Source organism: Panicum virgatum, chromosome 9K, assembly GCF_016808335.1.
Source record: "Panicum virgatum strain AP13 chromosome 9K, P.virgatum_v5, whole genome shotgun sequence".
In the NCBI taxonomy this organism is placed as follows: domain Eukaryota; kingdom Viridiplantae; phylum Streptophyta; class Magnoliopsida; order Poales; family Poaceae; genus Panicum; species Panicum virgatum.
Genome location: NC_053144.1, coordinates 31614065 through 31686153, shown reverse-complemented (window position 1 = coordinate 31686153; position 72089 = coordinate 31614065). Strand labels below are relative to the sequence as shown.

General features: G+C 46.2%; 2 protein-coding genes across 4 annotated transcripts; one reads left to right on the top strand and one right to left on the bottom strand.

Annotated features, from left to right (window-relative positions):
• Nucleotides 1-6853: 6853 nt before the first annotated feature.
• Nucleotides 6854-9799, bottom strand: LOC120651256. Of its 3 annotated transcripts, XR_005666007.1 has the most exons (4): nt 9380-9799; nt 9173-9297; nt 8022-8971; nt 7053-7187 (listed from the first exon to the last, which is right to left on the bottom strand). XR_005666007.1 is itself a non-coding variant. In XM_039928695.1 (3 exons), exons 1-3 carry the CDS (start codon nt 9642-9644, stop codon nt 6996-6998), a joined length of 582 nt encoding a protein of 193 aa, XP_039784629.1. In that variant the 5' UTR covers nt 9645-9789; the 3' UTR covers nt 6854-6995. The 3 variants fall into 3 exon arrangements, 2 of the variants coding, with proteins under 2 accessions (XP_039784629.1, XP_039784630.1); XM_039928695.1 differs by lacking the exon at nt 8022-8971 and having other exon boundaries at nt 6854-7187; nt 9380-9789; XM_039928696.1 differs by lacking the exon at nt 7053-7187 and having other exon boundaries at nt 7733-8971.
• A 7012-nt stretch (nt 9800-16811) lies between these two features.
• On the top strand, nt 16812-71817 carry LOC120647950 (pentatricopeptide repeat-containing protein At2g01390-like). Its single transcript, XM_039924746.1, has 3 exons — nt 16812-16989; nt 44363-44815; nt 70787-71817. Exons 1-3 carry the CDS (start codon nt 16812-16814, stop codon nt 71767-71769), a joined length of 1614 nt encoding a protein of 537 aa, XP_039780680.1. The 3' UTR covers nt 71770-71817.
• Nucleotides 71818-72089: the final 272 nt, after the last annotated feature.

The following is a 72089-nucleotide window of genomic DNA, read 5'->3' as shown; positions in this document are numbered from 1 at the left end:
TTTTACAATTAAACACCCACCTCTAGTCACATTTTTGCAAAATCCCTCCTCCCGCTCCCCTTGTGCACCTCCATGGATGTTGATCTGGTGATCCAGATTAAAGTTTGCACGGTTTGCACAAAGGGTAAGGGGGACGTGGGTTCCCAATCTTCCGTCAGGTTCTAGATAACTCTCGTTGTAGGCGGAGTGAGACACACCGATCCGGCTTCAGATCCTAAGACCCAAATCTAGCAATCTTAGCACCACAACTCATCTGGTTATCAACCGTATCACAACCCAGTTGACCTCGCCAAGAAGGCTAATCCCTACAAGCGCAACGAAGAACACAAGCAAGAACTCGAAAGAACGCAGCTCAATTGAAGTGACTCTACAGATGAATGATTACTCTCAAAGTTGGGGTCTCACAAACCGACACGGCGGCGAAACTATTCTCGACAGAATAATCTAAGCAAAACCCAAACCCTAACGATATGGTGGAGGCTATTAAAGAAGACCCTAGGGTCGTGGAGGGACCCCTGGATGCGCCCCTATTGGGCTCCAACACGATACATGGACCATCGGCCCAAAAGCAGTGACGCAGCACCGGGACAGATTCTGGATGTCAAATTCCTCGGACGATTCCTATCGACTCCGAACGAATTTGGGCCTGAGACTGGTACCATTGGAAGTGTCTTGGAATTATCTTTCCAACCATATAAAGTGCGACCAAATCCGAGCCCGTATGCGACCGTGGCGTCCGTTTTAGTCCGGCTTGTTCCTGGAGTCCGAAACAGACTCGAGCTCAAATTCGATTGGGCCTCCAACTTGGGTTGGACGCCCTTGCTGGCCTCCTAAGGAGGTGGCCAAGGTGGAGGACATCCAAAAACTTTCTTGATGTGTTCTCCATCTTGATGGGGTGTGCTCCAACTTGGGCCAGGGTCCCAATTATGAATAACAAGTCCGTGACAATGAGATAGCAACTTTGATGGACTTGCACTTTGAGAAATATTTGCACCTACAAGCAAATAATGACATGTACATGTGAAACCAAGTAAATTATGATAAATCACTATAGAAAAGTAGGAGCAAGCTCACCTTGTGTTTAACTATCATGGTCGTATTCATAGGTTTCATGTCCTCATCATCCTCCCCTTCTTGACAACAAACCGTCCTCGGTTTGAGCTTAGTTGGCGGACAGGTTGTTGGTAGTAGCCAACATTGCTGATCTTCTTCAAATAACATGTTTCTTTATAATAAAATCAGGAGAACTTGACGTGACAAGATTATAGCTATTGCAGCCCTTTAGTTGATCATATTTATGCGCAATAAAAGGAGATTTCAGATTTGAACACATATACACACAATGCACCATGTACTCTCCTTTACAATTATAATTGCCAATAATGTGATATGTACATCGAGATAACCATGGCAATCCAACACATTTAAATTTCTCCTCCAAACTACTAAGAGCACACAAAGTATCAAACTCTATATAACCCAAAGTATTTAAAGAAGACAACAATTTCCGTTAATCCATTTCAGTAGCAATTGGAATCAAATGTTTATTTTTAGCATAGGTCTTTGGTTCCAAAACAAAAGGATCAGTTTTCTTCACAAGTTGTGGTACAGGGATAAACATAGAACTATCACACAACTCTTCTTTATCACAAAAAATAGTAGAATATTCATCATGTGATAAAGCTAATTCAGATTTGGTATCCACTAAATGTTGCTCTATTGTAGTATGAGTGGAGGACAATTTCAGCACATCAAGAGAGCTCTTACCTGAGACAATTACCTATTCATTATCTATCACCTTGTTTTCTTTTTTAGATACATGCTGCAAAATATTAGTTCCAACAGAAGACAAAGCGATATCTCCATTTTGTACAAAATCAGATTTAGAGGAAGGCATTGTATCATCTGAAATAATCCATTCTTTTCTAAAAGGCTCGTTCTTTCTTCTCTCTGCTCTTCCAAGATCAGCATCTAAAATTTCAGCAGCGGTCATAGATTTAAGTGTAATTTTTCTACCATTGTAGTTGAAAGAATATCTATTTGCAACCTTTTTATGTACCACATTTTTTATATTAATCCATGGCGTTCCTAGCAACAAATGACATGCTTGCATGGGTACTATATCAAAATCAGCACTACTCTTGTAAAAATCAATGCTAAATTCAATATGTGCAAATTCAGTTACCTTAATCTTATCGTAAGAATTTACCCATTGCATGTAGTATGGATGTGGATGTGGCTTTGTGGTCAGACCAAGCTTCTCAACCAGCTCTAAACTTGCAAGGTTGTTGCAAGTCTCACCATCAATGATGACTCGGCATCGTCGCTCCATCACGGCAAAAAAAAGTCTGGAACAAATTGTTGAATTGATTCTGCTCCACTTTCTCCATTTGAGAACTTAGCACTCGTCGAGCAATCTCAGTGTTTCCTGACATTGTTAGTAAGTAGACAAGAGAAAACACAAAAGGTTATCCTTATCAACTACTATATGTGGATATGGATGGTGGAAACACAATCTCGCACATCTTACCAAGCTCTTACAAGGTTCTTACCAGCGCTAGCAGTGGATGGTACAACCGGTGGCTGGTTCGTGATACCTGTGAGGAAGTGGTACCAAGATTGCAAGATCCTCTGGGTGTACTGATCTGAAGTAATATGTGGATCTTGGGAGGCACACAAATAAATAAATATATGTATGTGGCACACAAGTCAGTAACAGATAGCAATATTGAATAAATGTCCAAAGCACTTGACCTAGTTGCTGGCATATACGTGTTCCTAGCACAAATTTGTGACAAAAAGAGAGGGAAACAAGTATGATACGTAGCAACGAACAAGGACAAGGCAAAAGACACCACAAACAAATAGAGCTATTGGATGTTGCTTATGTGCTCCTCTTATCCTGTCTTTTCATTCACTATTTTTCTCTTTTTTCTCAACCTTTTTTTTGTTCTTATACTTTTGATATATATTTTTTTCAGCAAGGAGCACACAAGAACAAACCACAAAAAATGTGAGCCCAATTGGATAAAAGATGTGGTCTATGCAAAATCATGATTGTGCTCTCAAATGCATACCAAACTTGTCGGCCCCGAAACTCAGTTTTCCTAATCGAATTTCGCAATTCTAATTTTTTCGAACATACCAAAGCTAGGATGGAACAGATCTAAAATTTTTTGTAGTTCTCCGTAGATATAAAGTTTGCACTTTTTCGAGACCGGACACAAAAGTTATGATTGTTTTATGGAAGATAGTCGAATCAGGATCTTATATAGACGAAAGATGTGGATCTTGTGGATGGTGATGGCAAGGGTTGATGGAAAACAAAGGGAGAACACACAAATTAGATTGAAACACGATCTAAACCAGCAACAAGACCTTGACCTAGGACAAAAACTCAACACTACAAACTCTGAAACTGAATTATGCAAAGGATATGGCGCGGATGGTTTCAGGTTGGAAACAAATATGGTGGTGGACTATGGGACGAAAGCGAAAACAAACTAAAGGATAGATGTAAACCTGATGATATACCTAAAGCTCTAATACCAAATGATGAGTCCGGCCCAGGTGGGATTGGATGAAAAGCCCGACACACCGATCCGGATTCCCCGAATCCCGCAATCTTAGCACCGGCAGCCGAAAATACGTCGCACCGATCCGGCCTACAACGCCACTAGGGCCTCTTGTTGTGCCTCGGCAATTTTAGCATCACACTCCGGCGCACCCACTCAGGAAAAGGCCTAATCACCCCAAAAGACTAGTCCGATAGGGGAAGGGTGGCTCTCCCTGTTAAGGTGGCTTCCTCCTCCCAAGCTAAGCAAGGTGGGATTATTTAGAGGCTCACACGGTCGCCGCGCGACTACAACTGGGCCATTTTGGCTCATTTTTGTTGCATCTTTGCTAGCGGGTAATAGTGGAAGATGTCCTCATCATTCCCACCCCCTTAACAAGGGCCCAACTCTAATACCAAATAATGGGGACGTGGGTTCCCGATCTTCCGTCAGGTTCTGGATAACTCTCGTTGTAGGTGGAGCGAGACACACCGATCCGGCTTCAGATCCTAAGACCCAAATCCAGCAATCTTAGCACCACAACTCCTCTGGTTATCAACCGTGTCATAACCCGGTTGACCTCGCCAAGAAGGCTAATCCCTGCAAGCGCAACGAAGAACACAAGTAAGAACTCGAAAGAACGCAGCTCAATTGAAATGACTCTGCAGATGAATGATTAATCTCAAAGTTGGGGTCTCACAAACCGACATGGCGGCGAAACTGTTCTCGACAGAATAATCTAAGCAAAACCCAAACCCTATGTAGCAAAAATGGCCTCTCATGCCATATTTCAATATAATGTTTTGGTGATTGATATAAACAACACAACACTTGGACTAATATGATTTTTAAGATGACCATTCTTAGGCTTTTAGGTTCAAGTGATGACAAAGAGAAAATTGGCGTAGCTAGGCCCGAAGGGCTGCCCATACGGTGGTTCCGCTAACCGGTTAAACCGATGATAGGAAAATTGTACTCACCGGTGCAATGGGCTCAGTGGAGACCAAGTCAGCAGAGTGCACCGGTTGAACCGACGACGGGAAAAATGAAGGCGTCGGTGTAATGGACCCAGAGGCTGAGGCTAGGGTTTAGCACCGGTTAAACCGACGATGCTCAAAATTGAGCGTCGGTGCAGTTGTCCAGAGACTCCATTTTTCGGGGGTTTCTGAGCTTGCACTCACCGGTTAAACCGACGGTGATTTCAAGAGCGTCGGTTGATTGATCAAGTAGCCGTTGGAAGACAGTAACGGCTAGAAGAATGGAAAGTACACTCACCGGTTGATCCGGTGTTGACAAAACTGGAGCGTCGGTTTAACCGACGATAAGAATTTTTGTCAGCCTTTCCCAACGGCTCTTTTGGGGTGTGTGGGCTATATATACCCCCAAGGCCGGGTCATTTGAGGCTGCTGGAGAGTGCTGGAGTTGCTAAAGCATACTACACTTGAAGAACACCTCCAACCACCATAGAGCTTCATTGTACATCATATAGGCTTAAGCACACTTGTGAGAGTGCTTAGTGCTTGTTTAGGCTTAGTTCTTGAGAGAACTAGCTTGAGTGAAAGTCTTGCTGCGGCAAGCATCTTGTGTACTAGTCGTGTGACCCTCCGACTTGGTGTGGAGAGGCAACGACACTTCGTGCGGGGAAGGAGACCCCTCTTGGTGAGAAGCTCCGATAGTGAAGACGGTTCCGTAGGTGACGCTTCGAGGGAGAGATGGTGACTTGGTGGCCTTTGCTTGCCGGGAGTCTTGGTGGCGAACGCAAGACGGTGATCAAGCGGAGAGACTCGGCATCACACTTGTTCGCGTTGGACAAGTGGCCGTGGACGTAGGGAGGGACTTGGTGTCCTAACCGAACCACGTTAAATCGTGTGTCTTGTTGTCTTCACGGGAGTTTGCATATTCTCTCTCTTATCTTTTTACTTACCGTATTACGTTTCCGCATTTACTCTATCTTGCGTGCCTTTACTTTCCTAGTTAGTTTGATTAGGATTGGCTATAGGTTGCAAGTCTTTTAGGGGTAAGTAGAGAGTAGCATAGATAAACCTTAGTCATAACTAGCATGTGTAGGACGTGTTAGGTTTATCTTATGCAAATAGATTGAGCCCTAGGATAGAAAGCGATTAGCGACCATATTCACCCCCTCCCCCTCTAGGGTCGGACACTCCGGTGATCCTTACAACCTAACGATGTGGCGGCGGCTATTAAAGAAGACCCTAGGGTCGTGGAGGGACCCCTGGATGCGCCCCTATTGGGCTCCAACACGATACACGGACCATCGGCCCAAAAGCAGTGACGCAGCACCGGGACAGATTCTGGACGTCAACTTCTTTGGACGATTCCCGTCGACTCCGAACAAATTTGGGACTGATACTGGTACCATTGGAAGCGTCTTGGAATTATCTTTCCAACCATATAAAGTGCGCTCAAATCCGAGTCTGTATGCGACCGTGGCGTTCATTTTAGTGCAGGCTGTTCTTGGAGTCCGAAACAGACTCGAGCTCAAATTCGATTGGGCCTCCAATTTGGGTTGGACGCCCTTGCTAGCCTTCTAAGGAGGTGGTCAAGCTGGAGGACGTCTAAAAACTTTCTTGATGTGTTCTCCATCTTGATGGGGTGTGCTCCAACTTGGGCCACGGTCCCAATTATGAATAACAAGTCCGTGACAATGAGATAGCAACTTTAATGGACTTTCACTTTGAGAAATATTGGCACCTACAAGCAAATAATGACATATACATGTGAAACCAAGTGAATTGTGCCAAAAATCACTATAGAAAATTAGGAGCAAGCTCACTTTGTGATTAACTATCATGGTCGTATCCATAGGTTTCATGTCCTCATCAAAGGGGTTGGTCGCACCTAATATGTTCCCAAGTAAATATCTAACCGAATCAATCTATTTTATTTCCTTCCTAGTTTATCTCTTTGCTAACTAATCCTAGGTGAGTACTATTCACGCGGCATTACTGCCCCTCGCATCGTGACAAACTGACATTTAGTGGCTGCTTCTGGCTAATTAATTACTCGGCTAATTAATTACTCTCTCCGTTCTAAATTATAAGTCATTTCAAGAATTTTGTACAGTATATGTTTTTCAAATTTAAACAAATTTATATGATAAGATAATAACATTTATGATACTAATTGAGTATCATTAGATTCTTTATTAGCTATATTTTCATAATACACCTATTTGATGTCATAAATCTTTATATTTTTCTCTATAATTTTGATCAAACTTTGAGATCGTTTGACTTTTTAAAATTTTTGAAATGACTTATAATTTGAAACTGAGAGAGTAGTTCATTACGTCGCCTCCTGTTTGCTCCAAACTGGAGATTAAAGAAACAGTTTGCGATGGAAGCATACAAGGTGTCCTCGAGTCCTCGCATGTGATCGAAGCACAAATTAAGTTCACCACGACGAGCCTGAAGAGTCATGTCAAACACTAAGCAAAGGGCTCTCTTCCGCAGCGCTCCCTTCCGCAATGCTGGGCAGGGCGGGCCTCCACTGCCCGTGCCGAGCGAGGCCCAACCGGCCGCCGAGCATGACGAGCGCAGCGCCCGAGTTTGGCTCTGGATCCGACGGACGGTGGCCCTTCGCCGTCGGGTCGAGTGGACCTGAAGTGGCCTCCTGAAAATGAAAGCAGCTTTTATTAATTGGAAACAGACCTGCCATCCATACCTATATATACGTAGATCTGAATTTATTTCGTCATGATGGATCTTAAGTTTTTTATTTATTTATTTTTATGTCGGCGGTGGAGATGTTTTCGCCTATCTCGAAAGTCGTCTATTTCAATCATTCCAGTAAAAAAATGGCTTATATTTCTTTCTTTGATTTGGTGAAGCGAGACGTATGTAATCTATTGCGAGCGGCACGTATAATTTAGAGTGTTCATCGTATGTTTTACGGCCGGGTGAACAAACCATTGATCAGTAATGTCTGACGCACCATATGATCGGTTTTCCAGAGAGCACAATATATATGCAGTCTAGTTTACCTGCTTGATTGCAATGCTCTGTAAATTCGTACCCTGTTTGCTGTTCAAGCAACCCATCTCCATTTTGTGTCGACGTTGCAGAATTGCGCGTCTACCTAGGGTACGTTTGGATATCGCTGTCTCTTCCCATTGATGATGGTCTTCCTCATCCTACTATAATTAATCAGCACAAGCATGAAAAAGGACCACCTTTGATTAATTAAGCTGACAAGCCCCAACCCAACCTATGTGTACGTATCAAAGGGCAAAGGGGAACTTGGTTGTTGCACATAGCGTCTGTTTGGTTAGTTGGCCAGCTCTAGCCTGGCTAGAAAACTAAGCCAGGCTAGACTTCACCAGGCTTAACTAGTACATTCAGCCGTGTTTGGTTTGGATGGCTACTGATAGTCTGGATAGTCTAGTTTGTGTTTGGTTGCTTGTAGAAATTGGTAGGACAATCTTGTATTGGACATCGGTGAACTTACCATCTCCCTTCCTCACCCATCCTCGCGCCGGACATGGCGTGGAGAGGTTCGACGGCAAATTGAGCTCCGCCGCATGCGAATCCCTTCCTTGTCAATAGCTTTTGAACCTCCCTGTACATGGTGAATCGAGCTCTGAGATCTCCTATGCGTGCGGCCATGTACGCTGCCAAGCATGGTGCCATCGCAGCAAGCTAGCGGGAACAGCTCTCGCCGTCACCTCCGAGAAGCTAGCACCAGCAGCCCCTACCAAGCAAGCTAGCAATCAGCAGCCCCCAGCACTGCATCTTGTGACTCTCAGTCTCTGCTTCTCTCTTTCCGTTTGGTCACCTCTCCAATAGGCAAAGCGCAGCTATTTCCCCCTTCTGAATTTCCTCCAATCCAAGCAGCTTGAGCTTCTCCCCCTCTTTGTTTCTCGATCATGTGTTGCTCCTCTTCCGAGCTGCCTGGCCACACCAACGCTACGCCGAGATGTCCCGCCGCCGCGGCAAGCGAGGGAAGGAGTTGGGTGGTGGAAGCACATGAGGTGATGGGGAGCTTCCTGGGCTGCAGGTGACCCCTCCGCCGCCGTGCGTGGTTGTGCCACGGTCTCGCTGGAGAGCTTCCTCGGAGGTAGATGACCCTCCGCCGCAGTGGTGGTGAGGCGACTCCGTTGGCTTGTACAAGCCTGGCTTAGCTAGTACGCCCAATTCCGGCGTACTGGCGGAGCCAAGCTAGAGGGTCCTCACTGCATAAGAAAGCCTGGCTTAGGTGCCTGGGCAGGCAACCAAATGCCATGAGGCTGCATTACGCAAGCCTGTTCAGGCCTAAGCCACAGGGAACCAAACGCGCCCATAGTAAATATCTTATGCGGGACTCTCTCTCGCGCGCGCGTTTGGTGGGAATAATGAATAATCGCGCTATTTTGGTTCGGCCGCAGCTGGCAGTGTCCATCCATGAGCACAGCAACATATCTAGAAAAAAAATGAGCATATATAATACAATGAATCAGTCACACATAGGAATATAAGTGGGTACCCATTAGTGTTTTTTGGGTTTGTCATTTTAATTCATTTTATCTCCCAAACTAATTACGTAGCATATCATTCTAGTTCAGTTTATCAAATTTTGAATCAACCCAATAACTCAAAAAAAAAAGAGACTTGCATCCCAACCTGCTGCTTGTCAGCAAGCGAGCGGTCCGACTCCGGCCGGCGATCGTCATCGGTAGCAGCGGTGGCGACGACGACCATGTGGCTCAGCGTGGCGTGCCGTTTGGACACGAATTCCCTCAGCACCTCTGCGAATGGCCTCGCCGCCCATGCATGAACACAAATCAATCTGTATTTTCCTGACATGCACGGTCCTGTATATATATATACCTTCGAAGCTGACGAGGCGGTAGACGCCGCCGAGCGCGAGCGTATCGTCGGGCCGGAGCAGCTTCAGACGCCGCTTCTTCGCCGCCGCCGCGGCGTCAGTGGGGATGATCGCCGCGACGTAGTGGCCGGGGTTCGCGGCCATGACGGCGGCCGCCGAGAGGGTGCCGTGCGCGTGCTCGACCTTGACGCGGCCAACCCCGTCGTCGCCTCCGGCTGGGTGCTGGATGACCACGGCCGCCACCTCGGCCGTCTGGCAATTGCCCATGCCCGGCACGTTGGGTATCCTGTGGGGAAGGTCTCGATGACCGTGGGAAGAGGACGAGGGCGTGGTTGGCGTTTGCTCGCTCGTGGCCTCACGAATGGAACAGTGTGGTTTATATACAAGTACGCGAGGTTGAGGGTTTCGATAGCTCTCTCGGGGCGGCCGGCCGGTGAAGAAGGTGAGCAAAGCTCGATCGATCGTGAGAGTTAGATGTTGTTGATGTACGACGTGTGTGGGTCAGTTGGTGTGTACTATGTAGGGGAAGGTAGTAGGTCGACGGCGCAGCCTTAAATCGGGGGCACGTGTTACAAGGCAGGCCAGGTCTCGTGTGGTAGTCGGAGTGCGTGGGTCTGCGCTCATCTCCGATCTACCTGCAACTATGGTAGGGGAGGCCAGAGGCTCTCGAGCTTCAATTCACTCCAAGTTCAATGCATGCTGGCGGCCCTCGCGTCCTGTCGGGGATCGGAAATCCTATTAGCACTGCACGTTACCAAGATAATTAACTTACATCCACTGCTACGGAACCCTTAATTTGTCCTGGTTGAAAACTCTCTTTTTTTCAGTTTTCTAACCCGGATCATCAAGGTGGGACAAATGAGACCACCTTTCATCCTGGGTCAAAGACTCGAGACAAAAGAGAACTTTTTGGTCCCTGTTAGTGTTACCAACCAGGACAAAAGATTTTTTTTCTTTCCCTCTCCTCTCCTTTCCATTCATTTCTTTTTCATTTCAATTATACTTCCTTTTTGGAATTGAAGCTAAGTATGAACCCCACTAATTTGGAATTGAAGCTAAGTATGAACTCCACTAATGTACATATATATTTATTTAAATAACATTTATTCTTAATAATTTATATATATATATATAGGAATTCATATATATACATATACATGTATATATATTTGTTTATATAATATTTATCCTTAATATTTACTATATATATATAGTAATTCACACACACACACACACACACACACACACACACACACACACATATATATATATATATATATATATATATATATATATATATATATATATATATATATACATACATACATATACATATATATACATACATATATATACATACATGTATGTACATACATATATATACATACATATATATACATACATATAGATATATATATACATGTACATACATGTATATACATGTATGTATATACATGTATATATATCTATATATATACATATATATATCTACATATATATACATACATATATATATACATACAAATATATATATATACACATATATATTTATATATAAACATATATAAATATTTATGTATATATATATACATAAAAAGTTAAACATATATAAATATATACATATACTTAATTACATATAAAGTGCAGCAAAAGTTTTACTTAATATTAACATATTTATTCCTGTTATCTATGTTCGACACACCATCATAGTAGAATTCGCCCTTCTTGTCGATGACCAGCTCATTAATGAATCCGCACAGGGCTTCTCGAATCGCCAAAACCCTTAGGAGCTGATCTCGCATTGCAGCGATCTATGGAAAAGTGATAATATTAATTTTGATAATTTACAAAATGAGTAGGAACATTGATAAAGTTTTTTACTTACTTCCATCTGCCATGTGATATATGTCTTATGAGCACCTACTAGACCATGGAGGTTCTCCATAACATAGTATGCACATAAATTATTGCCCTGCGCCTCCCTCAGACACTTTAAAAGAAAATAAAGTCATCAGGTATTCATTTAAATATATCATAAAATAAATGGGACGTGGAAAGCAAAATCCAGTCCATACCGGAAAGTATGTCTTCAATTTTAGTTCGGTGCTGAAACTACCTTTATGTTTTTGAACAAATTTCTTCCAAACCCTGCGCATGATCAGAAACGAATAAATATATTTATTGAATGTGACAACTAGTATCCACTTATTACAACAAGATTATAGGAATAAGAGCCACTTCTTGTTAGGGTTAGAAAAAATAAATTATACATAATTAAAAGAGTTACACGGCATAAAACACTCACAAAGTTGTAAGAAAACAATATGTAGGCCTTCTTGTGTTGAACCGATAAGTACTTATATAAGATCTTAAATATTTCTGCAGGCTTATAACATTGATTCGAGCAATTCACAACCAATGGGTCAGTGAAGCCGATGTGGTAGTACCCTTTTTTCTGCAAGTTTGAATCTCCATTCTACATGATACAAAATAAAACAAGGAATCAATATAGGTTGAGGTAATGTAATAATGTTCGTTACTCATATATGTTAACGAATAAAACTTAAAGAACACCACTTGCATAAGCCACAAACTGACGATAGAGATGTTGGGAGCGTCTTGATGGAATAGTTGGTACACTTCTTCCCAATTCAACCATATCACGCTTTCTCCATGAAGAAAATCGTCATCTCTAAACTTTGCACCATGCATGAAATTTAAATTTATCATCGCTTACATGTAGGAATCCTGTAGCCTTCGCATTTATGTTGGAAGCGTAGGAATGATCTGGGGGGGGCAAGGCTCTTACCCTCCTCAAATTTCTATTGCACCACTGGAGCTACCGAAAATTCTATTGACTGCGAACTTGATTTGTTGACCCTGTAATCTGAGCAGCAGTGAGCTTTGATGATTCCAAAAAAGCTAGTAGCCCTTGTTGTTCCTCATTTAACACAACAACCGGTTCTAAATTCTAATGTCTGCTTCTTTTAGGCTCCGAGCTGTGGAACATTAGACGATGATTTCCTCTTCTCGAATGATTTGGTAATCGAGCGGTCACAGTCCGAAGACGGAATGAACTTCTTCTTATTTTCTTCGCACATTCCAATAAAAAATTTCAAATCTCCAAGATTTATTGGTTTTTCCATAGCCCCGATGCATGAGGAAGAGGGGCAGGCCAATGGCCACCATGTCGATCTGTAACACCAAGGTGCCAATGAGAGGGCCTTGGTTTTACACCCCACCCTGGTCAAGCGTGAGCACCAATTTCACTCCCCATCTCATATTCCTGAATTGCGTGAGTCGAGTCATAGGAGAGATACTGCTTGTTTAGTCGCACATAAGGATTACAAACTGCCTAGACTTTATTTCCCTAAGTTTGATGGTAGCCACCCCAGAATTTTGAAAGAGATGTGTGAGAAATATTTTCCATGTTCATTGTTCCTTCGCACTTATGGGGCTAGTTTTGCTACTGATCTGCATTTTAGAGGCAATGTGGAACTCTGGTCACAAACCTATGAGGCACAGCACTCCATGGACAGTTAGATCGAGCTCACCATTGCAGTTGATACCAAGTTTTGTGGTGATTTATATCAGCATTATGTGAAGGAGCTTCTCAGTATTAGGCAAACTAGTGATCTTCAGGATTACTATGATCATTTTTACCAGTCCATGCATAGACTTCTTGTGCACAATGATAAACATGATGATATTTTCTTTATCACCCGATTCATTATTAACGCTCTCAAACCTGACATTAGATCTACAATCCAGTTGCACAAACTGAGAACTATTCATGCGGCCATGTCTTTGGATCTTTTGCGGGTAGAGGTTTTGGAGGCTTCCAACAGAAGATTCTATAACAAGACATCTGAAGACTTCAACAAGTATTCCGCCTAGGGTCAATCCAGCACCAAGTCTGGTATTTTGGGATCCAACCCACTGAACTCAAGTTGCCAGCTCCAAGTGAATCCAAGCAAAAGGGAGATGATAAAGTGGCTGCTCCTAGGGCTCAAAGATGAAAGCTGGGCTTATGCATGAAATGTGGAGAAAAATGGGGTAAACAACATATATGTCCTGCTCAAGTCCCTTGCACATTCTTGAGGAGCTTCTTGATGCTGTAAGTGCTCCAGAAGAATCTGATGGAGATCAAGACTTGGGGTCTAGTGATGAGGAACTTCTGAATTTGTCCTTTGCAGCTACTGAGGGTATTCAAGGCAAAAGAACAATGAGACTTCATGGGCTAGTGAATCACTAAAATATTTTGATCTGGGTGGACTCGGGAAGCTCTGGAACATTTATTAGTATTGCTGCTGTAGAGAGACTCAAATACTATGTGCAACCTGCACCTTCTGTATAAGTCACTGCAGCCAAAGGTGGCAAGCTCCCTAGTGACAAAATTGTTCTAGAGGTCTACTGGTACACTCATGGACACACATTCTCATCTGCATCAAGAGTGCTGGCTATCAGTCATTATGACCTCATCTAAGGAATCGATTAGCTCAAACAGTACAGCCCCATGTGGGTGGATTGGAGGAGAAAGAAGATGAATTTCACACAACAAGGAAATATGATCACCTATTGCACCTATTGCAGGAACCAAAGATTGCACTTCAACATGTCCCAAATTGAAACACAAAAAATGAAAGGGTTATTAAGAAAGGCAGATGTGGCTCACTTGGTTCAGCTGTATCAAGTGCAACAGGGGGATGTCAGTAACAAGATATCTTCTACTGTGCAAGAAGTGGTGGAGAATCATTCCAATTTGTTTCAACCCCCAATTACACTACCACTAAGCAGAGATTCTGATCATCATATTGTGTTGTTACTAGGAGCAAAGTGTGAAGCCTTATAGATACTCTCCATCACAAAAAAATGAGATAGAAAGGCACGCCAATGAAATGCTTTTGAATGGAATTATTCAACCCAGCACTAGTCCCTTTTCCTCCCCAATTTTACTAGCTAAGGATGGAACTTGGAGATTTTGTGTAGACCACAAACAACTCAATGAAATAACAGTAAAAACCAAGTATCCTCTCCCAATAGTGGATGAATTGAAGGGGCATCATGGTTTTCTAAACTTGACATGAGGTCTGGTTACCACCAAATCAGGGTGTTTCCAGCTGATGATGCTAAAACAGCATTTAAGACACATCATGGGCATTAGGAATTCAAAGTTTTGCCATTTGGTTTGACCAATGCACTAGCAACATTTCAAGATGTCATGAACACCTTGTTTAGTGACATGCTAAGGAAGTTTGTATTGGACTTTATAGATGATATGTTGGTTTACAACCTAACCTTAGAAGACCGTGTGACACATTTAACTAAGGTTTTTCAAAGATTGCAGTACCAGGGTTTTTTTCCCTTAAACAGTCCAAGTGTTCCTTTGGTCAACAGAGTTTAGAGTACTCGGGCCATATTATTAGTTACCAAGGTGTTCCCTCTGATCCAGAAAAAATGAAAGCAATTGAGGCTTGGCCAAATTCAGCTGACACAAAACAATTAAGGGGATTGAGTCTGTCAGGTAACTACGGAAAGTTCATTAGAAATTGTGTTGTTTTCAGTGACCATTTACTGACCCGCTCAAAGAACAAGTGCCATTTGTGTGGACACCCCAGCATTGTTGTCGGTCAAAACCCACCGGCAAGTAGTGACAGGCAACACGAGGAGCCGGGAGGCTGCCGGGATGCTGGCTGGCACCGGTCCCTCGGTCAACGGCCCAGATCCTGGCACACGCCGTCGCTTCCGGAGATGCAGGGCGTGCCACCAGATCTATACTCGATCAGGAGGGTGCGAAGGTGCCTTTGACGATTTGCCTACAAGCACAGACACGTGTAAACATTAGTCCGAGCCGTGGTCGGCTCCCCGGGACGACTCTTGCATCGGCTTTAAAGAGCCGATCGAGTCCCGGTGTCAGATTGGATCTGCATATCCAGATGGTAATGGATAAAGCAAATAACTGCAAAAACTGCTTCAATTAAATCTAGCTAATCTAATCCACGACGGTAAAAGCTTCACTGCTAGATCGGAACATCCTACACGTAGTTAGGCCTAACGAGCGTAAAAGATAACCGAACCTTGACCAGAAAAGAGGCCTAAGAACAAGCGAAAGCCGATTCCCGGATCAATCCCTATTAAGATCAAGGCAAAGCATCTAATACGTCGCCGGATCGTCCAACCCATTTGCAAGGCCTAAACTAGCAGATATTATGCCAATTCTAAACTATAAGAACTAACCATAACAGATTAGATCTACTAGATAAAAAAGGAGCAGAGTGTCATCTCTACGCGACTAATTCCATGCAACGAGAATTAGTATAAGATTAAAACATGATCGCGCAGAGATGACATGATGTTCGTAGATGATAAGCAACAAAAGCACGATGAATCTACTAAAAATCATGCTACGAAAATCAGGATAACTAGCACTACTCGCCATCAAAAACGCTTCAGTACGAGTAATACCAAGGTAAAAGCAAGAACAACGCTGCCCTGATCGCAAGAAGCGATCAGGGCAGCATGGCGCTTACTTGGACGAAACCCTAGAATTAGGGGTGGCGGTGTGCCGAGAGTTATTGTTTGCAAAACGTGATGACGTTCTCCTTTGACAAATGTCATAGAGTACATATTTATAGTCCGGATACTTGGACAATAATCTAAACTAACGTGTCCATATCGGACTCTATCTCTAACTCAAACTGAACTAAATCTAAATATACATGGCCCACATGGCCCAAACGCTCACGCAGGAGCCGATTCGTAAGCCTCCTTTAGTTTCTTCATTAAGCCCAACTCACTCGCGGCCCATTAATTAACCTATTAATTTATGGTGATAACACATGCCCCCTGGTTTTGGCAATGATAATTCCAAAACCACTTCATCTTCCCGTTGATGCTCATTAAAACGCACTATAACCACCATGGAAGACGCAACGTCTCTGCAACTGGCTCCTCGTGGAATGTGAAAGTGCCGATTCATCTTCCATTTTTTTCCTTATTTAATCTCACCCTGAACCGACTCCTTTCGCCACAAATTCATTTTCCTCCCTCAGCCAACAGCGCAGAAAACCCCAACTTCCTGTAGCCATGGCGATCTCCTCCTCCTCTGGCTCCAACTCAATCGGCTCTCCTCTCTCCCCCTGTTTCTCGAGTTCCTCTGCCTCTTCCCTCGACCCCATCTCCGAGAGCTGGGAACCGACGCCAGAGTATGATCCGACGGCGGCACACGAGGCACTCGCTCCTCTGCATTGGGACGCAGAGGAGTTCGACTTTGAAGTCGTCTCCTAGGACGACGAACCCAAGACCGACGACGAAGACCTCCGGCTCCTGTTCCATGAAGAGCCGGAGGAGAACAGCGACGATTGCTTCTCCTGGGACGGAGCCGACTCCTCCTCGGAAGAAGAAATCGACTCCTCCTCTGTTGAGGAGGACCCGATGGCCGAAAGGGCCTTCCGGTTCCTTGGCTCCTCCGAGGAGGAAAGCAAGGAAAATAGTGATGGCGGCGGCAGCGGCTGGAGCGGTGACGACGAAGCCAGGAACGGCAGCAGCGACAGCGACGACGACGGCGACGACAGCAGCAGCGAAGACGTGCCGGCGCGAAGCCCCAAGCGCCGTAGGCATTAGGCACCTACGGGTGGTAGGAAGTACTGTAGGAGTAGTACTGTAGCATAGATTGAGCCAAAGGATTTGTTCCTTTGTCAAATCGGCTCTTTCCCTTGTAAAGACTTTACCTTTAATGAATAAAGTCCCTCATCTCTTAGTTTTTTGCTCGGACAACCTTCCAAAAGCCGATGGCACCGCATCGAGCTTTACCAATAACCAAGAGCCGACGAAATTCCAAATTGGAAGCGACCATTATAAGAACAGAGCATCACCTCCACTTTGAACCCAACTCGAAACAGATATTCCAAATCCGAGCGTAATTCGAGAATCCCGCTTCATAAGTTCGAACGAAAACTCACAGCATCCAAAACTTGAACCAGAGCCTGCAAAATAACCAAACCCTAAGTTAGTAGATCTGAACCATGGCGGACTCTGAAGCTCAAACAGCGAGATCTCCAAACGTCGATACGGCAATCTTCGGCCTGAAGGTAATATTCAGCCCATCCTTTCAACTTTTTTCAGCTCATCAATCCTCCGAATAAATTAAAATCTGAAATATGACACCATATACAAATTTCTGAATTTTTGAAACTCCAGGCTGCAGACATCCTTTTGCCGCATCCTTCCAATCTCAACTCCTTTTGTCTTGGTCCACGAGCTTATGAAAATCCCACGGATCTGATTTCCTGTGAAGCGAATAGAATCACTTTCATGAGTCAAGACATCAATTTAAATTCCTGGGCCGACTGCTTAAGAGCCTGGCCTAATCCACCTGAAAGCTGGATTACATGGTATAGCAGAGTAGCAAAAACCTATATGCCCTTGTGGCAAGAACTGAACATAGCTAATGCACTTAGTCTATCATTATCCCCCCTAGATAAAAATGAAAACCTTCTGAAGACCATCGGCTATTTCTGGTCCGACGCTCTGAACTGTTTCCTCTTTGGTCATGGACCCATGACCCCTACTCTGCTAGATGTTACCATGATTACTGGACTAGACATTAGGTCCCCCGATCCTGCAACTCACAGAATGGTAGAAGTCCCCTTCAAACTTTCATCTAAAACAGACTGCACAAACTGGAGCACTTACATGAACCAGCACATGAAAACAAAAGGTCCAGTAGGTAAAAAGGAACACACAGCCTTTCTAAATCTTTGGTTAGAACATTTCATCTTCTGTGGTCCTTCCTTAGCCCCAACTAAGAATTATCTTCCTTTGGCTTACCATCTGGCCCATGGCAACCGCACTAGCCTAGGCAAGCTTTTCCTCGGAGAAACATACAGATGTCTCCATTTGATGACAACTAGCTTGCTCAGCCAAAGGAAACTCAGAACTGGAGGCCCTTGGTGATTCATTCAGTTATGGGCACAACTCTACTTCCAGCACCAGATTCCAAACTTTCAAAGCCTAGCCAAGAATTCCTTCCCTGATGAGAATGGCAAACAATTAGATGCACCAGCTATGGCCAAGCCCTATTCAGCCTCCCTGGCAGTAAACTGAACTCAACAGATGCAGCAAAATGGTTTAGAGTTTTCTACAAAGGCCTAGAGAATCCCCTCTACTTTCCATTCACTGAATCTGAAGCCTTTGAGAACCCAACTACATTCAAGCTGGATAGCTTTGCCGATGACAACAGCACTCGACATCTATATTCTCTAATGATCCGACCTGGCTTCCTTCCTGTCGGCATAAGCACTTCCAACAGAATCATCAAACCAGGTTATGAAACCTATCAACCAGTCATAGCAGCTCGGCAATTTGGCCTAGGACAAGTCCCTCCCGACTTCCATATTCACCACTTGGTGGAGAGTAGAGCCGATCTACCTGACGGTCTTACCAGTTCAAGATGCTACAGCATGTTTGACAATCTCCACATTCCAATACCAGCCGATCTATCCTTTACTCCCTCGTCAACCGGCTTTAACACATGGTGGGAAAAGTGGAAAACTCATGTATTCAGAAGAGCTTTAGGCCCTCTACTGCAACAAATTGATCCTGGATATACAATCCCCGAGGCAGAGGTACTGGATCCATGCACCTATTCTTTCTAAGCCTTCTATTGCTTTACTTGGCTAACCTTGCTCACCTTGTTTACAGCAACAAGATGGTCCAGAACCCATGACCAGTAACGGGGAGCCATTCCACTTTCTCCCAACCGCCCCTGATGTTCTTTTTTGCAAGGGATCACCGCCAATGAAGAAAGTGATAATGACTGTTCAGCCAGACTCAGCCCAGTCGGCCTCTAAGCGGAGACAAATCTCTGGAAGTGCTGCCCCCCGAGTCCCAACTAAGAAAAGGAAGATCTTCACACGACGAATCATCAAGAAGACAGCACAGCCTCCCTCAGATCGATCAGAATCCAATACCAACCAGGTAATTCACTCTCCGAAACTTTTTTTGAAAAATTCCTTTCTTATGCACATGTACTCTGGTTGATTGTAATCTTTCCTCCAGGACACAGCTAAAGACATCCTTAGCACTGGAAGCCCATCACAACAGAGAACCGCCGCTCATGAGGTCGATACTGGAACAATTAAAGTCCAAGAACAGCGAGAACCACCCATCATCCCAGTAGAAATTCACAGTGAAGAAACTGCAACAGCCGATGTCGCTGTTGTTGCCCCAACTGAGCCGATCACATTCGGACCGACCATCGCTTCTTCCTCACAACAGGTAACACCGCATGAGCCGATTCTAAATCAGCCGATAACTTTGTTGATATACCTTGCTCCCAAAACTAACTCTGATATCTCCACATGGCTTCAATATTTCAGATTTGTTCTCCTTTGACCCAACATCAATGGGTCTGATCGCCCCTGGAGCGAAGGTACCACCACCACAGCAGCCGATTGACCTCACAGATCAGCTTCAACACATCAAAAATCTGCTATCTGCTCCAATCAGTACCCTGGTCGATGACTCCAGCGAAATACAGAAAGTCCTCGAGCAGATAGAATCACAACTCCCAGAGTCACTTCGGGTCAAGCTCTGGCTAGCCGGCCATCTTCCGTTCTTTCGGGCAGAGGTGAAAGCAGCGCAACAGAGGATAGAACTAAGGCATTCTCAAATTCCTCGGAAAGCCGACATCGCTGAAAAGTGCAAGATGCTAACCAGAAGAAGGCAACTCTGGATGCCAAAGCCGATATCTCAGCGAGTACAAGGCGTCTCAGCCTCCTGGAGAAAGAACTGGCAGAACTCGAAGAAAAATTCGGCACCACACAGAGACTGATCCAAGAGGAGAAAGCCTCGATTGCAAACTCCAAGCAAGAAGCCCAAGAAATAACTGAGCAAATACGGGCAGAGTTTGCAGAAATCAACACCTTGAGTCAACAGATAGTAACGGGCGATGACAAAGACGACGAAGCAGTCATAGCAAGGACCGACGCCTTACGCACAGAAGCCATCCATGCCATAGATGGCTTCCTGAACTAGTAGAATAATTCAGAAAACATTTAGTGTTGCCTGTTAAACTGAAACTTGTATCTATTAAAAACATCTTAAGTCGATAGTTACACATCGGCTGCCTTACTTCTCATATAATTTTTACTTGTTGGCCAACTCAACGTGTTGGCCTTTCTCACTTTTGCTTTTTTTTTACTAGCCAACTCAACGTGTTGGCCTATCTCATTTTTCCTTTTTTTTACTGGCCAACTCAACGTGTTGGCCTATCTCATTTTTGCTTTTTTTTTACTGGCCAACTCAACGTGTTGGCCTATCTCTTTTTTTTTACTGGCCAACTCAACGTGTTGGCCTTTTATAATGCAGCCAAATGGATCTCATCGGCTCTTGTTAGTCGCCTTCCCACATGCTCGGAAAATATTTCTTGAGGTGTTGGCCATTGACGGCTACAGGAAACTTGACACCATCTAATTCTTCAAGCATGTACGCATTTCCAGGCAGGACCTGATCAACCTTGTACGGTCCATGCCAAGTAGAAGACCACTTACCATACTTACTATCTTTAGTTCCCAATGGTAGCACTGCCTCCCAAACTAGGTCTCCAACCTGGAATTCTTTCGGCTTGACCTTTTTGTTGTATGCACGAGCAACTTTAGCCTTGTTTTCCCTGATCTTCTCGAGTGACCAAAGTCTTAGCTCAGTAAGATCCTCCACATTATCGCTCATCAAGGCTGCATACTCTTCAGCCGATAGATCATTCTGAAACTCAACACGCCTTGATCTGGCCGTGATCTCCCATGGCAACACAGCGTCTTGACCGTAGACCAGATGGTATGGTGACATCTTGATGGATCCGTGACACGAAATACGATATGCCCACAAAGCCTCTGACAACACATCATGCCAACGCCTAGGATATTCATCGATCTTCCTTTTGATCAGCTTGACAAAGGTCTGGTTGGATGCTTCATCCTGAACATTAGCCTGGGCATAATACGTGGATGATCTGATTAGCTTGAACTCTGTGTCATCGGCAAACTTTCTAAATTCCTCCGATATAAAGACCGATCCTCCATCGGTCGTAATGGTCTGAGGAATCCCAAACCTATGAATGATGTGCTCTTTAACGAAACTGATCACATCTTTCGATGCCACTGACCTCATGGGTACCGCCTCCACCCATTTTGTGAAATAATCCGTGACAGCTAACACCCATTGGTGACCTTTGCTAGATGGCGGGTTAATCTGGCCAACCATATCCATGGTCCAACCCCTGAACGGCCATGGCTTAATGGTAGGATTCATTACTGATGCCGGCACCATCTGAATCTTGCCAAATCTCTGACATGCCTGCCATCCCTTGTAATATTTAAAGCAATCCTCAAGCATGGTAGGCCAGTAATATCCCGATCGTCTAATCAGCCATTTCATCTTAAGAGCCGATTGATGAGTACCGCAGGCTCCTTCATGAACCTCATGCAAAAGCCGAGTCAACTCCGAAGGCCCCAAACATTTAATCAGCAGTCCTTCCAAAGTCCTGTAGAACATGTCGTCCCCTATTAGAACATACTTCATAGCTTTGAGTCTTATCCTTCTGGGTGCCCCCCGAGCCGAATCCTTCAAATAATTGAAGATATCGGCTCTCCAGTCTCCAGGTTCTAGAAACTGAACCTCTACATCGACCCCATCGACTGTTTCCTTGTATCCGGAAGCCATCTGTGCCGAGTCGTTGACTTCACTATTCAAAGTCCTTCGTATCTAGTGGAAATTAATGTACCTGAATTGTGACATCAACTCACGGCACTGCATCTATATCGGAAAAAGAGGCTCGCACTCACATTTATATTCTTCCGTGAGCTGAGAAATCACCAGTTTCGAATCCCCAAATATTTCCACTGCTTCTACACCAGCTTCCAGGAGTAATTCCATCCCCTTGCGAACGGCCTCATACTCTACTAAATTATTGGTGCATGGAGTAGCCATCTTGATGGAAAAAGAATAAGTCGCCCCACGAGGCGATACCAAAAGAATTCCTATGCCGTACCCATCATCACAAGCCGATCCGTTGAAAAACATGGCCCAGGCACCCACAAAAAGTGCAGACACGTCAGTGTTGACCCTGTCTACAATGAGATCCGCCAGTGCCTGTCCCTGATTGCCTTTGCAGGTTGATATCAGATATCGAATTCTGACAATGCAAACATCCATTTTCCTAGTCGGCCTTTTAGAATAGGAGCCGATAGCATATTCTTGATGACATCCGATTTACATATGACGATCGTTTTCGCCGAGAGCAAAATATGTCGAAGCTATGTACATGTAAAGAATAAACAAAGGCAAAGCTTTTCAATCTCAAGATACCTGGTCTCGGCGTCCAATATGCACCTGCTGAGGTAGAAGACAACCCTCTCCTGATCGTCATGTTTCTGAATCAGAACCGAGGCGATGGAAGTGTCACCCACGGACAGGTGCACGTAGAAAGGCCTGTCCTGTTGAGGCGGAACCAATACTGGAGGCTTCGACAAATATTCCTTGATTTCATCAAGAGCCTGCTGCTGTTCTGCCCCCAGTGAAACTCATCCTCGGACTTGATCTTCACCAGACCCATGAACAGCTCGATACGCCCTGACAGATTGGAGATAAATTGTCTGACAAAGTTGATTTTGCCGATGAGCTTCTGTAACTCCTTCTTCGTAGTAGGCGGCTTCATTGTCTTTACCGCTTCTTGACTCTTCAAGCCAATCTCGATTCCTCGCTCATGTACCAGGAATCCTAAGAACTGACCGGCCGATACGCCAAAGGCACATTTCTTCGGGTTCATTTTGAGCCCAAACTTCCGAGCCCGCTCCAAAACCTTACGCAAATCTTCCAGATGCCCCCCAGCCGATGTGGACTTGACCACGACATCATCAATGTAGATTTCTACCAGCTTGCCGATGAGATCATGAAAAATGTAATTCATGGCGCGTTGATACGTTGCGCCGGCATTTTTCAATCCAAAGGTCATAACCTAGTACTCGAACAAGCCGACCGCGCCTGGTACTCTGAACGCGGTCTTGCTTATATCCTCTAGGGCCATGAAGATCTGGTTGTAGCCGGTGTTACCATCCATAAAGCTCAGCATTTTGTGACCGGCAGCGGCGTTGATCAATGTTTCTGCCACGGGCATCGGATATTCGTCCTTTGGCGTCGCTCTGTTGAGGTCTCTGAAATCCACGCAGACTCTCCATCGGCCATCCTTCTTCTGTACAGGGACCACACTAGAGCTCCATTTTGCATGCCTACATGGCCTGATGAACCCTGCGTCCAACATCTTTTGCACCTCTTTCTTGACCTCCACAGGACTTCAGCCTTCATCTGCCTTGCTCGTTGTTGAAACGGCCGAAATCCTTTCTTAAGCGAGAGCCGATGTTCGACGATGCTTCTCTCCAAACCAGGCATTTCAGTATAATCCCACGCGAAACAATCCCGGTATTCCCTCAACAATTCTATCATCGGCTCACACAGGCTCGGGTCTAGCTTCTTGCTAATAAATGTTGGTCGCGGCTTATCCCCGGGACCAATATCAACTTCCTCCAAATCGTCAGCTGATGTAAACCCGTACCCCAACTTGCCGTCACCTGTAAAATCGACTGTGGACGCAGGCGACTCGTCATCGTCTGCCACGTCGACAGCAAACACGGAGAGATGACAAAAGAAAATTTTCGGCCAACCGCACAGGCCGGCTGTCTCTATATTACCCCTTGAAACTGAATGCTCATTAACTAACCAACTGCCAGAGCAGGCTAAAGTCTGTCCGCAATGTAACAGTTTCGACTCTAAACAAGAATTGTCTATTTTTTGGGGCCGGTCGCTGGGACCGACCTCTCTAAACCTGCTAGGCTCCGTAGCGTGACAGGATGTATTTATTCTGTGAGGCTAGTGGATAAGACCAGCCTCAATCCGTTTTTTGTCGCTTCGATCCAATCACAGTCTTCCAGCGAGATCCCTGAGATCGGCTCTTGCCCTTCCGCGTCCCAGGCGTTCATGTCTGCGAGCGAAACCTCGCTGGAGTCATCTGCACTGACCACCTCCACTTCATCACCATCCCATTGGACCAAACACTAGTGCATCGTGGAAGGAACACAACAATTGGCGTGAATCCAATCCCTCCCAAGCAGCACTATGTACGTACTCTTACTGTTGACGATGAAGAACGAGGTTGGGATGGTCTTGCGGCCAACTGTCAACTCCACATTGAGGACTCCCTGTGCCTCCGACGGCTGGCCGTTGAAATCATTGAGCATCACGTTGGTCTTGATAAGATCAGCAGCAGAACGACCCAATCGGCACAGTACTGATTACGGCGTTAGATTGACCGCGGCGCCAGTGTCGACCAACATCCTGTTCACATGCTTGCCGTCGATGAGGCCCTTGAGATATAATCCCTTCAGGTGCTTGTAGATTTTCTCCTTGGGCTTCTCGAAGATGATCAGCTGTTGGCCAAGATCCAGCCGCGCGACGGCCAATTCCTCCAGTTGGGGCACCCGAAACTCCGACGGGAGCACGAACACCATATTCACATCAGCCGATGGCTTTTCATCGGTTCTTGGCTGCTTGGGGCGCCACTCCCTCCTTGGAGGGCGCCTTTCCACCCTTCGCGGGTGCCTGACTTGGTCCGCGAGATCCGGACGCGCTTTCCTCAGCACGTCGAGGTACCTTGCTTCTGCCTCCTCGAGATTGCGTAAGCGCTGCACTCTGCGCTTCTATGAGCGGCTGAGCCCGTCAGGACACCATCGTGGACGATGATACTTATCTTCCCCTTCTAGCTCAAGATCATCCCTGGATGGCCACTCAATATGGTCATCATGACGTGCCTTGGGCCCCAAACGCTGGAACACCGACGTCTCGCCTGGCTGGCATCCCCGAGGCCTGCACTCCAAGCATTCCTCGATAGTAGGCAATCAGCTCATGCCAGAATTCCAACAGTACTTGAAGAACGGGCAATGCCAGTGGTCGTGTATAGCCTGGCGCCTCCCCAGCGTCCTCCCTGTGCGGTGCTCATACTCCTCCTCTTCCGATTCATATCGGCGGCGCAACTTGTACTGATACTGGTATTTTTCCAGAAGCCGATTAGAAGCTGGAAGTTGATTGTGGATGTGACGCACTTGTTCTTCAGCAACATGTTGCTGCTCCGGCTCGTCTTCATCCTGGGGCCGTTTGCCAGAAGCAGCCTCTTTCCTCTACTCGTCACGGCGGCGCATGGGTCCCGCCATGTTAATCTGGAACGCCAAGTTCTGGCCCTCAGGTCTAAAATCCGACAGCTCCACCATGTTAGCTTGTGGGAATGGTTGACTGTCCACCTTCATCGTGTGTTCGGCCAGAATTAATCGGTCTTGCTCGATAGCCGATTGGATCTGCCGACGCAGCTCCTTGCAGTCATTCGTGGCATGGGTGAACGAGTGGTGCCACTTGCAGTACAACCTCCCCCGCAGCTCTTGTGTCGTTGGCAGCTTGTGGTTCTCTGGGAGCTTCAACTGCTTTTCCTTGAGCAGTAAGTCGAATATCTGCTCTGCCTTGGTCACGTCAAAATCAAAGCCCTTCACAAGCCCTTCTGTTTGACCCACTTGCACAGGACGGGGTTTGCCCCCCGGGTCCACTCTGCCACAGCCACTTCTTGTTCCCCGCTAGAATCATCAGAATCATCTGCTTGGGCCATATTCACATGGCGCTTGAATTTTTCCTGGTACAGCTCAGGGTGATAGTGTTCATACGTCGTGAGCTTCTGTACCATGTGCACCAGAGAGGTGAATTCCAACAAAAAAGCAAGATCCTTGATCGGCTTAGCGAACCCCAGAACTGCCAAATCGACTGCGTCCTTTTCTGTGATGCGCGATGAGTAGCATCGATTCTTAACCTCTCTGAAGCGCTGCACGTACTCCGACACACTTTCCGCTCGCTTCTGCTTGACTTGGGCGAGGTCGGCAGTCCTGGCTTCAGCAGCCTCTGAGTGATACTGGGTGTGGAACTGATCTTCCAGCTGCCTCCAAGTGCGTATCGAATCTGGGGCCAATGATGTGTACCATCCAAAGGCTAAGCCTGTAAGAGACTGACAGAAGAACCGGACCCTCAGAGGATCCGATACCGAAATCATCCCGAGCTGAGTTAGGTATCGGCTCTCGTGCTCGATGGAGCTGGCCCCTTCTGACCTGCTGAACTTGGTGAACTCCGGGAGCCGATACTTTGGTGGTAACAGGATCAAGTCGTATTCGCTTGGGTACGGCTTGAAATAGCCGATCGCCTTTCTCTTGGGCAGAATTCCGAACTGATCCCTTAGTATTGCGTTGATCTAATCCACACTAAGAACTCCTGGGTCCGAGGGCTCAGCACTCGGCCCAGTAGCGTACTTCGCTAGCAATGCCTGTTTCTCCACATCTGCCCCTGAAGTTCCTGTACCCAGCACATGTCCCGCGCGCGTTGGACTGATGCTGTCAGGTATGTACACGCACGTGTAGCCGTGCGGGTTCTCCTTAGGCGGCTCGTTCAGGAACTGGCCCTCCACGGGATCACCGCCGATATTGTAGACGACGTAGATCGGCGAAGCCTGCGGACCTGGATTTGTGAGCAAATACGATATTGGCAGCCTAGACTGAAGTGAGTCCTCTCCCCTGTGACTCCCCAGGATTGGTCCTGATGGGGAGTACTGGTTCTTGATCACCTCCTGGACGACACGATGTGCCACACACTCGAGCTCATTCACCAGGCTTTCTGAGTGCCGATGGAGCGTGTGAGTTACCATGTAGTTCATCTCCTGGGGCAGGGCTCTGGTGCGCTCCTCTGATGGTACGAACAAGTCAACGTTGTCGAGAGCGCCTTCGGGTGAGAACCCCTTCCACCTGATGTCGTGGTTGCGGGTCCTCTCGAAAGAGCCGATGAGATCGGCTTCGAACTGAGCTTTGACCTCATCGTATTTCTGCAAGTGCTCGGGGGTCAGCTCTTCATACGCGACAGAGCTGGTGATCGGCGCTTGGCTCTGAGGTCCAGTCATTCCGGCGGTGGACGTTGTTGCTGATGAGTGTCCCACCGGGCGTGCCAGAATGTGTTGTTGGTCAAAACCAACCGGCGAGTAGTGACAAGCAACACGAGGAGCCGGGAGCCTGCCGGGGCGCTGGCTGGCACCGGTCCCTCGGTCAACGGCCCAGATCCTGGCACAAGCCGTCGCTTCCGGAGATGCAGGGCGTGCCACCTAATCTATACCCGATCAGGAGGGTGCGAACGTGCCTTTGACAATTTGCCTACAAGCACAGACATGTGTAAACAATAGTCCGAGCCGTGGTCGGCTCCCCGGGATGACTCTTGCATCGGCTTTAAAGAGCCGATCGAGTCCCGGTGTCAGATTGGATCTGCATATCCAGATGGTAATGGATAAAGCAAATAACTGCAAAAATTTCTTCAATTAAATCTAGCTAATCTAATCCACGATGGTAAAAACTTCACTGCTAGATCGGAACATCCTACACATAGTTAGGCCTAACGAGCGTAAAAGATAACCGAACCTTGACCAGAAAAGAGGCCTAAGAACAAGCGAAAGCCGATTCCTGGATCAATCCCTATTAAGATCAAGGCAAAGCATCTAATACGTCGCCGGATCGTCCAACCCGTTTGCAAGGCCTAAACTAGTAGATATTACACCAATTCTTAAGTATAAGAACTAACCATAACAAATTAGATCTACTAGATAAAAAAGGAGCAGAGTGTCATCTCTACGCGACTAATTCCATGCAACGAGAATTAGTATAAGATTAAAACATGATCGCGCAGAGATGACATGATATTCGTAGATGATAAGCAACAAAAGCACGATAAATCTACTAAAAATCATGCTACGAAAATCAGGATAACTAGCACTACTCGCCATCAAAAATGCTTCAGTACGAGTAATACCAAGGTAAAAGCAAGAACAATGCTGCCCTGATCGCAAGAAAAGATCAGGGCAGCATGGCGCTTACCTGGACGAAACCCTAGAATTAGGGGTGGCGGTGTGCCGAGAGTTGTTGTTTGCAAAATGTGATGACGTTCTCCTTTGACAAATGTCATAGAGTACATATTTATAGTCCGGAGACTTGGACAACAATCTAAACTAACGTGTTCATATCGGACTCTATCTCTAACTCAAACTGAACTAAATCTAAAGATACATGGCCCAAATGGCCCAAACGCTCACACAGGAGCCGATTCGTATGCCTCCTTTAATTTCTTCATCAAGCCCAACTCACTCGCGGCCCATTAATTAACCTGTTAATTTATGTTGATAACAAGCATCAACAGTGCTTTGATACCTTAAAGAAAGCTCTGATGTCGGCCCCGGTGTTAGCCTTGCCAAATTTCAGTAGGGCTTCCAAATTGAAACAGATGCTAGTGCTACTAGTATAGGAGTTGTTCTCATGCAGGACAATCACCCTATTGAACACTTAAGTAAGGCTTTGGGAATGAAAGCTCAGTAGTGTTGGTGCCTACCAATGTCAGCACTGAGCGAGAAGCGATGATGACCGCAGATGCCAAGGGGGTGGCAGGTATTTCATGAACCATGAATAAATCAAGCGCACGGAATACCGCTGTAGCATTTTACCCGGGAGTATACCGGGGTGTCATTTATATTTCTGCAGGGAAGGCGCAAATGGAAGTACATAGGCTAGTTAATGAACTGGTTTAAATTGAATATTCAATTGCATAAACAGGGGTGAGATAGATAACATGGTAGGAGATAGTGTGACACCCACACAAACTACCCTCAGAGATAAATAAACAAAAGTTGTTACAGGCAAGGAGAATGGCAGAAGTTAGAGCTCGAGTCAGATGTACTAGGCTAGCTATATCTATGCTATCTTATGGTTAGATTGTCAGATATTAAACTAGCTCAACAGGAAGACCGCCCTATTGCCGGCGGGAGAAGCCCAACCAACCATTTGGCTTTATGTACCTTCTACCCTCAATATGAACATGGAGGATTACTAGGGCTCGGACAGGGCTGTAACCACCTACTGGCTACCTCTCAATCCGTAGGAAAGGGTGACATCAAGCAACACTTATCTAGTCTAGACACCACGTCTACATTAGTAAGCGATACTCTAGCATCCTGCGCGGAGCCCCCACCCTCCAGATAGACAGACATCACACTAGGGCAAACATATGAATACTGGAATAGTTGACAGAGTTCTGAGGCCAATATGTTAACCATCACAAGAATAGGGCGATCGTGCAATGCAAGCATCGAATGATAACACAACCAGATCATGAAGCATATATCTGATAACTCAGAACATACTTCAAGCAGATATCAGTAACCATAGTCTAATTCTATTACAAACGATCGAATATTACAAGAGGGAACTAGATATGAACTCATGTGAAAGCATCTAGGCCCCTAATTCGAGTTTTGGTAATTAATGACAACGGTTTGTGGATTAACGATTTCATTCGAGATAATGAGAATAGGTTGATTCACGGAAGAAAGGGATTTGGTTGTGAACGTGTGAAGTTTGGAGATGATATGCAAAGCTCGGGCTCAAGGAAAAGGTAGAAAATAGGGGTTTTGTATTTTACCGGTCACAAGGTGTTTAGTGGATGAAAAGTGACCAGATTTGTTGGATAGATAGCCGTACTATCAAGAGGGGTTGTGTACTCGTGCTTGACGGGTCTTTAGTGCCATTTTGCTCAAAATGTCTAGGTGCATGCATAAGGGCTAACGTCATTTTGAAAAGATTTGAAAAAGATCAAGTTTGAGAGCTGACTGCACAAGCGTGGACAGTCCGCTCCATGGAACGCGGACGGTCTGCACATGTACCAGAGAGCATGTTTGGCTCTGGTGGAAATTAGGTGTGACTGGCGGACAGTCCGGCCCAGGTGGGCGGACGGTCCGTAGCTCTAACTCAAATTGTACCAGAGAGGGTGTTTTCTCTGGTTGGGCTTATGATCTGTGCGGCGGACGGTCCGCCCCTGGGGCGCGGACGGTCTGCCGGCTATTTGACAGTTTGTACCAGAGACATTGTTGTCTCTGGTGGATTTCAAGGATGAACAACGGACGGTCCGTCCCTAGGGCGCAGATGGTCCGCCGGGTTTTTTCAAATTGTTCCAGAGACGATGTTCGTCTCTGGTGGTGTGGAACACATAACTGCGGACGGTCCGCCCCTGGGGCGCGGACGGTCTGCCTGGGCTGTAACGGCTAGTTCTAACACACATTAAATGCACTCTGACTCACTGGTTTATAACGGTAGACGGTCCGGTTTTTGAACTGCGGACGGTCCGCGACTTCGCAAAAAAGAGTGTTACGGCTAGTTTTTGAAGGGATGTCTATATATACCCAATGCCCAGCCATTGGGTGTCTCTCTTGGCCATTTGGACTGCATACTTGACACTATAGAGCTAAGGCATCCCTCTCACACACACACTTGCTTAGAGATTGCATTCTTGAGGGTGTGAGGGCTTTCTAGTGCATTGCATCAAGAGTTTGAGCTTTGTGGCACTAGGGAAACTTCAAGCAAGCGTCATCGACTTGTTACTCTTGGGAGTTGCCGCTCCCTAGACGGCTTGGAGAAGATGATTTCGTGGAGCTCCTCCAAGGAGATTGTTGAGGAGCCCCGATTTCAGTTGTGAGAGGTCTTGTGCTCACCTCACCGGAGTGGTGAAGAGCAACTCTAGTGGAATCGAGGTGTGGAGCGGTTCCTTGATTCAAGCCGGCTCAAGATTAAGAGGTTCTTGATAGAGGAGCAGTTGATTCTTGGCATCCACCTCAACGTGGATTAGGGGTGACCGGCAAGTGATCGACACCACGGGATAAATTTTTGTGTCAAGCTTGGTTACTTCTCTTGCTCACTTTAATTCTTGTTTTTTTTACTTTGAGCAATTTACTTTACTAGAGCTTGATTTGTACCTTGTCACCCTAGGTTGCAAACCTATCTAGAGATAGTAGTAGCATGACATAGGGCTTTTCTTTGTTACTAATTAAATTTCTCAAGTGTTGTTGGTTTTAGTTTTTAAACCGCCTATTCACCCCCCTCTAGTCAGTGTTCTTGATCCTACATCATGCCAGAACTCCCGAGCAACTCCGGGGACTCCATGACTCCTAGACTTCTCCTAAACTCCACTAAGCCTATAGACTAAGCAAGAATGCCTTGAGGTGATTGAGAGGTGAGGTGTGTGTGTGTGTGTGTGTGTGTGTGTGTGTGTGTGTGTGTGTGTGTGTGTGTGTGTGTGTGTGTGTGTGTGTGTGTGTGTGTGTGTGTGTGTGTGTGTGTGTGTGTGTGTGTGTGTGTGTGTGTTCATTCCTTACCCCCTCCCCTTGTATTTATAGGTGGGAGCCACAGACCGAGCAGCCCTCATTCCTCGGTGAAGCGACGTTGTGAGCCAATGCCAAGCCTCCACATGGCCAGTTGAAGGCGGTGGGGCCCCTGGGCCGTCAGCCGACCACCCAGTGGCCCCAACTGCTGGGGGTTGGGTTGTCCTGGGCCTCTCTTTGTCTTAACACTGGGGATTGGCTTGCCTTGACTGGTTTTGATTTGGTTCTTGGGCTACACTTGGTCCATTTGAGCCTGATTCTATGCTCAGATCTTTTTTTGCGATTTTATGTCAGGTCAAAGTGTGATTGCAACCTGCATATTAGCTCAAAAACACATCTTGCATATTCCTAAAGGTAAAGTGTGGTTTAGGGATTTATTTGGATAAAGATACGTGTAAGAAATACAAACTCTCATGATTTTTTGATCAAGTTGACGCCTAAAAATGGTCGTTAGTGTGCGTCAACAAGTAGTTATTCACATATAAAAAGGAATGTTTAGCCCTCATCATGGCAGTATCCAGATGGAAGCCTTACCTTCAACTAAAAAAGTTTGCTATTATGACAAACCAGCGAAGCTTAGTACATTTGATAGAACAAAAAATCCAAGAAGGCATGCAACAAAAAGCTTTTATCAAGCACTTGGGTGTGCAATATAAAATCATATACAAAAAGGGGCAGGAAAACAAGGCTGCATATGCACTCTCTAGGCAGACCTCCACAGCTAAGTTTTTCGTTGTTTTCGTTAGCACACCAAATTGGCTTGAAATTGTCATTGAAGGCTATCAGCAGGATCAGAAAGCTAAAGATCTCCTCACTTAACTTAGTTTGACAGGGGCTAATGAGAAGGGCTACACATTGGTGGATGGAGTTGTTCTTTACAAAGATATATTTAGCTGGGTAATCACAAAGAAACTCATCAAGCAATACTGTTAGCTCTCCATTCCAGCGGGCTTGGACGACAATCTGGCATAACAACTACATACCACAAGGTGAAACCTTATTTGCTTGGGCTGGGATGAAAGAAGACATAAAGACCGATGTCAGTTCTTGTCAAGTTTGTTCACAAGCTAAACTTGAACATTGCAAGCTGCCTGGTCTTTTACAACCTCTCGAAGTGCCACCTTAGGCCGAGCATACAGTCTGCTTAGACTTCATTGAAGGGCTACCAAAGTCCAAAAGCTGGTAATTGATAAATTCACCAAGTATGGACATTTTGTTCTGTTGTCTCATCCATATTCTGCCTTATCAGTTGCCCAACTCTATATGACACACATATACAAATTGCATGCATGCCCAAGATGTTGATCTCAAACAGAGACAAAGTTTTTGCAAGTGCCTTATGGATGGAGTTATTTTACTTAGTGGATACCACATTGAATATGAGCTCAGCATATCGCCTGCAAATGGATGGTCAAAAGGAACAACTCAATCAATGCTTGGAAACATATCTTGGATATCTGGTGCAATCTTGTCAGTCCAAATGGGCTACTTGGCTTCCTCTCACAGAGTTTTGGTACAACACATCCTTCCATCCTGATCTTGGAAAGACACCCTTTGAGGTTCTATATGGCTATCTTCCAAATCATTTTGGTATTGTTTCCATAGACACCTGCACTGTTCCAGACATGCACTAGTGGCTCAATGAGCACTCAACTATGATAGAACTGATTCAGTAGAATCTTCAGCATGCCCAGCAACGTATGAAGCATCAAGAGGATAAACATCACCAAGAAAGAGAATTCAATGTGGGCAACCATATGTACAACACTCTGTCCAGTGTCACCTAGTGCACAAGCTCAGTTTCAAGTACTTTGGGCCTTATCTGGTGCTTCAGCTGCCAGTTGACAACAAAATACATCTTGTCTTCCATGTTTCACAGCTCAAAAAGGCCCTACCTCCCAATGTTCAACCCCTTCCAGACGAGCAACTGACTGTATTGGAATATTGTGATACTGCAACGCCATATCAGGTTTTACATACTGGTCTTCGTAAAGTGGGTAATGTTGTTGTTCCTTATGCTCGTGTGTAGTGGGGTACTCCACCAACCTAGTTATCTTGGGAAAACTTGCATACTCTACCTCTCATTACTACTTCGGTGTCACTTCTCACTTAGGGTGCTACAGCCTGAGTACTTTGGGCCGTATCGTCCGTTAGGACTCTTTTACTTTGCTATGCTTTGGGTCGTAAGTCGTTCTATGCACCATTGCCATGTATCAGGCTTGGCCCATTAATATATCTATGACTCACGCGGTTTTTGTATTTTTATATTTTTTATTTCCGTTTTTTACAAAAATATATTTTCGACTTGGAAATTTACAGAAATATACCCCGGCTGCCCCGCTGCCGGGCGGCCGGGACCTGGCCGCCCGGCAGCCGGGCGGCAGGGGCTTATCCGCAAAAAAAAAGACGACAAAAAATTGCAGACAGGTCCCTGGGGACGGGTCGCCCGGCAGCGGGGCGGCCGGCCCCCCAGGCCGCCCGGCTGCGGGGCGGCCGGCCCCCCCACCCCTATATAAGGTGTTGGCTGCCCCTCACCCCCTCATTTGCCTTACTAAAAATCCAGAAAAAAAGAAAAGAGAGGGAGGGAGGGAGAGGAGGGGTGAGGGAGAGGCAAAGCGACGAAGCCCTGTCGGATTTTCAAGCCGGCGACTTTATGTAACTAAAATTTTCTACATTTTATAAATAAATTATGTTGTAATTATTTTTTTGAAACAGTAGATTAGCAATCAGTTCAATTATTGTTAGGAGTGATTAGTGGTACATTTAGATGCAGTTACTTGTAGTGATTAGCGTTGATATAGTACATTTAGTGTTAGATTTAGTATTAGAAAATACTAGAAAATTGTTAGAGAAGTATTAGAAAATAAAAAAATGCAAGATAATATTAGAAAATTGTAGAAAATGTTAGAAAATTGTAGAAAATTGTAGAGAATGTTAGAAAATTGTAGAAAATGTTAGAAAATTGTAGAAAATTATAGAAACTAATTTGTTGAAACAGTAGATTAGCAATCAGTTTAATTATTATTATGATTGATTAGTGGTACATTTAGGTGTAGTTACTTGTAGTGATTAGCATTGATATAGTACATTAGCAATCTAATTAATTAATCTTAAAAATTGCAAGATAATATAAGAAAATTTATAAAATGTTAGAAAATATTAGAAATTATTATTAATGGTTAGAAAATCTTAGAAATTATTTAGGAAATATAAGGAAGTATTAGAAATATTTAGATGTGTGTGATTGTATTGTATTGTTTTGATCTTACATGGTAGGTATGGCCGGGGTTACTCCTGCGTTGCTGGACCCAACAATAGACTCGGGTCACCGGTCCTTCCTTGCGAAGGTTCGGCACCAAGAACTAAACGTGCTGCGTCCACGTCCACCTGCAGAGTTGGTTGCTGTAGACCCACGATGGGTGCCCAGGTGATATGTCGTCTATTTTCTATTTTTATCCGTTATACATTTCGTTATTTAATGTATTAACATTTGAGCACTGTATGATGCAGGCTGAGCGAGGCAGGTCTTCTCACTGTGGCTCGTCTTGCTGAGATTGCTTTGGTGAAGCTAGACAGGTCTCTACTTTCAGCTCTCGTTGACAGATGGAGACCTGAGACACACACGTTTCACCTCCCTTGTGGGGAGATGGCACCGACCCTGCAGGACGTTGCGATGCTGCATGGTCTTTCTATCACCGGAGACGCTGTCGGGCCCCGCGTGGTACCTTCTACGTGGCTGGAGGATCTTGAGGAACGTTTTGCAGGTGTTGCCACCATGATTGATCCTGAAGATTTCAACGAGCACCCACAGTCGAAAGGCCCTTCCAAGTCATGGCTCCTACAGTTTCAGGTACAATTTCATACAAAACGATGTGTTGATATATTTTATGGCTTTGAAATAACTCATGTGTTTCTTATTCTCAATGTTCGTACTTCATTGCAGCCAGATCTGTTGGTAGCCGATGCTGATGACTACAGCATGACTAGATCACTCGAGGCATACCTGCTGTGGTTATTTGGGTACATCATGTTCAACAACTCACACGGGCACTGTGCAGATAGGGTGCTTCTGCCCTACGCACAGGAGATCGCCGATGCAGATGAGGATGCCATACCCTTATATAGTTGGGGTTCAGCGGTTCTTGCATGCACATATCGTGGACTCTGCAAGGCATCACGGCAGAATGATAGGAATGCTGTCCTAACGGGGTGCCCAATTCTGCTGCAGCTTTGGTCTTATGAGAGGATTGCTTTCGATCGTCCTATGATTGACCAGTCACCGTACACGCTGGATATGTACGGTGACACGGAGGACAACAGACCCACCATGGGGACTCTCTGGTACTCCCGACAGGTATGGACCCGATAAAAATTTATATTCTATGCGTACTATGGTCTCTGAGTTTGTTGCCAAATTTGATCGATTGACCCCAGAAGACATTGTGTGGGAGCCATACAGTCCTTCGGCTATAGCCGCACGTGCACCGCTTGGGATATCTTCAGTGTGCACACATGACCAGGGCCTATGGATGACTACTGCAGCTTTGGTGTAGGACATTGCAGTTGAGGCCCACTGCCCGGATAGAGTCATGAGGCAGTTCGGTCGACACCAGTCTTTCCCTGTGCCTTCAGCGTTGGATCATGTTCAGCGCCACGATCATAGGTAACAAAATTTTATGAGCACCCATGTACTAATAACATGAAACTAATTTCTATTTAATGTGCAGTTTGTCAAGGGCTGGACATCCTTTCTCGACAATGTGGGTCACTAGATTACAACCATGGGTGGCTGCGTGGGATGATGCAGACGAGCAGTTGGCTGAGGATACCGGTCCACACACTGAGCCTTCGTTTCGGGCGTACCTGACCTAGTACGAACCGAAGACTCGTTGCCGTTTGACGTATGTTGACATGCATCCACAGCCACATGTTGCGACTTCGTAGGATCGCTATGCACGACACAGGGATGAGGCATTAGCTGGAGCGGTGAGTAAATGTTGACAGCATTTTCGATCTTTTAATATTTGTATACTAAGTTTTTTTGGTTGCAGTTCGAGTCATGTAGGCTGCTTGAATTAGATTGCTCACTAAATGTAATGAGGATTCATGGCGGGTCTACGATGAGCGTGTCGGCACAACTCGAGGCCTGGACCACTCAACGTGATAGAGCCCGAGGTATCCTTCAGGCCTTTGGTACGCGAATGGAGTACGAGGATTCCTATGGATCGTCGCAAGCGTCAACGTCGGTTCCTTGTGGTCCCGCATGGCAGCAGCCTCCCTTATACCACTGACAGTACGAAGGTATGGTGTGATATTTACCGATCCGTATGTTTATATGCAGTATTTAAATACGACTCCACACAGGGTACGGGTACCCCGGTTCTCAGCCCTATGGAGGGCCAGGTGCCTCGCAAGGGGCTCCATTTCAAGGAACCAAGTTTACCTCTATGCCACATGCTGGAGGGACTTTAGGTAAATATGTGGTGCATAATTTTATTTGCTTATGTTTTATGGTCGAAGGCTCATACATTATTATTTATACTCAGGATCACAACAGTTCACCGGAGCGGGGCCGTCTTCGTATCACCCTATACTGTCACCAGGAGGATATGAAGGAGCTTCTTCCTATCCACCACCACCACCTCCAACACAGGGTACATACAATAATTTGTACGGAATTGCATTCACCTTTTGAATGTTGCTTAAAAAAAAAATTTGTGATCTGTAGGGTGGTCTGAAGACAACGCCGCGGCCTCCTTGGAGGACTTTACACGGTTGTTTGCTACGCCTGCCCAGGACGATGATCAAAGCTTGCATACACCTCTGGCTCAGTTACGCCGTCCTGCCAGAGACGTGAGGCCACCGGAACGTCATAGCTACCCTACAGATCACGTACACACACAACGTAAGAGAGGTCGGAATGGTAGGGGTGGTTAGTTGTTTGCACTTGTTTCTCCGGCGGCATTATGGACTGCTTCGACTGTTCGGATTATGGTTGTGTATGATTGTGGTAGTTTACTTGTCATTTGTTTCTATAGATATTATTGATGTGAACTTGTTATGTTTGTGGGTTCCATAATGCTCGTGAAATAAGGGAAGTTCTTGCGAATTTTTCTGTGATTTAATGAAGGACAAGTTAGTTGCGGGAGGAGTTAGTGGCCGAGATCCCGCCGACGATGATGACAACTACCGCATACAGAGTAAACTTCGTGACACGCTCGTATAGCTCAAAATAGGGACCATAGTGTATCTAGCTGCGAGTACGAGATCACAGGTTGCCACTGCTCAGCACGGCGATCACGGGTTTCGCATATGTCGCATTGTTTGCCCAGACAAACGTGACAAAAGACGACAGCCCAATAGCAGTGCCCTTTCGCCATTTCAAAAAGATGTGACAACACGGCAACCACACCAAGCTCACCTTCAAAGCAGTCTCTCGGGCGAGGACGATGGAACTGTCATTCTACAGCGAAGGTCTGTGGCGTGTAGTGGGGAAGGCGGCATCTAGACACGATCGACCGAGCGGCAGCGATGTAGTGCTGTGAGTCTGCATGCACTTAGATGCTCTGCATGCACAGAGATGCATCGAGTAGTCAGTTCGAGAATTGAATCTAGCCTTTTCAGTGTTCGGTCAGCTAGCCTCTTCACTGAGTTGTCATGTAGGCTTTTCAGGTCCATTTACACTCCACACTCCGGGTATCAGACCTTTGTGCGCCTATAAATACTCCGAAGTTTGTGAACTCCCAGCAGCACTCAAACACCAAAGCTCATTGTATACCCAATGTCTGGAGGTGGGTCTAGCGGGAAGAATTACTACGGTTTTGGGAAAGAAAAAGGGGGAAGAAAGGGAGACCCCATAATATAGGAGGGGCCTCTTGGACCTAATTCTTTTCTGGAACCAGTGTTTGAGTTTCCACCACAGCACAAGAGTGAATTTACCAATGAAATTCCTCTATGACAATATGATAACCGTAGAGAACCGTGGCCAAAATGCAGACATGGTGAGGACTGCTTAGCGCAGATGTGCACCAACGGAATGGATGACAGTTGGCGTTTCTTCAAATGCCCACACGCATGGGTAATACTCGGTTGTTTTATTTCTTTATCTTCATTGAGATACATTACATGAAATTTATTTTGCAGTCTTCAGATGCTCCAGAAAACTGTGGTTTTACCAGGTGGGTCGATCCTGCACCAATTGATTCAGTTCAGGAGTTCATCGAGTACCTCCAGATAAAGATCTTTGATCTGGAATGCAAGGTAAACCATTACGAGGAATTGAGCGAGGGTAACAAAGACGATGAAGATGATGATACCAGCAATGCTGCCACTTCACAGGATGAACCATGCACTATTTCTTACTGCAACTGCCCTTGTCACAAGAAGAAGGGCCCTGCCCCTCCGGCACCACCGCCTGCACCACCTGCAATGGGTGGATACTGCGGAGAAGGCTCAATGCAGTTTGCTACGTGGGGGTACGGCTACTAGGACTATCTAGTGCTAGTCACATGCTGCATCGTTGTGTTTGTTGTGTTTTTCATTAACGTTGTATTATGATGTAATTCCTATGGTTTACATTGTGTAATGCAATTTTTAGTTCTTAATTATTACCGTTATATTTGATGTGTGGTTCACAGTATTCTAGTCTCCTGAAAATGTCCGAAAATATTAAAGGCAAGTTCGAAGATTCACTAAATTGCTTGTGCGTGCGTGGCACCTCGGCGCCGTGATCTGTGGCGCCAAGACGTGTTATCTCGGCGCCACATATTACAGCGCCGACCCCCAGGGTCTATTTCTGTAAAAAGTTATAAAAAGGACACATATGTGAAATTATTTCGCGAAAATGACTAAATTGCAAAAAATAAGGCCGGCCGCCCCACTGCCGGGCGGCCTGGGGGGCCGGCCGCCCCGCTGCCGGGCGACCGATCCCCAGGGACCTGTCTGCAATTTTTTGTCGTCTTTTTTTTGCGAATAAGCCCCTGTCGCCCGGCTGCCGGGCGGCCAGGTCCCGGCCGCCCGGCAGCGTGGCGGCCGGGGTATATTTCTGTGAATTTCCAAATCGAAAATATATTTTTGTAAAAAACGAAAAAAAATAAAAAAAATAAAAAAACCGCTATGACTCACCGTGTGGGTGGCTGGGCGGAGGTGAGAACAAACAAACAAGCCTAAACCTACTATTCTCCCTCCTTCTCTACTATGTGGACAGCCCCGGCGATCCCATCGTCGCGCTCTTCAACGGTCCTCCCTTCCCTCCGAGCTATCAGCTTCGTGACAATCCCCTTGCCGGATGGTGGCTCAAGGAGCACTTATGCCACCCCAAGAGCATGCCCTGAGCCCGAGCCAGGCTTCGAGACCATCGGAACATAAGCCTCCATGGCAACCCCGAACGCCCGCGACATGGACACGGTGGCGCATGCGCGTTTTGGCCGTCCCGGCCAAGAAATAGCACTACAATCAGCACGCACCGCATCTACACAACTCGCACACGCCCCCGAACAAACCATACCTGACCCAACACCCAGAACCTGGAGCATATCAGTGATCATGATCTCTTTGCCAGGCGGCGGACGGTTTTCTCATGTTGCTCGGGGATCAAAGCAGTTGTTGGGTGGTTGATAGTGGTGTGTGTGTGCAGGAAATCAATGGGAGATGATCTGAGGATGGTGATTTTTTGGTAATGTTTAGAACTTGAGTGTGGTGAGCAGAATTGTGGGAGGAGGCCGATGGAATGCTTTAATTTTTACCGCTAGAATTGAGCGGTGCGGTATTAGTGAGGATAAGCACAAGCTCGCCACTGTTCCTTTCTGAAACTGTCACTTTTCTTCTGAACCTGAATCTTGCAACCTTTGATTCTCCAAATTCTGCTACTAAACCTTGAAATCGGACAAAATAAACGTTGGAGATTATACCTTTCTCTTTAATTTTTGTTTGAAGCACATCTGCTGCTTCTGCCTCTACGTTGATCAAACCTTGAACTGAATGCATCGGGTTCAGGCCGTTTTCAGTCAAGCTTCCTCAACCCTGCTGATTAGAATCAATTGTTCTTATAATTCTATTTATAAAACCCGAAATTGCCCAATAGCAAAGTTATAGAACTAACATTTGGCTAAAATTTTGCTTCCATGAACACGTTCAAATTTAGCCTCTATCATGTCCATATTTTTCTTTGAATATGGAAGATTCTGACATTTTCTTCAAAATTTTAGCAATGCAATTCAATGCACATGTCTCTGAATTCAATTTTGTACATCTTGCTACCATTTTTCATGAGAACAAATGGAACCTCTATAAAACGTGAACATCCAAGTTTCCATTTTGGTATTTTCCATCTAGAGTTTCTACACAAAATATTATTTTATTCTTCACCAGATTTGGTCATTTTCTCTGTTTTCAGATTTAGAAAAAATCTTGCTGAATCTGTTTTCCCTTCCATCCTTCCAACACGATTAAGACACCTACTCCCAATTTAGTTCAATTGCAAAGGTGCATGCTTTCACATCTTCCACCATGATAGCTTATGATTTAACTCGTCTTATAAACAAGTGAGTTGTCATTGTCACAGGGGTATTGCGCGTTGGGCAGCCCTTCTCGAGAGCCTGGTTGCACATGGTGTGGCTTTCTCCGCATGATTCCCGTTGTCGAAATAGATCCCTGCTGTGCAACCTCCCCTCTCCCTCTCCGCCATGCAACCTTTGTCGTCGGTGGCGTCGGTTCTGGAAGGAAGCCCTCCCGATTTGTTTTAGCCTAATGATCAGCGCGATCTAGACTTTTTCCATTAAAAATCTCCCCATTCTCTTAGCAATAGGGATGTAACAGATCGAATACGGACAAATATTACTGATGTCATATTTATTTTCATATTTTTATTCGAATACGGAATCAGATATGAATAATGTTAGTTTTTGTCAAATAAGATTGTAATGGATATAGATATTATAAAAATATAACTTTCAGTATCCGAACACGGATCGATTACAGATATTAAATATCTGAAAATGGATATGGGGAGTGATAAAAACTCTTCCAAATCAGATTGAATTCGAATACGGTGAGAAAATATCCGTACTATTTATATTCTTTTTTAGAGATATTTACATCCATGATTTGCAACGAACGAGCATATTGCGTGCTGCGGCGTTTTTTTCATTTTTATATTTTTCAAAATCGTTTTTTACAGAAATATATTTTCGGTTTCACAATTTACAGGTTTATACCCCTATCGCTCGGCAGGGGGGTGGCAGGGGGCCTGCCGCCCGTCTGCGGGGCGACAGGCCCCCTGCCGCCCCCCTAGGGCCTCCATGCGATAAAACAGAAATTTTAATTACATATAAGCCCCTACCGCCCGGCAGGGGGGCGGCAGGGGGCCGGCCGCCCGGCACGGGGGCGGCAGGGGGCCGGCCGCCCAGCTTGGGGGCGGAAGGCTCCCCCCAATATAAAAGCCGAGGTCCCCCCTCCCCCCACCTGCATTTGCAGCAAACAACATCCATAGAGGGGAAAATGAGAGACGTGGGGTGAGGGAGGGAGTTGCAACAGCGAAGCCCTGCCGGATTTTGGATCCGAACCGCAGATAACCAATATTTCTCAACTTTGTCATTTTAAATTTTTTGTACTTTTAATTCTATAATTTGTGTTTTTTTATAATTGTAACCGCTTAGGTTCGGATTAGTAGTTATAATTGAAGTCGTACCATGGTTTTAGAAACTGGTTTAATTAAAATTAAGTCTTTGGATGGCCAGATATGTCGAGCAAGGTGGCGTTTCAAGTTCATTACGGTGATTTCTATAGAATTACTCGTGATTCCTATGGAGTAAATCTATTATCATTGGAACGAAGACAATGCAGTCTAGATAAATCCCTAGAGAGGAGTTTTGGTTCCATACGCAAATGGCTTCACGGGAAGTTCAATGTGAATCCGAAGACTCATTTGCTTACGGTTCATACCGTGACTTCCTGGGAAACAAATGGGAATTTCTGGGAGTTGACGCTTATAAGTAGTACGGAAGAATGGAAACATTACATGCACACAGTTCTTCAAAGATGGTGGCCTCTCGCAATGGTAATTCAGATTCACCAGAAGGTCGGTGATTCAGGTGAAGGATCAACACACACAACATATGATGAAGGATAAACACACACAACATTCAAAGAGGATAAAGAAGAAGAGAATGTACAAGCTACAGAACCAGAACGAGAACCACAAGGTTTAGCAGATGAAGGCGAGCGGATACCTGGAATTGTGGAGGACATGGAGAATGAAGACCAGGATGCACAAATAATGGAGCAATGTGGGGACTCATCGAACGATGAGAACGATGAGCGCTTCTCAGTGCTAGGTGAATGGCGTGAACAGGGTTTTGGGAATCCAGTGGTACAAGATATTAGATGTCCGGAGTTTGAATACAGAGTGAATGAGGTCATTTGGTATCGATTTGTTAATCAACTCCGTGTCCTCAGGGTAATCCTAGCATATAATTACACAATAATTTTACTATTTCGTAAATATGGATTACAAATGACGGACGGGATTAGAACTGAATAAGAGTTACCTTAATGTGCATCTCATACACCTCTGACCGCATCTATATCTTACAAGTACTTTGTAAGAATCCAATAACATTAGGATGATTCGCTAGTTCACATACCCTCATGTATATCTTCCGACGTTCTAGCAGGTGTTCCTTTACATCTTGCGTTGTAATACCTCGAAACAATGTGAATTCTTTAAACTGAACTAATTTTGACAACACCATCTCTATCGTACCATCCGCTAATACATCCAACTTCTTACTGATTACAAGATGTGTCATGATCTCAAGTATTATACTAGATTTTTCTTCGGTCCATGAAAATCCTCCAAAATTGGAGGCCGCCATTGCCTTATGCTGCAATATTTAGAAACAAGTTTAATACTATATTTCACTATCCAAAACATAGTTCTATTTTAATTTATAATTCATTTAGAAAACAAGTCTGTAATAAACTTAAATTTTAATACTGAACTGAAATTTTAATACTATAGCATTAATTAAATTAAATTGCTTTACAATATTAATGGATTCATACGTAACTTACCTGCAGATCACAAGTGCGGAATCCGGCAGAGTTTCGCTGTTGCAACTCCCTCCCTCACCCCACGTCTCTCCTTTTTTCCTCTATGGATGTTGTTTGCTGCAAATGCAGGTGGGGGGACCTCGGCTTTTATATTAGAGCGGAGCCTGCCGCCCCCTACCGTGCGGTAGGCCCCCTGCCGCCCCCATGCCGGGCGGTAGGGGCCTCCATGCGATAAAGCACAAATTTTAATTACATATAGGCCCCTACCGCCCGGCAGGGGGCGGCAGGGGGCAGGCCCCCTGCCGCCGCCCTGCCGGGCGGTAGGGGTATAAACCTGTAAATTGTGAAACCGAAAATATATTTCTGTAAAAAACGATTTTGAAAAATATAAAAATGAAAAAACGCGCGTGCTGCGGGCCTGGTTGGGGCAGTATGGGCTGGGCCATACAATCAATTTTGCCGGGGGGTCAGGCCCGCAGCCTCCCTGGGCCACCCAGCTAACCCAGCAGCTGCGCCGTGCGCGGACAAGAATGTGTTCGTTGCGCCGGAGCGCAACCACCACCAGCAGCAGCAGCCGCCACTACTTGGGGTTTGGGCTGCTCGTCCTCATCGCCAGACGGCGTGCGCACTGTAGAGCTACGCCGCGGAGAAACCTTCTCCAGTTCTCCCCTCGTCACCGCCTCCCCAACCGCGTCGCCCACCTTCCGCCACGACCGCTTCACCTACACCTCCATGATCCACCTCCTCGGCGAGGCTGGCCGCGTTCAGGCCATGCTCCACCTCCTCGCCGAGATGCTCCGAGCTGGGGTGGCGCCCGATGCCGCCACCTTCACCACCATCATGCACTGGCTCGTGCGGGCCGGGGACGTGAATGGCGCCATACGGGTGTGGGCGGAGATGAAGGAGAGGAGCAGGCCCACCATCGTCAGCTACACGACGTGCGTCACGATCCTGTTCGATGCCGGGATGGCGGAGGAGGCGCGGAGGGTGTTTGGGGAGATGGTGGCTGAGGGGCTGCGCCCGACTTGCAAGACATACACCGTGCTCATCGAGCATCTTGCCAACGCAGGTGACCTGTTCGATCGAATGCCTGCCAGATGTGTATCATGCTTAGCTACTACGTACTGGAAATGCTCGTTGTTGTTTTAATGATTTGCCCAAAAGGGGGCATCCATTGGTTGCTATGTGTTGACACAGAATCGCACCAACACACTCGAATGCGCTAGAACGCACAGTAGATCGTCGTAACGATCTGAACTGGCGATGCCCTGGCGGACCGGTCTGACCGGTTCCGCAGACCGGTCTGACCGGTGTGGAGCAGAGAACCGCGAAGACCTAGAAACGCGAGCTCAGGAGGGACCCCGTCGGAGCTTGCGTGGCTAGGGTTGCTCTGAGGTCGGCAGACCACTCAGAACGTCTTCAAACGTCGTCGAGACGAAAGAAGAAAGCAATCTAGGGTTGGAAAAGACAAGGTTTTGAGAGATAAAAGGTAATGCGATATTTTAATGGGAAAATTCGATTCATGCCACCACAACTCCGTGAATTTGGGTTTCACGTTGAAAATCATGCCACTCAATGGCATGGATTTCAACATGAAATCCAACTTCAAGAAATTGTAGTGGCATGGATCCAACTAACCCTATTTTAATTGATTCGATTGGGAATACCTCAATCGACCTTAGCCTTTATATTTATAGGCCGGGGAAGTCATACCCCTCTCCAAGTCGGTTTATACAAGAATTTCCAAAATAAAACGAAGCCTACTCGGATTACAACTGGACAGACCTGTCTAACCGGTCAGCCCGACTGGTCTAACTGGTCGGCCTCTGAACTGTCAGAATTGGCTGTCAACATATGCCCCCCTGCTTTTTGGTGAGATCACAAGCCAAAAAGCAAGAACTATCCTGATGTATATGTTTTTGTTATCACCATAAATTAACAGGGTTAATTTATGGGCCGAAAGCAAGATGGGCTTAAAGCAGAAGATTAAGGAAGGCTTGTAAATCGGCTCCTGCGTGAGCATATGGGCCACATTGGCCGTGTATCCTTAGATTTAGTTTAAGGTTAGAGATAGAGTCCAATCGGAACAAGATTAGTTTAGATTGTTTCCCAAGTCTCCGGACTATAAATATGTATCCTTTGTTATTCATGAAGGAGAGCGTCATCACGTCTCACAACAACAACAACTCTCGGCGCATCGCCACCCCTAATCCTAGGGTTTCATCCAAGTAAGTGCCACGCTGCCCTGATCGCTTCCTGCGATCAGGGCAGCGTAGTTCTTGCTCTTACCTTGGTATTACTCGTACTGAAGCGTTTTTTATGGCGAGTAATACTAGTTATCCTGATGTTCGTAGCATGGCTTTTGGTAGATCTATTACGCTTCATTGCTTATCATCTACGAATATCACGTTGTTTCTGTGCTGTCATGTTTCAATCTTATGCTAGTTCTTGTTGCATAGAATTAGTCGCACAGAAGCAACACTCTGCTTCTTTTATGTTTAGTAAATCTAATCTGTTATGGTTTGCTCTTATTTTAGGAGTTGGCGTAATATCTGCTAGGTTAGGCCTTGCAAATGGATTGGACGATCCGGTGGCGTAGTAGATGCTTTATCTTGACCTTGATAGGGATTGTTCCGGGAATCGGCTCTTGCTAGTTCTTAGGCCTCTGTTTTGGGTTATGGTCTAGTTGTCTGTTACGTTCATTAGGCCTAGTTACGTGTAGGATGTTCCGATCTAGCAGTGAAGCTTTTACCATCGTGGATTAGATTAGCTAGATTTAATTGAAGCAGCATTACAATTATTCGCTTTATTCGTCGACATCTGGATGGTTACAGATCCAATCTGACACCGGGACTCGATCGGCTCTTTAAAGCCGATGCAAGAGTCATCCCAGGGAGCCGACCACGGCTCGGACTTACGTTTACACGTGTCTTTGTATGCAGGAAACTGTTCGGAGCACGTCTACACCCTCCTGATCGGGTATAGGTCAGGTGGCACGCCCAGTTTTCCACAAAACTTCCGGGCGCGTGACTGGATTGCGGGCCGTCGACGAGGGAGCAGTGCCTGCCAGCGCCCCCAGCAACCTCCCGGCTCTTCGTGTTGCCCGTCGCTGCTCGCCGGTGGGTTTCGACCGACAACACATTCTGGCACGCCCGGTGGGACCACTCTTCTCAGCAACAACGTCCACTGCAACAATGACTGGAGCTCAAGATCAAGAATCCGCTCCCAAGCCCGTCACGTATGAAGAGCTCTCTCCTGAACACAAGAAGTATGATGAGATCAAAGCTCTGCTGGAAGCCGATCTCATCGGCTCTTTTGAGAAGACCCGCAACCATGGCATCAAGTGGAAGGGGTTCTCGCCTGAAGGCGCTCTCGACAATGTGGACATGTCTGTACCATCAGAGGAGCACACCAGGGCCCTGCGTCAGGAGATGAACTACATGGTGGCCCATGCACTTCATCGGCACTCTCAGAGCTTGATGAACGAGCTTGAGAGCATGGTGCACCGCGTCATCCAGGAGATAATCAAGAACCAGTACTCTCCATCGGGGCCAACCCTGGGGAGTCACATAGAGGAAGCTGCACTGCATTCTAGGCCGCAACTGCCATTCTCATTTGCAGCTCCCAGACCACAGAGCTCGCCGATCTACGTCGTCCACAAGATCGGCGGTGATCCTGGAGAAGGCCAATTCCTCACCGAGCCACCCAAGGAGATCCCGCACGGCTACACGTGCGCCTACATCCCAGACAGCGTCAGTCCAGCACGCTCGGTGCAGATGGTGAACCCAGGACCTTGTGGAGCAGACGCAGAGAAACAAGCGTGGCTGGCAAAGTACGCTACTGGGCCGAATGCTGAGCCATCGGCCCCAGGAGTTCTCAGTGTGGAGCAGGTCAGTGCAATACTGAGAGACTAGTTCGGCATCCTGCCCAAGAGGAAAGCGATCGGCTATTCCAAGCCGTATCCAAGTGATTATGACTTGATCCCACTGCCTCCCAAGTATCGGCTTCCTGAGTTCACCAAGTTCAACGGGTCAGAAGGAGCCAGCTCCATCGAGCATGTGAGCCGATACTTAACGCAGCTTGGGATGATCTCAGTATCGGATCCATTGAGGGTCCGGTTCTTTGGCCAATCCCTGACAGGCCCAGCTTTTGGATGGTATGCATCACTGGCTCCGGATTCGATCCGGACTTGGAGGCAGCTTGAAGATCAATTCCACACCCAGTACCACTCGGAGGCTGCTGAAGCTGGAATTGCCGACCTCGCCCAGGTCAGGCAAAAACGAGGAGAGACCGTGTCGGAGTACATACAGCGCTTCAGAGAAGTCAAGAACCGATGCTACTCATCGCGCATCACAGAGAAGGAGGCAGTCGATCTGGCTGTCCTCGGGCTTGCTAAGCCGATCAAGGATGCGGCTTTCCAGTTGGAGTTCACATCTCTGGCTCACCTGGTGCAGAAGCTTACAGCGTATGAACATTACCATCCTGAGCTGTACCAGGACAAGTTCAAGCGCCATGTAAACATGGCCCAGGCGGATGAATCTGACGACTCTGGCGAGGAGCAAGAAGTAGCCGTGGCAGAGTGGACCCGGGGGGCAAACCCTGTCCCGTGCAAGTGGGTCAAACAGCAGGGGCTTGTGAAGGGCTTCGACTTCGATGTGATGAAAGCAGAGCAGATATTTGATTTGCTCCTCAAGGAAAAACAGCTGAAGCTACCAGAGAACCACAAGCTACCGACGCCACAAGAGATGCAGGGGAGGCTGTACTGCAAATGGCACCACTCGTTCACTCATGCCACGGGTGAATGCAAGGAGTTGCGTCGACAGATCCAATCGGCTATCGAACAAGGCCGATTGATCCTGGCTCAACACACCATGAAGGTTGACACGAAGCCCTTCCCACCGGTTAACATTGTGGAGCTGTCAGACTTCGGATCCGAAGGCCAGGATCTAGCATTCCAGATCAACATGGTGGGACCTGTGCGCCGCCATAACAAGCAGAGGAGAGAGGCCGTTTCTGGCAAACGGCCGCAAGATGAACGTGAGTTGGAGCAGCAACATGTGACTGAAGAGCAAGTACGTCATATCCGCAACCAGCTCCCAGCTTCTAATCGGGAACTGGAGAAGTACCAGTACCAGTACAAGCTGCGCCGCCGACGCGAATCGGAAGAAGACGAGTACGAGCACCGCACGGGAAGGACGTTGGGAAGGCACCAGGCTATACGCGACCACTGGCATTGCCCGTTCTTCAGGTATTGCTGGAACTCCGACATGAGCCGATTGCCTACTATAGATGATTGCTTGGAGTGCAGGCCTCGAGGGTGCCACCAGGATGAGACATCGGTGTTCCGGCGCTTGGGGCCCAGAACACGTCAGGACAATCATGTGAGGCGACCATCCAGGGGAGATTCCGAGCCAGAAGAAGAAGACAGGTACCATTGCCCACGGTGGTGTCCTGACGGGCTGAATCGGTCGCAGAAGCGCAGAGTACAGCACTTGCGCAACCTGGAAGAGGCAGAAGCAAAGTACCTCGACATGCTGAGGAAGGCACGTCCGGATCTCGCGGAGCAAGTCAGGCAACCGCAGAGGGAAGAGAGGCGCCCTCCAAGAATAGAGTGGCGCCCCAAGCAGACAAAAGCCGATGAGAAGACATCGGCTGATGTGAACATGGTGTTTGTGCTCCCATCGGAGTTTCGAGTACCCCAACTGGAAGAATCGGCCATCGCGCAGCTGGATCTCGGCCCACGACCAATCATTTTCGAGAAGCCCAAGGAGAAGAGCTACAAGCACTTGAAGGGGTTATATCTCAAGGGCCTCATCAACAGCAAGCCTGTGAACAGGATGTTGGTCGACACTGGCGCTGCAGTCAACTTGATGCCGTACTCTGTGCTGCGCCGATTGGGTCATTCTTCTGCTGATCTGATCAAGACCAACGTGATGCTCAATGACTTCAACGGACAACCATCAGAAGCAATGGGGGTTCTTAATGTGGAACTGACAGTGGGCCGCAAGACTGTACCGACATCGTTCTTCATCGTTAACAGCAAGAGTACATACACGGTGCTGCTTGGAAGGGACTGGATTCATGCCAACTGTTGTATCCCCTCCACAATGCATCAGTACCTCGTCCAATGGGACGGTGATGAAGTAGAAGCGGTCCCTGCAGACGATTCCAGCGAGGTCTCCGTCGCGGATATGCATGCTTGGGATGCAGAAGGACAAGAGCCGATCTCAGGGATCGCCCTTGAAGACTGTGATCGGATCGAGGCGACAAAAAATAGATTGAGGCTGGTCTTATCCACTGGCCTCCAAGAGTAAACGCATCCTGGCATGCCACGAGATGTAATAGAAATAGAGAGGCCGGTCCCGGCGACCGGCCCCAAAAAATAGGAAAATCCTGTTTGGGTTCGGAATTGTTACATCATGTACACACGGTGGCCTGCTCTGGCAGTTGGCCACTCATCGACTATTTGATTTCGAATTATAATGGAAGTGTAGAGGCGACCAGCCCACGCGGTTGGCCAAATAATTTTTCTTGTCATCTCCCTGTGTTTGCCGCTGATCTTGCAGACAATGAAGACTCGCCTGCGTTCGCAGCTGGTTTCTCAGACGACGGCAAACTAGGATACGGGTTCACGTCAGCTGACGATTTGGAAGAAGTTGACATTGGTCCTGGGGATAAGCCACGGCCAACATTTATCAGCAAGAAGTTGGATCCGGTCTTGCGTGAGGAGATGATTGCATTACTGAAAGAGTATCGGGATTGTTTTGCATGGGACTACACTGAAATGCCCGGTCTGGATAGAAGCATCGTCGAGCATCGGCTCCCGCTCAAGAGGGGATTTCGGCCATTTCAGCAACCAGCACGTCAGATGAAGGCCGAAGTCCTAGAGGAAGTCAAGAAAGAAATAGAGAAGATGTTGGATGCTGGGTTCATCAGGCCGTGCCGGTATGCAGAATGGATCTCCAGTGTGGTGCCGGTGCAAAAGAAGGATGGCCGATGGCGTGTCTGCGTCGATTTTAGAGATCTCAACAGAGCAACTCCGAAGGATGAATACCCGATGCCTGTTGCAGAAACATTGATCAACGCCGCTGCTGGCCACAAGATGATGAGTTTCATGGACGGTAATGCCGGTTACAACCAGATCTTCATGGCCCCGGAAGACGTGAACAAGATTGCGTTCAGAGTGCCAGGCGCAGTTGGCTTGTTCGAGTACTTGGTTATGACCTTTGGACTGAAGAATGCCGGTGCAACGTACCAACGTGCCATGAATTATATTTTTCACGATCTCATCGGCAGATTGGTAGAAATTTACATTGATGATGTTGTGGTCAAGTCCAAGTCGGCTGGGGGGGCATCTAGAAGACCTGCGCCAAGTTTTGGAACGAACTCGAAGGTTTGGGCTCAAAATGAACCCAAAGAAGTGTGCCTTCGGTGCATCGGCCGGTCAATTTCTGGGATTCCTGGTGCATGAACGGGGAATCGAGATCGGCCTAAAGAGTCAAGAAGCTGTGAAGACGATGAAGCCACCTACTACGAAGAAAGAATTGCAGAAGCTCATCGGTAAAATCAACTTTGTCAGACGGTTTATCTCTAATCTGTCTGGGCGCATTGAGCCGTTCATGGGTCTGGTGAAGATCAAATCTGATGATGAGTTTCGCTGGGGGGCAGAACAATAGCAAACTATCGATGAACTCAAAGAATATTTGTCAAAGCCTCCAGTGTTGGTTCCTCCTCAGCATGATAGGACGTTTTATGTGTACCTATCCGTGGGTGACACTTCCATTGCTTCGGTGCTACTCCAGAAGCATGACGGCCAGGAGAGGGTGGTTTTCTACCTCAGCAGACGCATGTTAGACGCCGAGACCAGGTACCCTGAAATCGAGAAGCTTTGCCTTTGCTTATACTTTACATGTACAAAGCTTCGTCATATTTTGCTCTCGGCGGAAACAATTGTTATATGCAAATCGGATGTCATAAAGCACATGCTGTCGGCTCCTGTCCTGAAAGGCCGACTTGGAAAATGGATGTTTTCATTGTCAGAATTCGATATCCGATATCAGCCTGCAAAAGCAGTCATGGGACAAGCACTGGCGGATCTTGTTGCGGACAGGATCAGCACTGATATTGCTGCGGTATTTATTCGTGCTTGGGCTATGTTCTTTGATGGATCGGCTTGTGATGATGGGTGCGGTGTGGGAATTCTATTAGTCTCGCCTCGTGGGGCGACTTATTCCTTTTCCATCAGAATGACTGCCCCATGCACCAATAATTTGGTGGAATATGAAGCCGTTCGCAAAGGGATGGAACTACTCCTTGAAGCTGGAGCAGAGGCGGTGGAAATTTTTGGGGACTCAAAATTGGTGATTTCTCAGCTCACGAAGGAATATAGATGTGAGAGCGAGGCTCTTTTCCCGATATGGATGCAATGCCGTGAGTTGATGTCACAATTTAGGTACATCAATTTCCACTGGATACGCAGGACTCTGAACAATGAAGCCAATGATTTGGCACAGATGGCTTCCGGGTACAGGGAAGCAGCCGATGGAGTCGACGTGGAGGTTCAGTTTCTTGAACCCGGAGACTGGAGAGCCGATATCTTCAATTACTTGAAGGATTCGGCTCGGGGGGCACCCAGAAGGATAAGACTCAAGGCCATGAAGTATGTTCTGATAGGGGATGACATGTTCTACAGGACCATGGAAGGACTACTGCTCAAATGTCTGGGGCCTTCAGAGTCAAATCGGCTCTTGCATGAGGTTCATGAGGGAGCCTGTGGTACGCACCAATCGGCTCATAAGATAAAATGGCTGATTAGGCGATCGGGTTATTACTGGCCCACTATGCTTGAAGATTGTTTCAAATATTACAAGGGATGTCAAGCATGTCAGAGGTTTGGCAAAATTCAGATAGTGCCAGCATCAGTGATGAATCCTATCATCAAACCCTGGCCATTCAGAGGCTGGGGCATGGACATGATTGGACAGATCGACCCGTCGTCTAGCAAGGGTCACCAATGGGTCTTAGCTGCCACAGATTATTTCACAAAGTGGGTAGAGGCAGTGCCCATGAGATCAGTAGCATCGAGAGATGTGATCAGCTTTGTCAAATAACACATCATCCACAGATTTGGGATCCCCCAGACCATTACGACCGATGGAGGATCGGTCTTTATATCATAGGAGTTCAGAAAGTTTGCCGATGACATGGGGATTAAGCTGATCAGATCATCTCCGTATTATGCCCAAGCCAATGGACAGGCTGAAGCATCCAACCAGAGCCTTATCAAACTCATAAAGTGAAAGATTGATGAATATCCTAGGCGCTGGCATGAGGTGTTATCAGAAGCTTTGTGGGCATATCGTATTTCGTGTCATGGGTCCACCAAGACGTCGCCGTACCATCTAGTCTACGGCCAGGATGCTGTGCTACCATGGGAAATCACGGCTGGATCAAGGCGTGTTGAGTTTCAGAATGATCTATCTGCCGAACAGTATGCAGCCTTGATGAACGATAATGTGGAGGACCTGACAGAGCTAAGGCTTTGGTCGCTGGAAAAAATCAAAGAGAACAAAGCTAAAGTTGCCCGTGCATACAACAAGAAGGTCAAGCCTAATGATTTCCGAGTTGGAGATTTGGTTTGGGAGGCGGTATTGCCATTGGGAACTAAAGACAAAAAGTTTGGTAAATGGTCTCCAACTTGGCATGGGCCGTACAAGGTTGATCAGATTTTGCCTGGGAACTCATACATGCTCGAGGAATTGGACGGTGTCAAGTTTCCTGTTGCTGTCAATGGTCAGCATCTCAAGAGGTATTTCCCGAGCATGTGGGAAGGCGAGTAATGAAAGCCGATGACATCCATCTGGCTATATCACGACAGGCCAACACGTTGAGTTGGCCAGTAAAAAAAAGAGTCATGAAAGGCCAACACGTTGAGTTGGCCAGTAAAAAAAAAGGAAAAATCATGACAGGCCAACACTTTGAGTTGGCTAGTGAAATATATGAAAAGCGAACAGCCGATGTGTGACCATCGACTTCAGGTGTTTTTAAAGAACAGTTACGAGTTTCAAGTTAACAGGCAGTACTAATTCTCTCTTGAGCCTATCTACTAGTTCAGGAATTCCTCTGTGGCATGGATGGCTTCAGTACGGATGGCGTCTGCTCGTGCTACAATCGCTTCGTCATCCTTGTCATCGCCTGTGACTATCTGTCAACTCAAGGTGCTGATTTCTGCAAACTCTGCTTGTATCTGCTTGGCTATTTCCTGGGTTCCTTGCTTGGAGTTTGCGATGGAGGTTTCCTCGGCCTGGATGAGTTCTTTGGTGGTGCGGACCTTTTCTTCAAGTTCCGCCAGTTCTTTCTTCAGTAGGTTGAGTCGGTTCACGTTGGCAGACACGTCAGCTTTGATATCTAGAGTTGCCTTCTTCTGGTTGAGGGCCTTGCACTTTTGGGTAATGTTAGCTTTCAGAGAAGTTTGAGAGCGACGTGCTTCCATCCTTTGTTGTGCTTTACTGACTTCTATCCGAAAGAATGGGAGGTTGCTGGCTAACCAGAGCTTGATTTGCAATGGCTCTGGGAGTTGGGGTTCTATTTGCTCGAAGATGTTCTTTATTTTGCTGGAATCGTCAACCAGAGCGGTGATTGGAGCGGATAGAAGATTCTTGATGAGTTGAAGCTGATGTGTCAAGTTAGCCGATTGCTACAGAGATAATGTTTCTGCTCCAGGGACAATCAGACCCATTGATGCCGGGTCGAAGGAAAGCAAACCTGAAATGTCAAAGCTCTATGGACATCTTTGGAGTTAGAACAATGTGCATTTATGAAGTTATCGGCTGCTTCAGAATTGGTTTTGTAATGTCACCTATTCTGGAGATGAAGTGTTGGTCGGTTCAGGAGCAATCGTCCCATCAGAGCTGGTATTAGCGTCAAGAGCATCGACTGTATCAGCTTGTTCTTCGTTTGTATCCATCAGTGCATCAGGAGTTGCAGCCGTCTCGTGTTGATTCTGTAACACCCGATTTATAAAAGGACATAAACCGAGCAATCATATACGTGCCAGGATCAAGTCACACGTATATACAACAGAATGAACAGTATATCATAGCACATATCACGTAAAAAGAGATAATAAAGCGAATACGAATGTTATTTATTACATTAATGACAAAAATGTCTGATACAGCGGAAGCGAAGTACAAATACGATAAAAGCTCTCCAAAACTGAGCAGGGCGCCACAGGGACGTTGACTGGGAGACGAACGCCTAGAAGTCCTCGTAGTCCTGGTAGCGCTGAGCGAACTCCCTCGTGTCGGCAGGGACTGAGCAGCAGTAGCGTATCCAAGAGGAAAAAGTAGAGAAGAGGCAAGGGTGAGTACACAACTTGTACTCAACAAGTATAACACAAACTATGAGGCTCTAAGGTTGGCTGACTGACTGCATTAGCTTTTAAGTCTTGGCAAAATTTTATTAAAACTATTTACTACAAGTTGATGAATTACCATTAACCCAGTTACATAGTAATTAGTCAAATTTAATCATGATACTACTGAGAACCAAACCAAACCAAGGTAAACCCCGAGAGGCACCCCCTCGTCGGAAGGAACTAACCCCACTAATCAAAAGGAGGATCTGGGCCGCTCGTAACCGTGAGCACGATTAGTATACCAGTTTTACACTCTACAGAGGTTGCACATCTTTACCCACAAGTCGTGAGCTACGCCAGTTATTCATCACACTTCCTTAGGTGAGATGACTAGCAAACTCACTACGAGGCCGTTACAAAGGACACGTTGGTAAGGTGTAACCGCTAAGGATTCAGGCAATGCATCAATGGTACCCACCTCGAGGGGTACGCACACCAAGCCTCGTAGCCTGGGCACCATTGAGGCTCGACTCCCCTCTTGCCCCGTCGGCAAGTTACTCCCGAACCAAAATGACCTAATTAGTAAGCCAAGACCGTCCCATTCCAGTCTTGTGGTAGCGCTGTTGTCCCAGGTTGTCGCTCTATGAACCGGTCCTTATGTTGAGTCGTCAACCAGGCAGTAAGCACCGTGCTGGCCCCCTAAACCATGTTTCTAACAAAAACCAATTTTAACGAGAAGTGAGCCACTCAAGCCACACAGAGTGCCACTCTCAGAATTAAGTTGCATATACCATTAATCAAATTAATTAACAAGGACCATTATGTGTTATAGCGCGGCACCTAGCACAACTAACCAAAATGCAACCCCAGAGGATATATATAAAGGATATAAAGTGGCTAGGAAATCCTTATAGGCATACAGTATTAAAATGCAGTATGAAATTGTATTTATAGGTGATAGGTGTTGTTCATGTTATACTTGCCTTCCTCGTACTGCTCCTGCTGCTGCTCAAACTGATCTGAAGGTGGATGCTGCTCTGGGTACGGGTACTGGGGCTCCTCAGATGGATCAACGTCGGGGGGGACGGTCGGGGAAGCCGTGCAGAGGGCGCGACGGGGCGTCCGGCGGCGATGATGGTGCGGAGCGCGGGGTGGTGGCGCTGCAGGGCCTGCTCCGGTCTAATTCCCGATCAAGTGGCACGGAGAGGTACGGGACGTCGAGGCGCAGCGGGTGCGGGTGTCCTGGCAGCTCGGTACGCAGCGGAAGGGCGGGTTCGTGGTGGCGCAGAGCTCCTGCGCCGGTGAGGCAGAGCGGCGGCCGCGGCTAGGGTTTGTGCGGCGCCAGCGGGATGGGATGGCGGCACAGGGGTGCGGCTGGGGTTAAGAAGGGCAGGGCCGGGGATTGCGGCGGGATAGGGATCCCGGCGACCTCGCCGGTGATCCCGGGCGGCCGTTGCGCGGAGCCAGGAAGGAAGGGGAGAGAAGAGCGCTGGCGCGCGGGGCCTGCGGGTCAGCGAGCGAGCCGGGGCGCTGGCAGGTGGTCCAGGGGCGGTCGGTGGGAGCGGGCGCGAGCGCACGGTGTGCGCGAGCCGGGCTGGAGCGAGCGACGAAGCGAGGTGGGCCGCGGCGCCGGACCGGGCGAGTTGCTGGGCCGAGGTGGGGAGCGGGCTGTGGTGCGCTGGGCTGCTGGCTGCGTCTCGCTGGGCCACGGCGGCGTTCTGGGCCGAACCAGGGAAGGAGAGGATGGGCCGCGAGTGGGAAAAAGAAGCAGGCCGGGCTGGGTTGTTTTTGGGATTGGGTTGGGCTGGCAGGGTTTTGGGTTTTTCTAATCCTTTTCTATTTCTAACCAAACAAACCTAGGTGAAATCAAATTCAAATTTGAATTCACAACTAGCACTCAAACAACAAAAGCAATGCACCAGCATGAATGCATCAACAAAGTTTTAACCTTAGACAAAATTTTAATTACTTAAAGATTAGATTAAATGCAAGCTAAGCAAATTAAATCCTTAGAAAATTAAATAAACCAATTAAATTTTATTATTAACTAGGAAAATTAAGTTAGGGTGTTACAGATTCAGGCCTTCTACATTGGAGGTTTCTTCAGCTGCATCCTGGAAATAGAGTTATAATCAACCAAGGTACATATGTATGATATAAGTTCTTGAATGATGAGTTACCTGGTTGGTGTTGGACTCTGATGGACTTGGGGAAGCTGGCGCTAGTTTCTTAATCACTCGCTTCGTGATCATCTTCCTTTTCTTGGTCAAGACTCGGGGGGGCAATGCTTGCAGAAGTTTGTCTTCGCTTGGAAGCCGACTGGAGTAAGTCTGGCTGAATAGTCATTATCACTTTCTTCATTGGTGGTGATCCTTTGCAGAAGAGTACATTAGGAGCAGTTGGAAGGAAGAGAAATGGCTCCCCAGTGCTGGTCATGGATTCTGGACCATCTTGTTGCTGCTGACAGGATGAGCAGGTTCAGCCAAGAGAAAGGGATAGAGGACTTAGGAAAAATAAAATGCATAAGTTCAGTACCTCTTCCTCGAGGATTATATATTCAGGATCGATTTGCTGCAGTCGAGAACTTAGAGCCTTTCTGAAGACATGAGTTTTCCACATGTTCCACCAAGTATCAAAGCCGATTGATGAGGAGGTGAAAGACAAATCGGCTGGTATTGAAATGTGGAGATTGTCAAACATGCTGTAGCATCTCGAGCTGGTGAGACCATCAGGCAGATCGGCTCTGCTCTCCACCAAGTGGTGAATATGGAAGTGGGGAGGGACCTGTCCTAGGCCAAATTGCCGAGCTGCTATGACTGGTTGATAAGATTCATAGCCTGGTTTGATGATTCTATTAGAAGTGCTGATGCCAACAGGAAGGAAGCTAGGTCGAATCATCAAAGAATATAGATGCCGAGTGCTGTCATCATCGGCAAAGCTATCTAATCTGAAGGCAGTTGGGTTTTCGAAGGATTCAGATTCAGTAAATGGGAAATATAGGGGATTATCTGGTCCTTTATAGAAGACTCTGAACCAGTTTGCTGCATCTGCTGAATTTAGTTTACTGCCAGGGAGACTGAATAAAGCTTGGCCGTAACTGGTACATCTAATTGGTTTGCCATTCTCATCAGGAAAGGAGTTCCTGGTTAGGCTTTGGAAGTTGGGAATATGGTGCTGGAAGTACAGTTGTGCCCACAACTGGATAAACCACCAAGGGCCTCCAGTTCTCAGTTTCTTGTGGTTGAGCAAGTTAGATGTCATCAGATGGAGATATCTGTATGTTTCTCCAAGAAAAAGTCTGCCTAGGCCGGTGTGATTACCATGGGCCAGGTGATAGGCCAAAGGGAGATAGTTCTTAGTTGGAGCTAAAGAAGGGCCACAGAAGATGAAGTGCTCTAGCCAAAGATTTAAGAAGGCTGTGTGTTCCTTCTCAGTCACTGGACCTTTTGTTTTCATGTGCTGACTCATGTAAGTGCCCCAGTTCGTGCAGTTAACCTTGGAAGAAAGCTTGAAGGGGACTTCTGCCATTTTGTGAGCAGCAGGATTAGGGGAGCTAATGTCTAGTCCAGTGATCATGGTAACATCCAGCAGAGTAGGGGTCATGGGTCCATGACCAAAGAGGAAACAATTCAGAGCATCAGACCGGAAATAGCCGATGGTTTTCAGAAGATTTTCATCTTTGTCAAGGAGTGACAGTGATAGACTAAGTGCATCGGCTATGTTCAAATCCTGCCATAAGGGCATGTGAGCTTTTGCTACTCTGCTGTACCATGTAATCCAGCTCTCAGGTGGATTAGGCCAGGCTCTTAAGCAGTCGGCCCAGAGGTTCAAATCGATGTTTTGGCTCACAAAAGGAATTCTATTTTCTTCACAAGAGATCAGATCTATGGGGTTTTCATGGGTTTGTGGGCCAAGACAGAAAGATTTTGGATTAGAGGGATGCTGCAAGAGGATGTCTGACACCTGAAGTTCAGAAGTTCAGAAATATGCGTATGGTGTCATGTTTCAGAGTTTTAGTTTCAGGAACTTGGTAAGCTGAAGAAAATTAAAAGGTTTAAGCCGAATATTACCTTCAGTCCGCAAATTGCCGTATCATCGGTTGCAGAGCTTGTCGTCCGAGTTGCAGAATCTGCCATGGTACAGATCTATTGACTTAGGGTTTGCTTGCTGTGGGCTCTGATTCGAATTCTGGCTGCTTGAAGAGTTCTTGCTCGGATTTGTAGAGCTTAGTTTTTGAATTGCGTTCGGATTCGAGAGTTCGTCGAGTTTGGTTCAGACTGGAAGTATTATTCTTCTGCGGGGTGCTTCTAGTTTGAATTTCGTCAGCTCTTGGATATTTATGGAAGCCTGATGCATTGCCATCGGCTTTTTGGAAGGTAAAACAAAGACATGAAGTTGGGGAAACTCGATTTCATTAAAAGGAAAGTTCATTACAAGGAAAGCCGATTTTACAAAGGAATCAATCCTTCGGCTTTTGATCCTACTCCTACGATACTGCCTACATCTACCAGTCGTAGGTGTCTGAATTCCTACGGCGCTTCGGGCTTCACGACGGTGCGTCTCCGCCGTCGTCGTCGTCGTCATCATCATCGTCGTCGTCGCCGCTGTTGCTGCCGTCGTTCCCGGTGCTGCTGCTTCGCTCGCCGCCACTGCTGCTTCCCTCTTCGCTTCCCTTCATGGGGGCTTTGAGGAACTGGTGGGGGTTTCCTCCTGCCGCCGTGTCGTCGCTGGAAGAAGAGCCGATCTCTTCGGAGGAGTCGGCTCCTTCCCAGGAGAAGGCGTCGTCTTCGCTACTCTCCAGTTCCTCTTGGAACAGGAACTGGAGGTCTTCTTCTCCTTCAGTTGTGGGCTCGTCCTCCTCAGAGGCGACCCCGAAGTCGAACTCCTCTGTGTCCCAGTGCAGAGGAGCCAGCGCCTCGTAGGCCGCTGTTGGGTCCCACTCGGGGGTCGGCTCTCGGCTCTCTGGGATAGAGTCGATGGAGGAAGCCGAGAGGGAGGAAGAAGAAGAAGAAGGGGAAGAGGAAGAAGAAGAAGAGTCTCCGAATGAGTTGGAGCCGGAGGAGGAAGAGATGGCCATGGCTGTTGGAGGATTGGGGTGGTTTCTGTGCTACTGGCTTTGGGAAGAAGATGGACTTTTGCTGTGAAGAAGAGCCGATGCAGAGGGAGGTTAAATAATGAAAAGATAGAAGATGGATCGGCAGTTTCACATTCTACGAGGAGCCAGTTGCAGAGACGTTGCGTCTTCCTTGGTGGTTGCAGTATGTTTAATGAACATTAACGGGAAGATGAAGCGACGGATTGGTTTTGGAATTATCATTGCCAAAACCAGGGGGCATGTGTTATCACCATAAATTAACAGGGTTAATTTATGGGCCGAAAGCAAGATGGGCTTAAAGCAGAAGATTGAGGAAGGCTTGTAAATCGGCTCCTGCGTGAGCATATGGGCCACATTGGCCGTGTATCCTTAGATTTAGTTTAAGGTTAGAGATAGAGTCCAATCGGGACAAGATTAGTTTAGATTGTTTCCCAAGTCTCCAGACTATAAATATGTATCCTTTGTTATTCATGAAGGAGAGCGTCATCACGTCTCACAACAACAACAACTCTCGGCGCATCGCCACCCCTAATCCTAGGGTTTCATCCAAGTAAGTGCCACGCTGCCCTGATCGCTTCCTGCGATCAGGGCAGCGTAGTTCTTGCTCTTACCTTGGTATTACTCGTACTGAAGCGTTTTTTATGGCGAGTAATACTAGTTATCCTAATGTTCATAGCATGGCTTTTGGTAGATCTATTATGCTTCATTGCTTATCATCTACGAATATCACGTTGTTTCTGTGCTGTCACGTTTCAATCTTATGCTAGTTCTTGTTGCATAGAATTAGTCGCACAGAAGCAACACTCTGCTTCTTTTATGTTTAGTAAATCTAATCTGTTATGGTTAGCTCTTATTTTAGGAGTTGGCATAATATCTGCTAGGTTAGGCCTTGCAAACGGATTGGACGATCCGGTGGCGTAGTAGATGCTTTATCTTGACCTTGATAGGGATTGTTCCGGGAATCGGCTCTTGCTAGTTCTTAGGCCTCTGTTTTGGGTTATGGTCTAGTTGTCTGTTACGTTCATTAGGCCTAGTTACGTGTAGGATGTTCCGATCTAGCAGTGAAGCTTTTACCATCGTGGATTAGATTAGCTAGATTTAATTGAAGCAGCATTACAATTATTAGCTTTATTCGTCGACATCTGGATGGTTACAGATCCAATCTGACACCGGGACTCGATCGGCTCTTTAAAGCCGATGCAAGAGTCGTCCCGGGGAGCCGACCACGGCTCGGACTTACGTTTACATGTGTCTTTGTATGCAGGAAACTGTTCGGAGCACGTCTACACCCTCCTGATCGGGTATAGGTCAGGTGGCACGCCCGGTTTTCCACAAAACTTCCGGGCGCGTGACTGGATTGCGGGCCGTCAACGAGGGAGCAGTGCCTGCCAGCACCCCAGCAACCTCCCGGCTCTTCGTGTTGCCCGTCGCTGCTCGCCGGTGGGTTTCGACCGACAACAGTTTTACACAGAGCATACAAGTCTAAAAAATAAAACTAAGGGTGATATCTAATACCGGCCATCTTCGTCCTCTTGCACTTTGCCATACGCTAGGATAGAACTTCTTCAAATACCTCCCATTGATAGCCCTTGGTAGACGCTCACCTTGCACCATCTCCACCATATACGAATTACCGGAGATAACTTTGATAATCTTGTATGGACCCTCCCAACTTGGCGACCATTTGCCAAACTTGTTCCATTTCATCCCAAGAGGCAAAATTGTCTTCCAAACCAGATCCCCAACCTGAAAAGATTTAAATTTTATCTTTTTGTTGTAAGCTCTGGCCACTCGAAGCTTGTCTTTCTCAATCTCCTTCAAAGCGTTCAAATGCTTGTCAGTCACCTCATCAATATTATCCATCATCAAATCATGGTAATCAACAGCGGAGAGGTCATTTTGCTTTGCCAATCTATATGCGTCCAGATTTATCTCAATGCGTAAAACGGCCTCTTGACCATACACAAGCTCAAAAGGAGTAACCTTAGTAGCACCAGGTCTAGATATACGATGAGCCCACAATGCTTTGGATAACACTTCATGCCACCTCTTAGGATTTTCTTCTATCTTCTTTTTGACAAGTTTGATCAAAATCTTATTACTAGACTTGGCCTGCCCATTGGCCTGAGCATAGTATGGAGATGAATTGAGCAATTTAATCTTATAAAATTCAGCAAAGGCACGCACCTTTTTTGATATAAATGAAGAACCTTGATCTGTTGTCAAAGTTTGTGGAATACCGAATCTATGAATAATATGCTCAGTAATAAACTCAATTACCTCCTTATGTGTCATATTCTTCAAAGGAACCGCTTCGGTCCATTTAGTGAAATAATCCGTAGCAACCAACACGAAGCGATGCCCCTTTGAAGATGGAGGATTAATTTGTCCAATGAAATCCAACCCCCAACTCTCGAAATAGCACTTCATTTTGTGAGCCGATTGATGAGTACCACAAATACCTTCATGAACCTCACCCATAGCAACCCGGGCATGATCCGAGTCTAAACACTTGAGAAGCAAATATTCGGCAGTTCAACGATGAAGATCATCGTCAATTAAAACATACTTAAAACTCAAACGCCGAATATTTCTCTCCGGTCCACGACCAGGATCTCTCAAATATGATATAAGAGGAAGGGACCCTCCAATCCTGAGCTCCGGCCGAGACAATTGAATCGTCTTTCTTGGCCGAATCAGAACCAACAGCTACATTACCAGTCAGACCAGTCCCTGGACCAGTCAGACCGGTCTGGGCGGTCAGACCGGTCTCGCTGACCGGTCGGACCGGTGCATCCAGAACTAGACACTCAGCTTTCGTTTGCATCGGCTTGCGAATATTGAAATATTTTTTTCGTAACATTATAGCCAGATGCTTGCTGAGCCAGAATATTTGTCTTTCACTTCTCTTCCCTCGGAATATGTTTGATAATAAATTCATCGAAAGAAGAAATAATATCGAGGCATTTATCAAGATATGCATTTAGAGAACCATTATAGCACTGGCATACCTTAGATACTTGCTGCACCACCAGAAGAGAATCTCCAAAGGCTTCAACATGCTTGACGTCCATGGATTGCAAGAATTCCAAGCCAAATAGAAGAGCCTCATATTCAACTTGGTTATTTGTGCACTCATCTTCCAATCAGTTTGAAAAATCAAAAACAGCACCATTCGGAGAAATAAGAATAGCACCAATCCCTTGACCATCATCACAACCGATCCATCAAAGTACAACTTCCATGGTGTGCAAGTAATATTGCCGACTTCAAGATCATGCTTGTCATTAATCCGATGCTCAACAATAAAATCTGCTACAATTTGGCCTCTCATAGATTTTAAAGGTTCACAAGCCAAATCATATTCAACCAAAGCATAAGCCAACTTGCCGATTCTACCACTCAAAATCGGTTTTTGTAACATATGTTTGATCACATCGGTTTGACATACTACTATGCAAGTACTAGATAGTAGATAATGCCTTAATTTGGTACAAGCATAATAAAGAGACAAACACAACTTCTCAATAAATATATACCTCGTCTCCGCATCAATAAGTCGTCGGCTTAAATATGTAATGATATACTCCTTCTCTTCGGTTTCTTGAGTCAAAATAGCCCCAATAACCTTGTCTTCAGCAGCCACATAAAGTCTGAAAGGTACTCCTCTCCTAAGTGCTTTGAGTACGGGTGGCAAAGACAAATAAATCCTGATGTTCTCAAACGCTTCTTCCTGTTTTGCCCCCTAAGTAAATTCGGTTTCATCTTTTAACCGAAGAATAGGAGTAAAATCATCGATCTTCCTGAACAAGTTAGATATAAATCTTCTTAAGAAATTTACCTTGCCCAAGAACTTCTGTAAATCCTTCTTGCTTGTAGGGGCTTCGACCTTCCTCATGGCTTCAATTCTTTTAGGATCAACCTCTATTCCCTTCTCATGAATAATGAAGCCAAGAAATTTTCCAGCCGATACACCAAAAGCACATTTGAGTGGATTCATCTTCAAACCATACCGGCGCATCCTCTCAAGAGCAAGTCTCGAATCGGCTAAATGATGATCCAAACCGGCCGATTTAATGACAATATCATCAATGTACATCTCCAAGATGACACCAAGCAAATCATGGAAGATTAAATTCATAGCTCTTTGATAAGTAGCACCCGCATTTTTCAAACCAAAAGTCATAACAACCCACTCAAACAAGCCGACAAATTCTGGACATCTAAAGGTTATTTTAGATATATCTTCTTCGGCCATGAATATTTGATTATAACCGGCGTTACCATCAAGAAAACTAATGCCACGATGTCTGAAAGCCTCATTGATCAACATATCGGCTATAGGCATACGATATTCATCCTTGTGAGTAGCTTTATTAAGATCTGTAAAATCAATGCACACTCTAATTTTTCCCGAATCCTTTTTCTCAACGGGCACAATATTAGAGATCCAATCAACATAACGATAAGACCGAATAAATCCACCATCAAGTAAACGATTAATTTCAGTTTTAATTCGGTCATAAATAATGGGATTGAAACGCCTAACCGGTTGTTTATAAGGTCTAAAACCGGCTTTAATCGGTAAACGATGATCAACAAGATCACGACTTAAACCGGGCATTTCATGATACTCCTAAGCAAAGCAATCAACATATTCCTTCAATAAATTAACCAAACCGGCTTTATATTTAGCTGATAATTTTTTGTTTACAAAGGTCGGTCTAGGGATAGTTCCATCACCAATGTCTACTTTTTCTAAAGGATCGGCCGATGCAAACCCTTGGCCCAGCTTGTCTAGATCATCAGAATCTTCAATGGCTTCACACATATCGTTCGGACGCGCCCGATACTGATCTAGCCTCTGCTGTAACCACTCTGTGTTGGACCGGTCTGACCGGTCGGGGTATCCGGTCTGACCGGTCAGTTCTGTGCACCGAACGGGACTGGACCGGTCTGACTGATTGGCACAAGCGGTCTGACCAGTCGCTTCTGGAGCTTTTGTTGTACTCATCTGATTTACATTAAATGATTTAGCCGATTATCCATCGGCTTTAGTACAGCAGAAACAAAATCATCCTTAGTGCAACTAATCAAAACATAATCGGACAGATCCACGCCAGATAAACACTTGACGTTGTCGTGTGCACTAATAGAATCCGAATCGGCTAAAGCAACAAAGGATGAAGTGTCCCCATGGACAATCTCAACCTCACCGCCGATCCACTGAAAAAGAAACTGATGCAAGGTAGAAGGAACACACTGATTTGCATGAATCCAATCCCTCCCAAGAATCAAATTGTAGTTACCTTGCACCTCCGAGACGAAGAAAGTCGTAGCAAGCGTCTTGCTCCCAATGGTGAACTCCTTAGAAGCAACTCCCTTGGCGCTAAGGGGCTCGCTCCCTCCAACACCACTGACCGTCATGTTTGTCTTCATCAAGACCTCGTCTTGGCCACCGAGCTTCTTGTACAGCGAGTAGGGCATAAGATTTACAATGGCCCCACCATCCACTAGCATGCGAGTCACCGGCTTCCCGTTGATGTGTCCCCTCAGATAAAGGGCCTTCAGATGGTTGTCCTTCTCGCTTGGCTTCTGGAACACAGCTTCACGGGGCCCAAACTGAAGATGAGCCAAATCCTCTTCCGGAACCACGAAGTCATCCGAAGACAAGTGCACCACATTAATCTCCAAGATGGTGCGCTCCGGAGACACTTCATAATCCACCAATTCCTCATCTTCTGTTGTCAGAGGAACTGCTGGGGCTTCGTCTACAGAAGGAACCGAAACGGGCGGTGCCGATTCGGCTGCTGGCTCTGCAGTAGGTTCTACCGGTCTGACCGGTTGGTCAGAGCGGTCTGACCGGTTGGTCAGAGCGGTCTGACCGGTCTATCTGACCGGTCTGATCGGTCGGCTGCGATGGTCCGACCGGTCTGGCTGGCTGATCAGCTGTCTTAACCTTCCAAACCTTGCTCTGAGGGAACATGGGCCTGTATCTATTGAAGTCCTCATCCCTCATCTTCTCTTTCTCCTGCTCCTCTTTTTCTTTGTTGCGAAGGCGCTGCAATTTCCTCTTCTGTGTATGAGTTAAACCTGAAGGGCACCACCTAGGCTGATGGTACTTGTCCGCAGCGCTCTTGCTGCTACCGGCCTCATGATCATTGGCCATGACCGGCTTTTGTGAAGGAACCTCAACCGATTTCTCTATGTCCATCGGCTTTTTGCCCGTATCCTTTATGGGCACCTTGACTTCACCGATTTGAACAACATCGGTTTTAGGCTTCTCTGGATCAGCAACAGGCTTCTGCTCCTCTTTCTTTTCCTTGATGCGATACTCGAATCTTGGAGCAGGAACCTGGCCCGGCGTCTGGTGAGACCGGTCTGACCGGTGCAGCCTGCTGCACTGGACCATATTGGCGTGGTCCCAATCGGTCGTGCACGGACACCATGGAGCTTTCCCCTTGATAATGTGGAGGATAAGGCATCGGGAAACACTGCATCCATATCCCTTCATGCTCCCATGCCGGATTTGTTGCACTTGACGCCGGTGGCACCCATGGCATGGTAGCATACATCTTCTGAGGAGGATATAATGTGACAACATCACCTCTGCGCCTGCTGGATTTCCTCCTTGGAGACACTGGACGATCTTGGCGCGGTGGCGATCGCAGTCTCTTTTTTAGCGGCCGATCTTTTTGAACAGCCTTTGTGTACTTGTTCAACAACTGGTCGAAGGTCGGCTTCTGATTAGCAGCCCTTCCCTGCACCTTCACCTCGTTGGTCTTCCAAGTACCCACTTCCGGACGCTTTGGCTTGAAAGTCCGGGGACGGTCACCAGAGCGGTCTGACCGGCTGGAGGAACAGGTCTGACCGGTCGGAGACACCGGTCTAACCGGTCCTGCCAGGTCAGCAGACCGATTTTCTGGTGGAGAACTTCCTTGCCCCCCGAGTCTGGAATTTCTGACAATGATCTTCAGAGTATCCTTCCATCATCAGTCTTCTCTTTGATAACTTCCCGGGCAAGGATCTTGTCACTTGTATTCATCGGTATTGGATCACCGATGACAACATGCTTCCCCTTAGCTCCTTCGGCTTGTTCCGGCCGAATGAGCACCTTTGGATTGTTCAATTCCAGCGTATGAACAGAAAAAGGAGCCTTGTCAATTTGCATCTCAGAAAGTACCAATCGTCCTTCATTAATGGCCAATTGTACCTGTCGACGAAAAACATTACAATCATTAGTAGCATGAGATGTAGAGTTTTGCCACTTACAATATGCATGTCGTTTAAGTTTGTCGGGAGATGGAATAGCATATGACAATCGGATGTTACCATTCTTAAGCAATTCATCAAAAATCCGATCACACCTAGAAACATCAAAAGTAAATTTCAGCTCCTCTTGCCGATTCTTTTGAATCGGCTTGAGAGACGGAACTGAACCGGGTTTGGCTTTTGATGGCCAAACAAACTCAGCAGCATATACTTCCTTGCTATCATCGTCTGAACTATCCGAATCATGATCAAGAATATGTGTGTTGGACCGATGAGGCTTGAAAGTATCTTTGGCATTTTTAAGTTTAAACTCTAAACCCATGACTTTGACTTGCAAGGAATTCACAGTATGATATTCAAAGCCCTCGAGTTTCTCTTTTAAATAAAAACGTAAACCATTAAACGCCAAATCCTTTTCGGAAATTGTCAAACTAAAACACCGATTTTTAATTTCTTTAAATCTTTTGAAATAATCCGAAGAAGATTCATCACGTCCTTGCTTAATCGATGTTAAGTCCAATAATTTTGCTTCGGTTTCCCCACTAAAGGAGTGATCATGAAACTTATGCTCCAAATGAGCCCAATTGCGAATAGAATTAGGAGCAAGTGAGGAAAACCAAGAGAAAGTCGTTCCAGTCAAAGATGAAGAAAATAAACGCACACGCAAAGCATCATTGAAACCGGCTTCTTCTAATTGCAAGACATATTGACTAATGTGTTCCCAAGTTGTATGAGAATTATCACCATTAAATTTAGTAAACTCAGGAATACGCCAACTAGCAGGAAAAGGAGTAAAATCAAACTCAGCGGGATAAGATTTTTGATATAAACGTGTAGTACCCATATCCACCCCCAAGCTTACTTTTAATCACATTTGCCAGATCCTCTTTGAACTTAAGGAGATCGGCCTGATAGTGCTGGCTAGTATAAAACTCAGAAAAACGATGTGCATTAGAATTTCCATGCGCCATCGTTTGTGAAAAAGTCGGGATCGGTCCTTGGTTAGGTACAGATCCTCGTGGCCCTCCCGCTACAGTAGTAGTGCGAGGTGGTGTATACAGTAACAATTCATTAGTTCGGCTAGGGGCAGCCGAACCTGGAATTGTCTCGAGAGGCGTCGGCGACGGTACTGAGTAACCGGTCTGACCGGTTTGATAACCGGTCTGACCGATCTGTGGGACCGGTCCGGCTGGTGTTGTGTGCACAGTCGACGGTGGCAGGGTTTGCCCTGAGAACGAGTTCGGTGGCATACCATAGAGTGGTTCAGATGTGAACTCAGGGGTAGCCGAACTCGGATCTAATGAGTTAGGATCTGACATGGGTTGTTTACCTTTAAACGCATCAACATCACTACTCAATTTAATCAAAATGTCACCCGCAACAGCTTGTGCAGCAACAATCTTTTGATCCATTATGGATGACATTCTATCAAACATATCAGAGGGAGAGAGGCTTACATTGGGGATCTCTTCAATCTTATCCTTGCTAAGCTTGAGAGACGGCAGTATGAACTCCTCCACCCTCTTGACGAGGCCACCACGATCCTTCTTGAAGCCTTTCAAGAATTGTGCCTTGACATGCTCCTCCACAAGAAGGTAGGCCTTGCGCTCCTCTTCGGTGAGCTCCTCCATTGTAGCCGTGATGATGTTTTCCTTGTCGATCTCTGAAGAGCCCATCTTCTTCAAGAAGTAGATTAGATCGGTTTTAAAATCAGATTAATCTTTCCCCAGCGGAGTCGCCAAAAAATGTGTTGACACAGAATCGCGCCAACACACTCGAATGCGCTAGAACGTGCAGGAGATCGTCAAAACGATCTGAACCAGCGATGCCCTGGCAGACCGGTCTGACTGGTGTGGAGCAGAGAACCGCGAAGACCTAGAAACGCGAGCTCGGGAGGGACCCCGTCGGAGCTTGCGCGGCTAGGGTTGCTCTGAGGTCGACAGGCCACTCAGAACGTCTTCAAACGTCGTCGAGACGAAAGAAGAAAGCAATCTAGGGTTGGAAAAGACTAGGGTTTGAGAGATAAAAAGTAATGCGATATTTTGATTGATTCGATTGGGAATACCTCAATCGGCCTTAGCCTTTATATTTATAGGCCGGGGAAGTCGTACCCCTCTCCAAGTCGGTTTATACAAAAATTTCCAAAATAAAACGAAGCCTACTCGGATTACAACTGGACAGACCGGTCTGACCGGTCGGCCTCTGAACTGCCAGAATTGGCTGTCAACACTATGTTAAAGGAGCCATGGTAGGTTGTGTCAGGATTGCTCAATGAAATGCCTATGCTTGTAGGTTATCTTCTGGTGTTTTTCTTGGAATGTGGGTGATAGACTTGGAAAATGGTATCCTGATAAAGTTGGTTTTATCAAATGGAGTGTATGCTTCATTGCTAGTGCAACAGCTGAATCATAAAATTCGTTTATGAGCCTGCTCACATTTTGCTGCGATCTCTTAGCTTTTTTGATTTGGTAGGTGCACGTTTCTCTGGTCCTCTGTAACGTTAACTGTGCTTCTACAACTTTTGATGCCTTGGCTACTTTTGCATTAAGTAATACACTAGTAACCCTACTCATTGGAAATGCATTGGCTCCTTTAACCTGCTTTTTTTCACATGTTTACTACCATATTATCAGACTAGAAATGAAGTAACTGCAACCATTCCATTATAGAGCCTTGAGAATGTACCGTACCTACTATCCCACATTGCTCAAGAATCATATTCAGCATTCGAGTATCTATATGCATTCCTGAATTCAATCAAGTAGCCATCTAAGTCAGATCACTGTATTCTTGAAAATATCACCTTGCACAACCCAATTTCTCTTTTTATGAAAATGTGGAAAGCTCCATTCAAGCATTACTGAGTACACTATAAGCAAGAACTGACAAATCTGAAGTCAGGGAAGAGTTTCTTAGTTGGCCTAAGTGCCAGTCAGGTCTCAAGCCCTCGTCTTCATTTTATCTGCTTGTCTACCAAGTTTGGATCCAGAGCTGCACAGCATCTTAGTTGTACTATGCACTGGCTGCTGGAAGGTTTTTCTGTGTGCTATTAAAGTGTGACTCAAATCACAACAGTTTTCTGCAACCACTTCAATGGAAGTAGTTTGTCTTGTGTTGTTTCTCAGTTTCAGGCATTAATCTGAGTGGTGAATGTTCAATTTAATAGAAGTGTTAACCAATTTATCTTTAGACAATATGTTAGTTTATATCCAAAATACCATTTTAACTGATGTATATCATTGATATGATTTGTATATATTTACATTATAAGTCTTTGTGCCATCATATACTAACATGAATCTAACTGAACCCAGGAAAATTTGAAGCTACTCTTGAGATTATGGACAAGATGAAAGAAGCATGCATAGAACCAGACAAAGCACTTTGCAATATTCTGGTCCAGAAATGCTCCAGGGCTGGTGAGACATCAGTTATGACTCGCATTCTTCAGTACATGAAGGAACGTTTCATTGTTCTTCGCCGGCCTATTTTTTTGGAAGCACTAGAAGCTTTAAAAGCTAGTGGTGATAGTGATGAACTTCTTCGGGAAGTAAACCCCCATCTTTCGTATGAAGGCATTGAATCTGACCCAATATTGTCTGACCAAGGCTACATTACTGATAGAAGTACTATTATCTACCTTTTATCTGCAAAAAACTGGTATGCTATAGAAGAAATGATTAACAAAATGGCCTCAAAGAATGTGAAAATGGAAAACCATATCCTATCTGATGTTATGGAGGCAAGTTGTGCAAACTATAGACTGTCTTGTGGGCTTACAGTTATGCGTTATAGTTTAAGAGTAGGCTGTGAACTTTGTAGGTCTGCATATTGTTCTCTTCTTGGTCAGTACATCAGAAACAGTTCATTTGATTTAGTTGTAGAGATTGTTGAAGGATTAATTAAATCTGGTTGCAATCTGGGGACATATCTATCATCTATTTTAATACTCAGACTGGGTTATGCTGGGCAGTCTGCATACGCAGCTCAGATTTTTAGATTGTTGACTGCAGACAAGAATGTAGTTTCCTACACAGCCTTTATCAATGCCTATTTTCAAGCTGGCAAAGTTGACCGTGCTCTTGATCTATTCACACAAATGAAAACTGTGGGAATACCTGCATGCTCGGGAACATATGAAGTCCTGATACATGGCTTACAAAAGGCTAGGCGGAGGGAGGAATCAGAACACTACAGAAGAGAAAGAATGAATATGCAATGGCATCTTCAGTATCGTGATCAGTGCTCACCTGAAGATAGTTTATGTAACTACCTGTTTTGTGGCCTACATGGATGATTTTTAAAGATGATTTCATATACAGTGTTCTAATCATTTCAGCTCCATCCTGCCTAAAGATGGCAACGGGTACAAAATACCCGCAAATCCGCGGATATCCGACCCGCTGGGCGTGGATTCGAGTCGTGTTTTGTGCCCGCGGGTACGGGCACGGGTACGATTTTAAACCCGACGGGTATTCTATAATGGGTTTAGAAATTTGATATCCGAACCCGAAAACCCGCAAACCCGCTGACATGTGGACCCTAATACTCTTGTATATATAACAGATCTCTAGGGTTCACTCATTTCCTCCCGACCTCTCCACTTCTACCCCTCTC

Excerpts from the sequence above, each read along its gene's own strand:
- LOC120651256 (XM_039928695.1), bottom strand. The coding sequence starts at position 9,644 with ATGGGCAATTGCCAGACGGCCGAGGTGGCGGCCGTGGTCATCCAGCAC. Across the intron at positions 9,298-9,379 it reads CCGCCTCGTCAGCTTCGAAG|AGGTGCTGAGGGAATTCGTG; the intron begins GTATATATATAT and ends GGCCATTCGCAG. Across the intron at positions 7,188-9,172 it reads CGCTTGCTGACAAGCAGCAG|GAGGCCACTTCAGGTCCACT; the intron begins GTTGGGATGCAA and ends TTTCATTTTCAG.
- LOC120647950 (XM_039924746.1), top strand. The coding sequence starts at position 16,812 with ATGGCCGAAAGGGCCTTCCGGTTCCTTGGCTCCTCCGAGGAGGAAAGC. Across the intron at positions 16,990-44,362 it reads GGCGCGAAGCCCCAAGCGCC|ACGGCGTGCGCACTGTAGAG; the intron begins GTAGGCATTAGG and ends CCTCATCGCCAG. Across the intron at positions 44,816-70,786 it reads CGAGCATCTTGCCAACGCAG|GAAAATTTGAAGCTACTCTT; the intron begins GTGACCTGTTCG and ends AACTGAACCCAG.